The sequence below is a fragment of the Esox lucius genome, chromosome 5 (assembly GCF_011004845.1).
Source record: "Esox lucius isolate fEsoLuc1 chromosome 5, fEsoLuc1.pri, whole genome shotgun sequence".
NCBI classification, from domain to species: Eukaryota; Metazoa; Chordata; class Actinopteri; order Esociformes; family Esocidae; genus Esox; species Esox lucius.
This window is the reverse complement of record NC_047573.1, coordinates 27,086,848-27,158,936: the sequence shown is the minus strand read 5'-3', so window position 1 is coordinate 27,158,936 and position 72,089 is coordinate 27,086,848. Positions and strand designations below refer to the sequence as shown.

Here is a 72,089-nt window from a genome sequence, read left to right as displayed (position 1 = left end):
TACAGTGGGGAGAACAAATATTTGATACAATGCTGATTTTTAAATAATTAATTTGCATTTTATTTCATGACAAGTATTTGATCACCTACTCTCACAGACCTGTTAGTTTTTCTTTAAGAAGCCCTCCTGTTCTCCACTCATTACCTGTATTATGTGTACCTGTTTGAACTCGTTACCTGTATAAAAGACACCTGTCCACACACTCAATCAACCTCTCCACAATGGCCAAGACCAGAGAGCTGTGTAAGGACATCAGGGATAAGATTGTAGACCTGCACAAGGCTGGGATTGGCTACAGGACAATAGGCAAGCAGCTTGTTGAGAAGACAACAACTGTTGGTGCAATTATTAGAAAATGGAAGAAGTTCAAGATGACTGTCAATCTCCCTCGGTCTGGGGCTCCATGCTGGATCTCACCTCGTGGGGCATCAATGATCATGAGGAAGGTGAGGGATCAGCCCAGAACTACATGGCAGGTACCACAGTCTCAGAGAAAACCATTAGTAACACACTACGCCGTCATGGATTAAAATTGTGCAGCACACGCAAGTTCCCCCTGCTCAAGCCAGCGCATGTCCATGCCCGTCTGAAGTTTTCCAATGACCATCTGGATGATCCAGAGGAGGGATGGGAGAAGGTCATGTGCTCTGATGAGACAAAAATAGAGCTTTTTGGTCTAAATTCCACTCGCCGTGTTTGGAGGAAGAAGAAGGATGAGTACAACCCCAAGAACACCATCCCAACCATGAAGCATGGAGCTGGAACCATCAGTATTTGGGGATGCTTTTCTGCAAAGGGAACAGGATGACTGCACCGTATTGAGGGGAGGATGGATGGGGCCATGTATCGTGAAATCTTGGCCAACAACCTCCTTCCCTCAGTAAGAGCATTGAAGATGGGTTGTGGCTGGGTCTTCCAGCATGACAACGACCTGAAACACACAGCCAGGGCAACTAAGGAGTGGCTCCGTAAGAAGCATCTCAAAGTCCTGGAGTGGCCTAGCCAGTCTCCAGACCTGAACCCAATAGAAAATCTTTGGATGGAGCTGAAAGTCCATATTGCCCAGCGACAGCCCCTGGAGAAGGTCTGTACGGAGGACTGGGCCAAAATCTCTGCTGCAGTGTGTGCAAACCTGGTCAAGAACTACAGGAAACGTATGAGCTCTGTAATTGCAAACAAATGTTTCTGGACCAAATATTAAGTTCTGCTTTTCTGATGTATTAAATACTAATGTCATGCAATACAATGCAAATGAATTACTTAATCATACAATGTGGTTTTCTGGATTTTTGTTCTACATGCTTTGTAAGTGGGAAAACCTGCAAAATCGGCAGCGTATCAAATACATCTACTATCTGGTTAGTCTATCAGGCTATTAGAGAAATTGTGGCAAATGGGTGCTGCGCTCGCAGAGGGAGAGGAGTAGGAAGAGAGGTCGATTTAAAATAATTATTAAGTGTCTAGAAAATTGATTTTAACACATGGATGTGTTGTCAAATTTAAGATGACGTGCACTTTAAAACAAAGTTAACTTGTCATTTTTATTTGTTGAAATTTGTGATTTATTTTTTTAGTATTTTCAGTGATCTACAACAGCATTCTAGAATTCAGTTGGGGTCTAAAGGGTTAAATGGTAATTCATGTCGAAGTATTTCTTTTGAAAAAAAATGTAATTGCATGAATCGTTTAACTAGTAGTGTGCGGAATAAACAGAATAAACTAAGTATGTAAGAGAGAAATGCAGTATGTACTCCTAAAGTTCTAAACAGAGCTCAATTATTCTGTTCACTGCAGACATGTTCAGCATATACTATACCTGGATACCCTAATATCTAATGCAGTAACTGATCTACTGTTCTGATTTATTTGTCACAGGAGAGGGCGCTTTCCAAGTTGTTATTCTGAACACCCAGAGAGCTACTGCAGGAAAATCCCAAAGAGATGAAGTCTCACTGCTGCCCATATTGTGAGAAAATGTTTACAGTTCAATCAAAACTTAAAACGCACATAATAACGCACACAGGAGAGAAGCCTTACTGCTGTTCTGACTGTGGGAGTAGTTTTGCTCAAAAGCAAAACTTAAAGCGACATCAAAGAATACACACCGGAGAGAAGCTTTACTGCTGCACTGAGTGTGGGAAAATGTTGTGTGATCTACAAACCTTAATTCAACACAAGAGAACACACACAGGAGAGAAGCCTTTTTGCTGCTCTGAGTGTGGGAAAACATTTTCTCAACATCAGGGTTTAAATCAACACAAGAGAAAGCACACAGGAGAGAAACCGTACTGCTGCCTTGACTGTGGGAGTAGTTTTGCTCAACCACAAACCTTAAAGCGACACCAGAAATTACACACAGGAGAGAAGCTTTACTACTGCTCTGACTGTGGGAGTAGTTTTACTCAACTGCAAAACTTAAAGCGACATGAGAAAATACACACAGGAGAGAAACCTTACTGCTGCTCTGAGTGTGGGAAAATGTTTTCTGCACTTCTGGACTTAAAGCAACATAACAGAACACACACAGGAGAAAAGCCTTACTGCTGCTCTGAGTGTGCGAAAACCTTTTCTCAACTTCATGCCTTAAAAGAACACAAGAGAACACATACAGGTGAGAAGCCTTATAGCTGTTCTGAGTGTGGAAAGGCCTTTTCTAATCTTAGTAATTTTAAATTTCACCAGAAAATACACACAGGAGAGAAGCCATTCTCTTGCTTTGATTGCAGGAAAACCTTTTATCGACTGTCATACTTAGAGCGACACAGAAGAACACACACAGGAGAGAAGCCATATAGCTGCTCTGAGTGCGGAAAGTGTTATGCTAGTCTTAGTGGTTTTCAGTATCACCAGAAAATACACACAGGACAGAAACCATCTCAGCATCTGTGATTAAAATCAGTTAGACTTTTTTTGATGGTCAAAAATCAGACTTGCAATTACATGTACCATTAATGCCCCATTTCCACTGATGCTTTATCCTGATGTCCAGACTTTTTTCTGTTTCCACTGACACGGGCCAGTTGGCCACTAGGCCATGGCCGAGTAACCCGACTCTCACTTGGTGACTTTAGGATTTAGGGCGGAGTTTGCGAATTGACGCGTGACGTGGTGTGAAAACGCGACATGTTGTTCTATTGGAATGGCGATGTTCATCATTTGCTTCAGGCAAAATGATGAACATCGTAATGGTTTTCATCCGATTTAACAAACAGATCTTTCACAAAATAAAGAAAATGAAGCAGCACTACAGGGAAACAAAGACTCAGAACGGAAAGAGTTGTAGCGACCCAATGTGGTACGATACCACTGACTCATTAGAAAAACGGAGCGCTGATACTGAGACGTAGCCTGCAGCGCATAGAACAACTTAAAAGTACCTCAGAATCCTCCCAAATCCTTCTATTAAAGTTAGATAGTTTTAACAAAATTAAATAATGAATACAAAACTAAATAATGAGTAGATAGTTTTTCCAAATAAATAATGAATACACTGGCTTACATAGGTGGGGACGGAACCGGTCGCAGGATTTTGATGAATAAATTAGTTAGTTCAAACGCCGTATTGTAAACAAACTGCGCATGGCGTTATTGTTTATTTTATTTTACTACCAGAGAAATATCGCCTTTTATTTTTCGTTACTGGAAAACTAAATCGCATTGTTTACTCCTCCCTCTCCATCTGAGCCCCTCTCTAAGTCTTTGGTACTAAATGTGTAGTGGAAACAGGAAAGTCTGGAGCCAACATTAGCATAAATCACCGGTGTAGGCCTAGTGCCACACCAGTGGAAACGCGGCATTAATCATCTGATTTACTTCACAAAAGGCACATGTCTGTAGGAGGGTGCTCAAATGCGTTTTGTGCTCCAAATGTATTTTTGTATGTGGTCTGTTGAATAGAAGTTTAAACGTAGCTTGATTATATTACGTAGCTTGATTACATTAGTGTTTCTGTTTTACTGTGTTAGCAATGACTAAAATCTTCTTCTAGGTGGTTGTATTTTCTTTTAATTATTGTCTTTTTGTGAAGAATGTTCATGCTATGGTATTGCTGTACATGTATTTAATACACTTCAGCTGATTTAATGAGATTTGTCTGCCGTAAAAAAAAACATTTTAATGTTAACTGGAAATGAAACATCCATCAGGATTGTTTTTTTTCGAACAAACTCACAAGACAATTGTATTTTCTAAAGGTAGCAGAAGCATTTTATGGACCAGAATAAAAAAATATTAACCTGACTTTAGATGTCCCAGGATGGTCTGTCTAGCGCCTTATTTGTCTCTGTGGAAACGGAGGAATAGATACATCACAGAATATAAAGGGTGAAATACACATGATGCTCATCCTGCTGCCTCACTCCCCGACAAGCTCAACAACCTCTATGTGCGGTTTGAGGCGACCAACACAAATCCTTCAGTGAGGCTTACTGGGGACCAGGACGACTACACTCTGTTCTTAACCACGACTGTTGTGTGGAGTATTTATTTATTTATTTTTTAAAGTGAATAATATTGTAATTCAACTTGGTGTTTTTGTTTACAATCACAAAATGACTAAATGGGACCAAGCAATTTCCAATGGACCACAAGCTGGTGCTATTGAGATGGCCAAATTTGCAAGCTCACATTGCTCACTCCATGTGAGAAAAAGTCTGAAAAGAGGTATGTAAGGTAATCTCACAAATAGCATTTTTGCCATTGGGAGCCATAAAGTTCACCATGATGGACATTTAGAAAAAATCATCCATGCCACATTTGGTGCTACTGGGTTCATAGGTGTATTGCTGTAAAGATGTTAGGTACTGTTGGCTGAAACCCATTCAATGCTAGTTGAATCTATAATTATTAGGTGTTTTCTGGTAGGAGGAACCCTATTTTTAATGTCAATATTATTATTATTATTATTATTTTCCTTGAAACTGCTGAATAATTCAAAAAGTCCCTGTTAGAAAATGCTGTAACTTTGCACACAATACAGACCATGAGTACCTACCACACAGACACCCACCCGATTCTTCCACCAGGGCAGCTACAGTACACAAATCAATTAGCTAATTTCAAAATGATGGCATTTCCACCTTGTTTGACCAATAGAGCTGCATCTTTGTGTACATGCCTCATTTCTCAAGAGGAACCAAAGAGCCTCAAGAACCCATAAAATCCGCCATCTTGGATTTTTCTGTAAAGTGAATTTTAAGTAAGAGGAATTCACATGCCCTTTAGCATACAGGTGTCTTATACGTGCCTCCTTAGATTGATTTCGGGAGTTAGAGATATCTTGCAAGGTGGTGGATAAACTGGCTTATTAATGTACAATATATAAATGCAAAATATTAATTTCTGCATTGGTTTATGGAACAATATGTGTACACTTCATATTCATTGTGCCGTCCACCCCCATATAACCCCACCCCCATAAAACCCCACCCCCATATAACACCATCCCCATATAACTCTGTGTGCATTTGATTGCTTATATCTCAAAGGACGGGGAAACGGCAGCTAGAAATCGGACCATTTTCAACACAAGCTAATGCTAATAATTGCCTCCAAAACTCTTCTCCTGAACTATACATCAGATTTACTCGACAGTAAATTTCCAGACTCTATACTTCTGAACAGGGCTTATAATGAAACTAGTTGCTATGTCAAAAGTCAACTGAACTATGACTTCACAGTAGCCCTTTATGCTAACTCTAATGACCACTATGAAAATGACCTTAAAATCAACCGGTAATCCGATTGATCTGTTGGTGTACAGCTGTCTCATATGTGCCTCCCTATAGGGTTGTCGGGAATGAGAGATATATTACAAGATGGCGGACAAAATGGCTGACCAGTGTAAAATGTATGAATGCATAAACTTCATTTGTGAGTAACATTAAAGCAAAATGATAATACAGACGAGGTACATCATTCAAACAGACACCCAACCTGATTCCTCCACAGGGGGCGCCACAGACCATGCCTTAATGCATTTTTCCACAATTATGCCAATTCCACCTTGAAGATAACCCTTTATGCTAGCTCTAATTACCACTATAAAAATGACCGGTAGTCAGATTGACCTGACTGTTGGTGTACAGGTGTCTCATATGTGCCTCCCTATAGGGTTGTAAGGAATAACATAGAAATTGCCAGATGGCGGAACAATGACCTCAATAAAAAGGTGATTGAACTCCAATGAGTATCAGGCGTTGGTTTTTAAAATATGTATCATCTCAGTAATCATTGGTAAACATACAAAGAAAAACTATATTATTTAGCCAAACTCAATTTAGCATCTAAGATATCTATAATTTTGTTGTGGGGAATAAACTCGCTTTGGCTGTTTTGCCCTCTATTTTTGGCTATGTCCATATTGGATTCAAATTCAGTCCTCACGGGACACCGTGTGTTTTCTTAACGTTAAAGACTATTAACGTGTGGATCCTTCATTCTACCACTTATCCTTCCCAGACAATGAGAGAGAAAACACTATATTTTAACCTTTTGTAAGAAAAAACATGAGATTATAATTTACCAGATTTGAAAACCATCATTGTACACATTTCTAATTCATCACTTGGTTTAGATTTCCCCATGTGTACTAGCTAACAGCTCAGCCCACGGCAGCAGATTACCAAGTGGTGGCCCTGGTAAAGACCTAACCACATTGTTGTGAGACCCCCCTGAGTTGAGGCTCAGCAGAATAAACATTATCAATGCAGTAAATGCGTTCGGCTCATTCATACAATTCTACATCCTTCTGGTAAGACACTAACTGCATTTCGTTGTGCTGTACTTGTACTTGTTCAATGACAAAGTTGAATCTATTCTAATCTTCAGATGGGTGACAAACTAAACAAAAAACAACTTAAGTGTCTTTGTAAAGAGGTGGGCCAACATGAGCTGCCAGAACAGCTTTAATGCATATTTATTTGCGTCTTTGGAGCTCTATTCTTCCAAAATATATTCTCTCATTTGGTGTTTAAAGGATGTGGTGGAGAGCACTGTCTCACGTCGGTCCAAAATTTGGTGTTTGCGAAGGCCACAGCCTATGATTAAAGTTTTTCATGTTGATCAAACCATTCAGTGACCCTCACGCCCTGTTGATGGGGGCAGTGTCATCCTGGAAGAAACACAACAATGAACCCTCATTCAAAGTCACTTTGAAATCCTTTCTTCATGCCTTCTTGTTCCAAAATCAAGGTCAGTTGAGCCTGCTTAGTATTTTCGTACTGTCTGGAGCTGAGCTTACCTCTTCGAGTTTCCTCTCCGTCCTGATGTTATTCCTGCCTCTCCACTGGGTTGGTGTGTATCATTGACTCTGTCTGGGTTGGTGTGTATCATTGACTTTGACTGGGTTGGTGTGTATCATTGACTCTGACTGGGTTGGTGTGTATCATTGACTCTGACTGGGTTGGTGTGTATCATTGACTCTGACTGGGTTGGTGTGTATCATTGACTCTGACTGGGTTGGTGTGTATCATTGACTCTGACTGGGTTGGTGTGTATCATTGACTCTGACTGGGTTGGTGTGTATCATTGACTCTGACTGGGTTGGTGTGTATCATTGACTCTGACTGGGTTGGTGTGTATCATTGACTCTGACTGGGTTGGTGTGTATCATTGACTCTGACTGGGTTGGTGTGTATCATTGACTCTGACTGGGTTGGTGTGTATCATTGACTCTGACTGGGTTGGTGTGTATCATTGACTCTGACTGGGTTGGTGTGTATCATTGACTCTGACTGGGTTGGTGTGTATCATTGACTCTGACTGGGTTGGTGTGTATCATTGACTCTGACTGGGTTGGTGTGTATCATTGACTCTGACTGGGTTGGTGTGTATCATTGACTGGCCTGGACCAGTGGGCCAACTAGCAGCATCCTCCTGAATGATGGTGAGATGGTTGAACTGCATTTAGTGATTTCTTTCAGACCGCTGACTAGCTACTCTCCCAGTCGGTCTTGTTGTTGAAAGTTCTATAGAGAAATGGACCGGTGCTCACATTTAAATATGTACATTTCAGCTGGGGCTCCAAATGTTAACATTTCCATGAGCCTACTTGCTTAATGTGAACTCTTATGCAAATTGTAATGTTTACTTTTTAACATGCAGTGATAACTGTTTCTTGTTCCTGACACACTTTTTTGTAAATACCCATTTGCTATACTCGAGAGCCCCCTAGTGGCTGACATACAGCTGTGCTAAGACTCGGGCACCTGTTACAGTGAGATGAGCAGAGCAGATCAACCAGTCAGTCCTAGGCTTAACTGTGTATTGATCTTCTTCTCTTTAATATCTTGATGGAAATTATATAAACTACCTTTATTGCCTCTACGAAGAATGTCTGTGAACATTGTACCCACAGATTTGTATTGTCTGGACACATCTTGAATCCTGGTATGTGGCGCCTTAACCCTCCTATTGTGTTTGGGTCAAATTTGACCTGTTTTCAAGTTTAGATGTGTGAAACCTACCTTAACTTTTTTCTGATCAAAACAATTGTCATACTGCCCCAAAAGGAACATAGAAGTGATGCTGATGAGCACACTCCACTGGAGTAATCCTGGATTACAATAAAAACAAAGGAGGAGTTAACCTGGACAAGGTCACTGGCACCTACACTTGCATTTGCACCTGCAAATGGATGATAGCAATGTGACCATTGATCTTTTACAACATTAGGCTCTTTATGGAGGAGCTTGGAAGATCTCTGCCAAGATCTCACCTCTGCCAACGTGGTGATGTCCATCCTGAACACCTGCCTCTGCCAACGTGGTGATGTCCACCCTGAACACCTGCCTCTGCCAACGTGGTGATGTCCACCCTGAACACCTGCCTCTGCCAACGTGGTGATGTCCACCCTGAACACCTGCCTCTGCCAACGTGGTGATGTCCATCCTGAACACCTGCCTCTGCCAACGTGGTGATGTCCATCCTGAACACCTGCCTCTGCCAACGTGGTGATGTCCACCATGAACACCTGCCTCTGCCAACGTGGTGATGTCCACCCTGAACACCTGCCTCTGCCAACGTGGTGATGTCCACCCTGAACACCTGCCTCTGCCAACGTGGTGATGTCCATCCTGAACACCTGCCTCTGCCAACGTGGTGATGTCCATCCTGAACACCTGCCTCTGCCAACGTGGTGATGTCCACCGTGAACACCTGCCTCTGCCAACGTGGTGATGTCCACCCTGAACACCTGCCTCTGCCAACGTGGTGATGTCCACCCTGAACACCTGCCTCTGCCAACGTGGTGATGTCCACCATGAACACCTGCCTCTGCCAACGTGGTGATGTCCACCCTGAACACCTGCCTCTGCCAACGTGGTGATGTCCACCGTGAACACCTGCCTCTGCCAACGTGGTGATGTCCACCGTGAACACCTGCCTCTGCCAACGTGGTGATGTCCACCCTGAACACCTGCCTCTGCCAACGTGGTGATGTCCACCCTGAACACCTGCCTCTGCCAACGTGGTGATGTCCACCCTGAACACCTGCCTCTGCCAACGTGGTGATGTCCACCGTGAACACCTGCCTCTGCCAACGTGGTGATGTCCACCGTGAACACCTGCCTCTGCCAACGTGGTGATGTCCACCCTGAACACCTGCCTCTGCCAACGTGGTGATGTCCACCCTGAACACCTGCCTCTGCCAACGTGGTGATGTCCATCCTGAACACCTGCCTCTGCCAACATGGTGATGCAGCTTCAAGCCAAGGATGCAACTATACCAAAGCATCTAGCTGTGCCTACTGGAAACAAGAGGAAGAGATGCCAGTGCTGCCCTCACAAGAAGGACACCAAGACCAGCACCATTTGCCACAAATTGCAAGAATACATTTGCAAGGCACACACCCAAACATTCACATGCTGCCCGTCATGCATATTAACATGAACTCATACATACATAAATTCAAACACACACACACACACATACCTTGCTAGGGATGACAAACATGTTATTTTGGGCTGTGAATTATTTTGTGTTTTATTTTGCACATCATCCACCTCTCATGGTCTTGTAATATATTTGCCTGTTTTGTTCATGATAAGCAATAAAATAGATACATTTTGCCTATTTAAAACTTAAGATGATTTGGACATTGTAAATTGAATGTGGTCTAAGGTACATCAAATATCAATGTAAGTAAAAAAATTAGGGGAACACTCAAATCATGGAGGACATATATGAATCGATGAAGGAAATCTATTTAAGATCATAATCACTACTGTACATTGTGTCATTCGTTGAGAACAAAATTATGTAACAACAGACAATGGAAACAAAAATCACCAACCAGTTGAGGGCTTTATTCAAACTCACACCAAGAATCAAAGTAAACAATTGAAATCACAGGCTGTTCCAACTTGCGTGAATTTCACCACGGCAACTCATGATGTGACTCAGTAGTGTGTTTGGCCCCCACGTGCCTGTATGAACTCCCAACAACGTCTGGGCATGCTCCTGATGAGACGGTGGATGGTGTCCTGGAGGATCTACATCCAGACCTGTATCAGGGCATCAGTGAGCTCCTGGACAGTCTGTGGCACTACTTCGTGGTGTCGGATGCACCAATACATAACATCCCAGAGGTTCTCAGTTGTATTCAGATCTGGGGAACGTGAGGGCCAGTCAATGGCATCAATGCCTTCGTCATCCAGGAAATGCCTATGCACTCTGGCCACATGAGGCCGGACAAAGTCCTGCACCAGGAGGAACCCAGGACCCACTGCCCCAGCGTCAGATCTGACTATGGGTCTGAGGATTTCATCCTGGTACCTAACAGCAGTCAGGTTACTGTTGGCTAGCATGTGGAGGTCTGTGCGACACTCCAAGGATATGCCTCCCCAGACCATCACTGACCCACTGTCAAACTGGTCTTGCTGGATGATGTTGCAGGCAGCATAACGTTCACCACGGTGTCTTTTGACTCTTTCACATTTGTCACATGTGCCCATTGTGAACCTGCTCTCATCTGTAAAGAGAATGGGGCGCTAATGGTGGACCTGCCAATTCTGGTGTTCTCTGGTGAATGCCAATCGAGCTGCATGGTGCTGGGCTGTGAGTACAGGTCCCACTACAGGACGTTGGGCCCTCATGCCACCCTCATGGAGTCTGTTTATAACAGTTTGGTCAGAAACATGCACACCAGTAGCCCGCTGGAGGTCATTTTGTATGGCGCTGAAAGTCCTCCTCTTGTTCTTCCTTGTACAAAGGAGAAGATACTGGTCCTGCTGCTGGGCTGACCTTCTACAGCCCTGTCCAGCTCTGCTCGTGTATCAGCTCCATGCTCTTGAGACTGTACTGGGAGACCTGCAAACTTTCTTGTGACAGCAAAAGGTTAAACTAGGGAAGAATCAGTCAGGAAGGATAAGGAGAGAGCAATTGTCTGTGGCCACCACCTGTAAAACCATATCCTTCTTTGGGGGTTGTCTTGCTTTTGCCTTTCCAGTGCACCTGTTAGGACTTTCATTTCCACCAAAACAGGTGACATTGGTTCACAATCATTAATGCTTCCTAACTGGACAGATGGATATCCCTGAAGTTTAATTGACTTAGTGTTATACTGTGATGATTACATGTTCCCTTAATTTCTTTGAGCAGTGTATACATTATAGTTATGGATGAATAATATGTTACTTAGCACATAAAACATTTAATTGGATGATAATTAGTGTGTTTTTTTCAGTGCTTGTTAATGAATTCAAACACTAAGCATGTAAACCCCTTTCAAACACAATAGGTGGGTTAAATTGATGTATTGTGTATTGATGTATTGCTGTCAGATTATTTCAAGTTATTACCTGTCTTGAGCCCCCTGTTATACCAGTCATTAAAGATGTATGGCGCTCTATTGTCCTTCCTCATAATCTCTCTGGATGGTGAGTCAGCGCTTGACGTAATGAGAATCTGTTTTGGTATGTCCAACATCTCCTCCTCAATGTCACTTAATCCCATATGTTTTTACATCTGTCCTTCTCTCTGTGTCTCGCACAAACACACAGAAATGCACACACACATCCAATTTAGCTATATAAATTATAACATTTACATTTACTCCCCTTAATAATGAGATTTTTACTAAACCTTATACTAACCATAACCTGAAAAACTCAACATTAGGCCAAATCCTGATTGTAAGATCTATCCTAAACCTAACACTTTTCATAATAAGGAAATTACATAAATATGTATGTTTGTACAACCCCAGTTATATAGTATAATCAGTTCACACACAACACAAGTTGTTTAAAAAGCTTAAGGGGGTTTCAGAAAATGTCCCCCAAGGTTAGAGGGAGAGGCTGTGGCCAAGATAGACATCTCATAGAGTGGGCAGATGTTCACATATTCACACACACATGCACATTTAAACACTGTATTTACCAGCAATGATTTATAGCAATGTCCCTGTCCCAAGATGGCAGTATGATTCCCCCACTAACATCCGTAACCAGTAAAAAGCAGCCACATCGACACATGCAGCTAAAAATAGACCTCTTGCTGTCAGATTTGTTGAGCAAACATATTTTTACACTGCTCTGCTTTCTGGCTCACTCTGTTTCTCTACCACTCAGGTTAGCTTTGTCATTAAATACCACACCCCCTTCTACACACAATTTAATCATTTAAACCGAATTCCAATTGTACAATTTAAACATGTTTAAAGTAATGTCTCATTGTTTTTAATTGTTTTTACTTAAAAGCCTATGTTAACACTGGGGATTTAGATCCCCTTATCTTTTCCTGGGCATGTAATTTCCTAAAAATAATTTCACTTGGCACTGGACTGCCCTTTGTCCAGATATTTGTACACCGCTACTTTGATTAGTATGTTATGATTTATTCATGATTACAGGTTTATTTTATTGTAGAATAATTGACAGTGGTATACTGTCCTCACTGGACTCAACTATCAACCCATTCATTAGGAATTATAAACACAGAATAGCTAAAAAGCACCTCTTTAAATACAAGATGGAGGGGTAGTTGCTCTTTGAAATTGCATGTCATTATTGGGTTTCAAGCATCCGTGTTATACTTTTTTGATTTGGGCTGTTGGCTCTGTGATCATGTCCCCTTATCAGTCTGGGGAAACCACTTTATAATCACAATCTCATTGTATCTCATTGTATACCCTAGGGTAATTGGTAATGTATGTGGCATTTGTAAAGAAAACATGAGTGAGCAGGCAAAACACATGTCTTTTATTTCTTATGGGATTCACATTAAACTGTAGGTCATAAAATAATGGCACAATCATAAAACAAAACATGGCAATAAAGAAAATAATTTACTGACCCCTGTTCAAAAGTCTGCATACCCTTAGTTCTTAATACTGTGTATTGCCCCCTTTAGCATCAATGACAGCGTGTAGTCTTCTGTAATAGTTGTCTATGAGGCCCCGAAGTCTTGCAGGTGGTATAGCTGCCCATTTGTCTTGGCAAAATGACTCCAGGTCATGCAAAGTCTTTGGTTCATCTTGCATGAACATGTTTGAGATCTCCCCAGAGTGGCTTGATGATATTAAGGTCAGGAGACTATGATGGCCACTCCAGAACCTTCACCTCTTTCTGCTGTAACCACTGGAGGGTCAACTTGGCCATGTGCTTAGGGTCACTGTTGTGCTGGAAAGTCCAAAAGCATCCCATGCGCAACTTTTGTGGAGAAGAATGCAAATTGTCTCACAGTATTTTTTGATAGCATGCTGCATTCATCTTGCCATCAGCTTTCACAAGATTCACAATGCCTTTAAAGCTCACACACTCCCAAAACATCAGTGAGCCCCCACCATGCTGTTCACTATAGCCCTTGTTGACCCCTCCATATTCACTCCATATTACAGTGTGCCAGAAGCTGTGAAGCTGTGAGGCGTGTCAAGGTGTTGTCGGGCATAATGTAATCAAGCTTTTTTGTGACTTTGGCACAGTAAAGGCTTCTTTCTAGCAACTCAACCATGCAGCTAATTTTTGTTCATCATATTGTGCTCCTTGAAACAACCGCACTACCTTTTTCCAGAACAGCCTGTATTTCTCCTGAGGTTACCTGTGGGTTTTTCTTTGTATTCCGAACAATTCTTCTGGCAGTTTTGGCTGAAATCTTTCTTGGTCTACCTGACCTTGGCTTGGTATCAAGAGATCCCTGAATTTTCCACTTCTTAATAAGTGATTGAACAGTACTGACTGGCATTTGCAAGGTTTTGGATATATTTTTATATCATTTTCCAAATTTATAAAGTTCCATGACCTTGTTATGCAGGTTTTTTACAGTTCTTTTCTGCTCCCCATGGCTCAGTTTCTAGCCTGCTCAGTGCATCCACATGAGATCTTACAAACTCATTTACTATACACAGACACTAATTGCACTTTGAAAAGCCACAGGTGTAGGAAATTCACATTTAATTGCCATTTTCAACTGTATCCGTCACCTTGTGTGTCTGTAACAAGGCAAAACTTTTAAGGATATGTAAACTTTTGATCAGGGCCATTTGGGTGGTTTCTGTTATCATTATGATTTAAAAAGGAGCCAAACAACTTTGTGATAATAAATGGGCTCATATGATCAGTTTTTTTGCATGATCAGTCATATATTCAAAATCAGTGCCAAAATTGTACATAGCAGAGTCCATATCTGGAAGCAAATGAAGGGTACCTTTGACCTTAGTCCAATGTATTTCCTGCGCACGTGTTAGATTGCCTCTTTGCCTTTCGCCCCTACCTACACACGTTCTATTCATCATGAACGCTTTCATTGTATTGGTTACGATGTACTAAGCCCATTTATCGTTATTTCTCTAGTTTGGATTTCCTCCAGTGTACTGACCAGTTTCTTAGCCTGTTAGCCTATCTGATTTTTTTACGGTTGCCTGTCTGATCTCTGTGTACCGATCTCTGCCTGCTTGACCCTGGTTTTTGCCTTTTTGAACTAGATACGCGCTCTGTGCTGTGTAGGCCCAGGAATACCTGAACATTGTACACCTGCACATTTAATTGTGCAGTTTGTGATAAAAATCCTGCACATTGTGGTCGCTTATGATAACTTATATAAGTACACACACATAGGTAAGGGAAAGTGACCAGGGTGGTCATCTCTGAATTCTGGACTGCTATGTGATCAGTTGGCTTTCCTTACTTGACTGATGAGGAGCATTGAGGATTAGTGTAGGCTGTGAAACATAGGACTTTTCAATGTTTGGCTCGTGATGAAAGAGTAGCTCACTTTACTAAGAACTGCCTGCACATCATGGTCACTTATCTACAAACAATATGGAGTCAGATTAGTATATATCAAATGATCATAGTTCCTCTTGCACTAGTTATCCTACCTGTCCCCTCAGTTACATTCTTAGAGGTAATTTCTACCCCCATACTACACAGATTGTGTCCAGAATCATATTCTTATAGCATTCTTCTAATTCCTCTAATTGAAAAGCCACATATTCATTTAATTTATGTGCTACATGACCTGACTGCTTTGGACAATCTACAGTAGCTAAGCGTAGTCAACACAGACATTTCAGTGTTAGTTCATTCCAAAATTGTGGTTTCAAATAGCACGTGCGCACACACACACAATGGAAGTGGGACACAAAATCCCACCTGGCCTATGTGGAAAAATACTTCAAAGCAATAAATAAAAAATTGTCCAATTCGCACATGAACAAAATCTATGTGTGTGTGTGTGTGTATGTGTGTGTGTGTGTGTGTTGCGTCATGAAAGAGATTTGTTTTCTTTTATGTATTAGTAGGTGAATCTTTGACCCAAATAGAGAAGGTCACTGGGGACGTTCATAAAAACAGAGTACCTACATTTCTTCCACAGACTGACACTAGACTGTGAAAGCGGCCGTGCCAAAGGCTTGTATCTCGATACATTAAAGAAAATGTGTTTAGTACACTGAGGGATTTGATTGTGGAAAGGAATCCACCACCAAATACATGGATACAACAGTGGATATTTGGATATGAAAGTTGTACTGATAGCGCAAAATGCTTGCAATGCCAGGGTTTCAGGTTCGTTTCTCATGGGTGGACCAGTGTTAAAAGATCATTGACTGGCAGATAGCATCTGCTGAATGTAAAGTATAATCTTCAAGTTAGAACAACGACCATTAGGTTGCTTTTTGCAGGTGTGTGGTAATCATTTATATAAAATAACTTCTATCTTCAATTATTTTAAAGATAGATGTCGGCCTCTGATACATAATTTGAGATAAGTGATGCTGTCATGTAATGGTTGGGAGTTATTATCTTGGACAGTTTGTCCTTGTTTCAAGTTGTAATTAAAACATTATTTTAAGGTTGACTTGAATGCCAGGTCTGAATGGGATAGACTGTTCTATCTGAATTCATCATATTTTACACTCTCATTGTAAATGTAGCTGGTTGTCTCTCTATTATTTATTGTCTGTTATTTCGATGTGGACACCTGGAACAGTAACTGTGTTTAACAGTAGTTAATCAGGATCCATAAATACAACACAAACCATAAGGTTCTCCATGAAATCATGGCAAACTGCACTCTGGGGCTTTATCCTCGAAAAGTTTGCTCCGTTTTTCAACAATAATGAGCATGTCAGTGAAACGAGGTAAGAAGCTAAGTCTGATATAGCAAACGCCAGCAAAAGCCACTGAACAAGGCACCCAGAAAGGCAGCCACCCCACCCCTCCTTGATATGTAAGAAGGCATAACACACTCTGTTTGCTAACAGGCCTCCAGATGCAAGGATTCTTTTTTTTGTACCAAAATAGATTTCAGAAACTAAGAGTTGGTGCTTGGGAGAAAAGACAACAGCAGGGAATAACGGAGAGAGGAGAGGAGGGCCAGAACGACAAACAGAAGGTGTGTGAAGAGAGAGAGAGAAAAGGGGAATGGAGCAGGTGCTGACACTGCTAGAAAGAGGGAGATGTTGAGACAACTACAAAGACAAGGGAAAGACATAAAGAAAAGGGTGGAGTGAAAGATAGGTGAAGAGAAGAGGAAGAGGGAAAGAGAGCCACAGAGCAGCTTTATTCTAATTGGAGGGGAAAGAGGATGAGTCGTTTTTCAAAGGCTTTCTGTCTGCTTATGTTTCTGAGCCCAGAGACTAATCCCCTTGTTCCTCTCGCTACTGTGGTAGAGCTTCCGGGTCTTAGAAGGTGACACACACTCTCTTACACTCACACACACATCATTTTACAAAAGTGCACACATACACACGCAATCACCTTTTCACACACACACACACAAACACACACACAGAGAAACGCACATGTTTGCTTCTACTTCAGTGTGCTGTGAATGTTGTAACCTCTACTATGGTGTGAGTTGGGATGAGTTTGGGATGAGTCTGGAAACAAAATCACAGAGGAGAAAAGCATACATGCACTGTGTCAGGGCTAGAGTGTGAAGATTGAAAGAGGTATGTGGTAAAAAGAGGTTTTAGTGTTTTAGATGTTGTGTAAAGATTTGTCAGGGATTTAGAAAAGGTTTGTCAGGGTTTGAGATGGGTGTAAAGATGTGTCAAGGTTTTGGATGAGGTGAACAGATTCATCGGCATTTCAGATTTGGTGAAAAGAGTTGACAGGGTTTTACATGTTGCCTTCATAAAGCCCGGGATACAGCAATAGTGTGTTTCTCAAAAGCCACACATCTCCTTTCTACCGATTTCTTTGGATGGTGTGATGTGGTGTCAATTATCGATTGTTTGACAAAAAAAACAAATAACATTTATAAAACGTACTTACTTCCTAGAAGTTCAAATGTACATGCTATGACTGTGAGACCTGGCTGTCTTAAGATGAATGCACTTACTGTAAGTAACTCTGGATAAGAGTGTCTGCTAAGTGACTAAAATGTAACAACAAACATGCTGTGAGAGAAAGGCACACTCTAGCAAGGATGATTGCGCACTGGGAATGGGCAAAAAGTGCTCTTGCACGCAATTAATAAAATATGTCCTTTTTATGTAACAGCTACGTTCTTTCTATCTCTGCCAGTTCTCACCCTCACTGGCCCACTTCACATGAGGTCCAATTCAACTCCACATAGTGCTCTGCATAGTGCTTACAACAAAGCTCTGATTGGTCTCATCAATGTCCCAAATGGCACACTTTTTGACCATAGGCCCCTATTGGTATAGGGGCCCATTTCAGATAAAGTGAGGGTTGTAACTAACAGAATCCGAATCTGATTAATAAACAGACTCAATAATAGAAACAAAACCAGCCACAGAATCGGAGTTGTGAACACAATCAGAATCAGAATAAGAAACAAAATTGGAATCAGAAGAAAAATCTGCATCAGAAAGAAAAACAACATTGTGAACAAAATCAAATGCAGAAACAAAATCCGAATTATAAATGGACATTTACATTCAGAAACACAATTGCTTGTATTTACTAAAACCAATTTCTAATTTTGCTTGTATAAGGTGTAACAGAGGTGTAACAGAGGTGTAACAGAGGTGTAAACAGAGGTGTAATGGAGGTGTAATGGAGCGGCTTGTGGTAGACAACATACATTGACTCAGGTCATAGACTGGCTAATATACTTGACACATGTATAACAGTGGCTAAAATGCCTGTCTGAGTTATACTTAGAGCAAGGTATAGTAGGTCAATGTGTACTGTACTAAAAATGCTGATAACGCACATAGAAATGCACACACTGTCGTTTGAGGCAAACAGCACGTACACACAGACACACACAGATACATGCAGTCACGCATACGCACACAGGCCAATGTCAACATTTGACAGTTCCACCAGATCATGTTTTAGGAAGGCAAAATGAGGATTATCAGTTCTACGGTTTCCTTTGATGTACTTTGATAAATTTATGCGATGTAACATGTCATCTGTGCTCCAACCCACTCTAAATAAGTTTAGCATAGAACGACTGTCCCTCAGAGCCCTGAGCATGTGCCTCTGGAATGCAGTGTGGAAGTGAAAGCGCGGCTGCCAAACCATCGCCCGAACTCTAATCACACGCAGTATTATGTAATCCTATTTTCTGTGACACTTCTTAAACGGCATCTGAGAGAATGGGCAACACAATGACTAAGAACCCATTAGGGTGAATAATAAATGAATATGCATGAACTGCATTTGCTGAAAGGGCCACAAAACTCAATTAAGGACATTATCATAAAAGTTATCCATGAATATCACTGAGGTAGATGGAGGATTGGCTGTTGTTATGCCTGTCTGATCTGAGTTCACAGCATTGTGGGTGTCACGACTGATTCACTTTATGTCCATCTCTTTCATTTGTTCTACATGCGTCTATACTTAGCCCAACATCCTGGGGTGGGGGGACATTTTAACTCCGGGAGGGAGGATGCTAGTCACAACTTAAAATGAGAGAAGCACTGATTTTTGCTAAGCCACAGAATAATACACTGATGAGGTAAACTCATTAATGCAGAGTTGATTTGAACTGCATACATTTGATTGTTGATTAAGAATTTGTCTAGTTTAGGTTCCATCCATATAACGCTGAAACAGGGTCTGGGCCCTGCCCACAACATGGGTGTTTGTTTTATTTCGTGCTCCAATATAGGGCTGCATACTAATGAGTCTGCTGATGTGTATGTAGCGAGGATCAGGGAGGGTAAAGGTCACAGGGAGTAATGTTGAAGAGGGCACAGTGACAGTGCAGTTTTACTGGCAGTTATATACAATACAGCACTATTGTCCAGGATTTCAGGATGCTCATTGTTAAGAGGGCATACTTTGCAACATGGGTGAAGGATGCTTCGTTGCAGAATAAGAAACCAATTCTGGATTTTACTTTAGACTGAAGGTGGGTTGTATGGGAATGGGATGAGAGTAAGCAGTACAGTCATATAACAAGGTCTTTGTGCTGTAGGTGATCCATTCATGGATTGTTTGGGAAGGAAGGTTGGGAATTGTTCCCAATGAAGTGCATAACATTTGTTTTTTGTTTATGTAAAGGGGTAGATGGAGGTCAAAGAAGGTATGTTGGTCTACACAATTTTCCCATTGATCAACACAGTCTCCGGTGAGGGCCAAGTTGTATACAGGATGAGGTCATCTGCACAAAGGTGGATGAAAGAGTCACCAATAGCAAGCACAACATTAACATACAAAATATACAGGCCATCCGAAGAATCAGCTCTTGAGGAAATCCCTTAGATACAACAAAAGGTTTAGATAGCTGGCCCTTAGATTTGACATACAGTTAGGTCCAGAAATAATTGGACACTGACACAAGTTTTGTTATTTTGTCTTTTTACCAAAATATATTCAAGATATTGAATATATTTTTACATATTTCAACAGTTAAATAATGAATATGGGCTTAAAGTGCAGTCTCTCAGCTTTCATTTGGGGGTATTCACATCCAAATTGGAGGAAGGGTTTAGGAATTACAGCACTTCAATATGTAGCCCCCTCTTTTTCAAGGGACCAAAGATAATTGGACAATGGACCCAAAAGCTGTTTCATTGAGAGGTGTTGGCTATTCCTTTGTTATTTCTTCACCAATTAAGAATTGAACATGCGTTCAAAGGAGCTCTCAATGCAAGTGAAACAGGCCATCCTTAGGCTGCAAAAACATCCATCAGAGAGATAGCAGGAACATTAGGAGTTGCTAAATCAACAGTTTTGTACATTCTGAGAAAAAAGAGGGGTTTGATTTGCAACTCTTCAGTGCTGGGGCAAAGCCGTACCTTGTCTCAGGCAATTCAGTGCTAAACTACAAGCTGAAGCGGTTTTTGATTCAGATTTTCTTGAGTGGTGCACGTTTACTAAGAACTGTGAGGAGTTTTTACAGTCCACCAGTTCTCCTCAACATTGGCGATAAGGTCAATGCCATGCCAGGAAACAGATGCCAGGTCGTTTATGAAGCCCGGCCCATTAATGTGTTTCAAGAGATGTTTGCCAATGAAAAAAAGAAGGGTTTGAACAGAGGTACAATTGCGTACACAGACAACATTACAATTATCACCTAGGTTTGGGAAGATGACAGCAGTCGTTTACCTGTTAGTCATATGCAAAGTGATAAGATGTATGGCAGTATCATAATCCATAGAATAGATAGAGTTAAATAGAGATAGAGTTGATAAAGTTAAATCAGGTTGGAGCATGTACAGTTTGGAAATATTTCTGAATGTGTGCTGATAAGGGTTTACAGCAAAATTACCAGGCCCTGGGTTGAAATATACATTACCAGGCCCTGGGTTGAAATATACATTACCAGCCCCTGGGTTGAAATATACATTACCAGGCCCTGGGTTGAAATATACATTACCAGCCCCTGGGTTGAAATATACATTACCAGAAACCATTAACAGTAATAAAATATTACTATGACTATAAAGTCTGCACATACGCTGCCGAGCATAAAAGATAGATTTGATGATAGGCTTAATGTCTAGTGTTTGGTAAAACTGATTCATTAGCAAACAAGGCAGACAGTGAGGAAGGATAGAAAACATCCCAAACTGGCAACATTAGACACAGAGTAACCATGAAGGAAGCAATTTCCCTGGAGGCGAATGTGAGGCTAACAGATGTGACTCCCGTTGGGGAGGGGGATGTCTCCAGAGACAAGGGGAGGGGGACTGTTCCAAAAGGGGAGTCAAGAGGCTGAGTAGCAACAAAAAAAAGAGAGAGAGTACTATAAACGGAGGCAATACCATGTCACTGTTCGAAATAGGGAAGCCGATGTTTCCAGACAGCCATCTCCGGTATGGGCCGAGGGAATTCCCAGGAAATGGTTGTGGGGGCACCATGGTTGTGGGGGAACCTATGTTAGGTAGCAGTTAGATCAGGTCTACTTAACTGAAGGTCCTCTATGAGACAACAGGGATCTACGTTGAAATTCAGGGCAGGCGGAGGGAAGATGTTCAATGGATCCTCACGGGAGGAATTAATGAAACGCTCTAGCTACAAGTTGGCAAAGAAACATTAAGGAAAATGGCCCAAAACAAACACATCTACTTGGAGGAGTAGAATGCATACAATGAGAAGAAACATGATACACGGACAAACACAGACGCAAACTTGCAATATTATGGTATTTTGGATATTATATTTCATAACAAAACATTACTAAATATGAAGGAACCGTATCAAAACACATAAGCAGTTGTATGATGCTTGCCAGTAAGCATATTAGATTTTATCAATTTACTGTTATTCATACAGAATGTATGTTTGAAATTTCAAAGTTGACACAGAACGTCAGAGACAAAAGACAAAATCCATGCCTGAATGCTTTGTTTACATTTCATTGGGATATTTGCAATCATAGCTAATGCTAACTAACATAATCTGACATTTTGCTTTGGGAAACAGCTTTTAAATCTGATGTGGGTTTCAAGCATCCAGCTGGAGCTGCACCGATTTAGGTCGATTGAATGTATTACAATTTAAGTTGCCTTAAAAATATCAACTCTGAGGAGCAAAGGGGCGATTTCTTTTCACTCTGAATCGGAAACAAAGACGGGAACAATGTTTTTTTTATAACATCAACCATAAGAGAAGTATCTTTGCAGTTTAATCTTCATAAGCAACGTCTTAGACAGAGACAAATAAATCTACAGAGAATTGCATTTTCTCATTACAACAGATGCCCGCCCCTTTTCTTTTGGTGTATCTAACCTGAAAGAAATATATTTTAACCAAGAATAACTCTGTAAATGCCTTACACCGATCATCTCCTTTGGCCATCATTATATTCAGTTCTCTGCTGCCAATAGCTGGAATTAATCACCAAGTATTTTCAAAATCTAACTGTCTGAGCTGCTCTGTGATCAGTGCACCTGCTAAGCACCTAATCCAACACAATGAAAGAAATGATGGCCCTCAAGGCAAAACTCAGACTAACAGATTTGACACCTATTGGGGAGGGGGACTTTCTCGGAATACAAGGGAAGGAGGTTCGTTCCAAAATGTGAGTCAGGTGGCTGGGTAGCAAAGATCTAGTTTTTGGTACATTAAGAAGAAAGAAACCACTGATGAGTTTAGCAATGGCAAACCACCAGCTAGACCCCTCTAACTAAACTCAGGATCTTGAAGCCAATTCTAGTCAGTCTATTAATTGCAATCCTCTAAAAGGGACTTATTTATACTGGGACACCAGGTTGGTGCAAATAATGGTAGATCCAAAAACTAGCAGTCTCCAGATATCGCAGTGTCAGAGTTGAATACCCCTGTCAGCTAGACCAAAGAAACCCTCAACAATGAATGACAGAAGTCTGCTTGCCTTAATTAAGAACAAATGCTGATTGACAGATCAGGAACAATCTTGAGAAGGTAGGCATGGATTTGTTAGCCACTAATATTAACCAAATGACAGAGGCTTTACTGCTCTTTGGTGCAAAACCCGTATTTAGCCTTAAAAACTACATTCTATAGTCCTGGGAAAGGGTCTTTTGGAAAGATGAGACAATGATTGAGTGACAGTGAAATGGAGAAATTTAGGATTGTACATTTAGTGTTTCTTAATCTTCTATGTGTTCCCTAGTGCTGCGTATCGTAACTTTCCCCCAGAGGTACAGATCGCCCATAATGCACTGCTTCATTCTTCCTTGCCTTTTTTACAGATAGAAAGAAGAAAATATGGACCAAAAAACAGGACACATTTCTTCTATGAAATATGATGAAGGGATGTTATGTCTTGGGCATGAATGGCAACCACTGAAACTAGCTAACGTCTTAATTGGTGATGTAACTGCTGACGGGGACAGCAGGATAAATGAGTACAGAAACATCTTGTCTGCTCAGACATAACCAAAGTCCCTCAAACTCAACTGATGGGTCTTCATCTTTCAGAAAGACAAAGACCAAAAACACACTGCCGTACTGTAGCTACCAATGCATTCCTCGTGGCCAAAATGTGAAAGTTCTTGATTGTCCAAGTCAGTCATTTCGTGCATGCCGTTTGCCATGCTGAAGAAAACAACAAATGCAAAAAGGCCTTGACACAATAAATAACTGAAGAAGGTTGCAGTACAGGCCTGACAGAACACTAAGGAAGATGAGCACAGCGCATATAAACCTGGAACACACACCATTCAAAGACTTCCTTAAGGGAAGGATAATATAATTACATTGCAGTGCAAAGTATTTGTCATCTTTTGAATTTAGCTAATTAAAATTCTATAAAGTGTTGCTTCAAATGGAGTAGCATTTCTGACATTGTATCCTGTAAACAAATTGTTCTATCACATCCAGTCTAGCATGAGATAGTCACAGTTATACAACCAGCTAATAGCCTACACCACTTCTTATGCAGCGAGTCAATGCTATCGGGAAAGCTCAGCTGTGCTGTATGCTCACACAGCTGTCCCACAGCAATGTTATAACGTAGCGATTTGTGCTTAGTTGCAAAAAAACATATGGGGTAACAAGTTATGAGATATGATTGGTAAGTAGACTATACCTATTAAACAAATGACTGACGCCAAGGGCATATTTGACAGCTTTCTTATTGGCTAATAAAGGCCACATTGGTTTGAAGTGTTCCACCAGGCCTTCTGCAAATTTGAATAGAAGTCTCTGAGTTATTTGAATTATGGATCGCCTACTTCAATCCTTCCAAACAAAGGATATGTAACCAACTACAAAACATTTATTGTACACAATGTTAATTTGTTCAAATACCTTTTGAACCTCAAAACGGGGAGACTATGAAAAAAACCTCAAAAGTTGTTATCAGATGAAAATACCCACAAATTAAAGCTGACAATCTGCACATCCATCCCATAGTCACTGCATCATGTTATTTTAAAAATGGTGGAAGACAGAGCCAAAACAAAAAAAATCACTGTCCAACTTCTTTTGGAGAACACTAGATATGTAAAATTTCAAAACTAAAATATTATATTTTGACAGTTCTCATCCCTTTTGTAAATGCAATCCTAAATTAGCTCAGGTGTAACTAATTTCCCTCAAAATCATACATCAAGTTTATTAGTCTTGGTGTGTTAATTTGTGATTCACAAGATTCCAAGATAAACTCAGCAGTTTCTGTAGGTTGTTTGGTAGTGAATTACAAATAAAAACACTCAATCATGACCACCAAGGAGCTTTCAAAATTAAGGGATGAAGTGGAAAGACACAGGTCAGGAGACGGATATAAAATTATTTTAATGGCCTTGAATTTCACTTGATGCACCGTAAAGGCGATTTCTTTTTAAAGGCATATTGAGACAGGCCCTCCAATCTGGATGACGATAGTTCACACTCCACAAATCTGCCCTGTATGTTAGGGTGAAAGCCACCTTCAAATCCGATTTGAAGTATGCAAGAAAACACTTGAGACTTAGGCATGTGGCAAAAATAAAAATATTTGACTTTGAATACAACATATCAGTACAGAACCATCAATTCCAAAGATCGAAACAAAAATGTTATACAAAACAAACGACTGTCTTCGTATCGCACCTTTCTTTGAAAGTGATTGCCTAGAGATACGCTGGTCTTTTCAGAATTGAGTTAATCGAATCCGTTCCCCTCTCGATTCTCAGCTGCCAGACATACGTCAAACATTTCTTTTACAAGAATATCCATAGTCTCTATCTTAAAACTGTAGGGAAATGGAGAGTCGTCGTCCAAACCTATGTGGTGCATAAAAACGAGACTAGGTGTCACAAGACCTGTTGGGCATGGCGCAATCTAGCATCACAGGGTGCTTAACTGCGAGGAAACAATTGAGCGCTGTCCCGTGCTGAAACACATTGTTCTTCTTAACCTTGCAACGACTCCACTTTTAAGTAATATCTCCCCACAAAAAGCCGACACAACCATAACCCGAGAAGGACACAGATTTTAACATGCCTACTACTACTGTTGCATTTGCAACTAACATCTTTACACAAGCAGGTCACACCTGCGCCCCGTCACCCGCAAGGTCTACCGACGTCATCAACTCCCAGCCATTCATGTGGTGGTACTACGCTAACGTTTGCATAGCCGAATTGATTTGGGCCAATCAGGTTGAGCCAACCATGTCAGTAAATCAAAGTTTTAGTAAGGGCGCGCGTGCGGCGGACGAGAGGACCAGTGGCAAAGCGCTCCTATGAACAGGCGGCTATGAACAATTCGCTCCTAAGCTATGCATTACCGACATGTGGCTGACAGTGACAACACTTCTACTGGGGCGTCCAACTACGTGATAAGAGGTTGTTGTTTTTTTGGAGAGGATACTGTTTGTGCGATGAGACACAAGAAGATACCTTATCAATTGGAATGCTGTCGTCTAATCTTGTAAAATAGATTTTAATTATGAAAAAGTGATAGGCTAAGTAGAATTATATAGCTTACGTAGGATTTCAAGTTGGAACAGTCTAGTTGGACGTTTTCTGTGTCGTATCGGAGCAAGTTTAAACACGGTATCCAATCTAGGCAGAATACTAGTGCAATAGCTGCTTGTCTCCAAGAAGATGACGGAAAACAGTGAGAAGGAGAATGAACCGCAACACCGGGACCTCCATCGCTGCCCGAGCACTGTGCCTATATTGCCCGAATCAAAGGTAGGACATTCATTGACCTGGTCTCAACGCAAACAATTGGAATGTAGTTTCCAGGATATTTGTAGTTTACTCACTTGAACCCAGTTTCTTTGTCATATAAACCATCATTAGGTTTAAATGCAATACCATTGTATTAGCTTGGTCGAATTATTTGTATAGCCAACCTATCAATTTTAGACTACACCTCCCGCTTATATTCCAGGCGTTGATGTTTACTGAGCAAAACTGGGAGGGTCAGGTGACATCAAATCCGATGAAAGTGACATGTACTGTGACTAAAGTTACAACAGCCTTAAGACACTATTACGTGTTAGCAATTAGCTAGGCTTGTGAAATACTCGTGGGTTGATTGGGTTAGTAGTATAGATTAACACGGGTAAGCTTTGTCCCTAGAGTAAACCACTATTAACCAAATATTTATGGCTTATTAATAACTAATTAATAGTTTGATACTAATATGTTTTATAAAAAAGACAGATGTATTGAAATGCATCAAAAAATATATATAAGAAACAGTGTAATATAAACAAGAAAAGTAGACATACATGGGACATATTTAAAACAGGCTCAATAGGTTTGTGTGAAAGTGGATACTATGTGAAAAATATAAAAAAAGCTACTACTTTTACTGTCGATTACAAAACAGTTGGTACTTGTGTACAGTGCCTGTTTTAAAACTAGCCAGTGCTACCAGACCACAAACAATAACAAAAATGGAAGTTTCAGTGATTGTATATGTATGTAGGTAAATTAATTTCTTGTTTCCGTACTCGTGTATATGTTGAATTTGTGATGAATTTGTGTGTGTGTATGTGGGTGTGTGTGTGTGTGTGTGTGTATCCTCCTTCGTTCATGCGTGTGTGTGATGGAATGTGCACTGACAGGGACATGGCTCCGGAGATGGTCTGGGCCAGGCCCCCCAGAGAGTCTGTGTTTGCCCCAGTGGAGGAGCTGTGTGCGTGGGCACCTCATGTGTTCCCGTTGCTGTCCAGAACTTTGAACAGGCACCCAGTATTTTGTAACAGAGGCTGAATGGAAGTGGTGAATATTGCTTGTATGAGAAGCCTAGTTTAATACTTCAGTACTTTAGCATTAGCTCCTGACCTTTAGCTTGGGTTCGCAGCACAGTTGTGCACAGGACCCCGGATTTTTGAACCCAGTTTGTCCCACTCAACAGTAGGTGGAGCTTTATACAAAGAAAGACTATGTAAACAAAAAGTGTGTTAAAAATGTTTGCGGACATCCCGTTTTCCGTAACCCTTGATCAGGAGGCGCTGATCCGTTTATCCGTTGCTCTTCTCCAGACCAACTGTCCAGAAGGTTCTGCGTGTGTGCAGTGATTTAATAGATAGACTTTCTCTGCAGTCCCTGGACCCTGCATGGATGGGTGGATATCTATGTCTGGTGAACGCTTGTCTAGAAGCAGGGCCAGGTTAAGAAATCATTGTCCTTGTGGCATTCTTTAAAAAAAAAAAAAAAATGACATCGCCAACCAACCATAGACCCTTGTATTAATCCAGACCATTGTAGAAGGACACACTTCAACATCTTGGGCGAGAAGCCAATACGAATAGACGGTCCATTTAGGCAGCATATCAAACGCATGCAGGACCCAGACAGATGGAACAGAGTTATTCTTCCCTCCGCCTCCCTTGCACACATTGGCTAAGGAGGCAGACAGACTGGGCAATGCAAAGTACATTTGCCCATTGTCAAACTGCGTTTGCCGGTGGCTGAGTGGCCCAGAGGTGGAACGCAGGCGAATTGCAATCACGTGCCGTCTGTCAAACAGTGTGATAACCTAACCGCATGATAATTGGCCAGCAAGCAGTCAAAAGTTGATGTTTTTTTTCCCACACAGGCTAAAATATGGCAGCTTAAAGATGACCTCACGGATGTCATTTGATGGTTGGTTAAGAAACGGCAGCAACTTGTTTTCGTGAGTTGACTGCATCCTGCTTTTACAGCAATAACACAACTTAAAACAGACAGAGAATGTTGCTGCCTACAAACAGCCACAGGGTTTTCATTCCCTCTTTTCAGAAATACGAGGCACAGACGTAAGCTACATTGTCACATTGCGAGTAAAGGAAGAGACACTGAGGTTCAGCAGCAGGTATGCTAGGAAACGTTAAAGGGTTGTGGAGGACGAGCAGCAACCAAGGGGAGCACTGATAATAAATACACGTGTGGAGCATTGTCCTCGCATTGGGCAGAAGCTCCTAGAAGCTTCCAGCCACTGCTGTCATTTAAGCATCTGTGTTCAACCCCTTTTTGTTGTGACTGATCGTGGGCGCACACGCCCCTCTCACGCACGCACGCAAACATGTACACAGCCTTCACTGCACAAAAGGGATGCTTGGGATGAGCTACGGTATGTTTGGACCGGGGCTGGCGGAATCGACCGTCGCCTGAGGATTTATGACTCAATCAGGTAACAGATGTTTTCTTTGTCTGGCCACCAGCTGGGTCATAACTCAGCGAGTCTTTGGCTTGACAAGACATGGGGAAAACAAAAGGTGTCCCATGTTTCACTCCCCGCCAAGCCAATGCCCCGGCCAGCAGACGCAGGCCCATCTCCAACCGCTTAGGGGAGACTCTGCCAGTAACGGCCTGGTGGAGATGTGGCCAATTAGAGCTCTTTCACGTATTGCATGTTTCTCTGTCTCTCCCTGTCTCTCTCTTCGTCTCGCTCGCTATCTCACGCACACTGCCTCTCTTCGTCTCACGTCCTTATTCATTTCTCACTGTCTTGCTCTCTCTGTCTCACTCTCACTGTCTCTCACTCTTAATCTGTCTCTCTCCATTTCTCTGTCTCACCATCTCTCTCATTCTCTCTCCTCGTCTCACCCTCTTTGTCTCTCAGTGTTTATTTTCCTCCTCATCTCGCTCTCCACTTTCTCTCTATACCACTATCTCTATATAGCTGTCTTGCTCCACTGTTTCTCCTTCTCTGTACTCTGTTGTGTAATGGCCCTTGGAGACGTCTGTCAGGGTCTAAAGTGGACCTGTTGGCCTAAACACTCTGCTCGGTGACACAGAAAGAGGTCAACAAGTCGTTATTTATCCACCCTTCCTTATGGGTGCACAGCGACAGCTTTGCTTTCTGAATGAAGGGATTCAGATTTTGGGGCCATTTAAACATGATCTCTCCCGGCCGGGGGAGAAGTTTATTGGTTGAATTTACACATCAAGTCTGACTCTGATCTTAATTTCACTAATTGGTGTTTTGGAAGATCAAATTCGCTCATGAAAAGATCTAATGGGAAATTATCCTATTAGTCGATAGAAGTACAAATGAGCTTATTATAGATCAGAAAGGGACTTCTGGTCAAAGGGGTATTGAGCAATGTTTCCTCTAACATTATATATTAAATGAACAACAAAAATCATATTATTTCATTTTTCAGAATTATGTGACAAATGTTCTTTTGGGCACCTCTGATTGGCTGCCATGCGCCCATCACACTCATTGAAGCTCTGGCCCCGCATTGGGGGAAAGATCTATAGGGAAAACAAATAGACTGCATATTACAAAGAGTAGAGAAAGAGATCTCCTCTGGTATCGAGATGACTAGGTGGTCTGGAACTGAAACACTGCCAGTGGAAAAGGACAGAGCCTTGTCGCATGGCCCATCAATTCTCCAATTAACACTGGGCACTTGGAGGAGGGGAAATGATAACACTCCACTTCACCTTGGTCCCACATCCCATCTGTCTGTTCATCTTCTGTTTCTTTAATGATGCAGTCCTTTCCTTTTCCTCACCTGGTTTCTTTAATGATGCAGTCCTTTCCTTTTCCTCACCTGGTTTCTTTAATGATGCAGTCCTTTCCTTTTCCTCACCTGGTTTCTTTCGGTTTCCTTTCTTCCTTTCCTTTGCACTCTCCCCATCTGCCCTCTTTTCTCTGTTTCCTTCTCTCCTTCTCTACACTTCTGCGGGTTTTGTCCCCTTTAAAGTCCAACTCCTTTTCCACTGTCCCAATGCAATTCTCTCTCTCACAGACAATTTAATTAAATGGGAAAAGCTTTACAGGCATGACAGAAGTAAAAAGAAGTATCACTAGTCTTTCTCCTACTAGCACCAACTTTAATAACTTCTTTGTTGATGGAATATTGGCTTGCTATGATATGTGGTTGTCTCATCTACGGTGCTGTCCGTTTCGTTGGTTATTATCTGTTCATCAATTTTTACACCCCTTATCATCGGGGGAGTCAGAAATCAGGACATTTGTCCTATTTTACCTCCAAAACATACTGTGCCAAGCTGTTCTGCCCCTTTCCCCATCCTTAACTAAGGTTAGTTTGTTCAGATTTCTCAGAGGATAAGCTCCTTTGGGCTTACAACCCCAGTTTAGCCTGCAAGCAGACTGACATGCCCGCGGGAGCCACCTGGTCAAGACTGTCTGTCCTACACCCCGGGGACAGAACCCGGTGGGTAGTGGCACTTTGACACAACACACTGCAGTGCCCAGGGCACCGAGCTATCCTAAGATAAAAGCTCCAACTGTGTCGCTCTGGATAAGAGCATCTACTAAATGACTTGAATGTAAATGTGCCCTGTATACATATTCATATGGCTCCCCGGTCTCTCCAAGTCTCCATGGACAGTGATTGGGTGGTGATGGCTGGCTGAGCTCTTGGCAGGGTAGAGGTGTGATTACAGACAGGGAAGCGTGCTAGATGCAGTGGGATGGAGTGAGAAAATATAGCAAGGATTCTAGAGGGACCAAATAAGAGAGGGAGGACAGTAACGGGAGAGAGGAGGAGAGAGGAGGAGCGGAAAGAAACAGAAGAGAGACAAAAGAGAAGAGGGAGTAGAGACCCAAGGGAGGGAGAGAGAGGGAGAGGAGAGGAACAAATGGGCCTGTTTACATTACGCTACATTTTTCGAGACATATCGAAAAAGACTTGAGACGCTTGTGTGAACTTGCAGATAGCGCAAGCTCGAGAAGCCACCTTCTGAGGTAGCGGGCGCCACATTTTCAGTAAGTCCGCCTGAGTTTTGGGAGTGTGAAGACATTACTGTCGGAAATTCGACAACATTCTGTGGAGCGCGCACGCATATTGCTCGATTGTCCCTGGATTGGCTGCCAGAATCCCGCGTGGCATGTCTCGAACATGCCTATCTAGCGTTTAATGCTCCCTCTTATAATATAAACAAGACCAAAGAGAGAGAAGGGAGAGAGAGGAGAACAAATAGGTGAGAGGGAGAGGAGGGAGGGAGGGAGGGAGGGAGGGAGAGGAGGGAGGGAGGGAGGGAGGGAGGGAGAGGAGGGAGGGAGGGAGGGAGGGAGGGAGGGAGGGAGGGGAGGGAGGGAGGGAGGGAGGGAGGGAGGGAGGGAGGGAGGGAAGAGAGAAAAAATAAGAGAGAGAAATAAGATGAGCGAAGAAGCGACTGAGACGTGCCATCTCCCTGCTTTTTGTCTCCACAAATAGTGTTTACTTAAGTGGGAAGGTTACGACGTGTATAACCTTCCCACTTATGACTGAAGCCGCAACAGTGGCAGCCACTGCGTAAATGTTTGTGTTTGTCAGTGTGCCTCTGGTTTGGGTAAATGGGGTAACACACACAAGCTCGCAAAACCGAGTGCCTTCGACTTTTAACCTTTTACATCTAACTTTTGGCTGCGCAGCGAACAGAAGTAGAGAGAAGGCAAGGTGATCAGAGAGATGGAGAGAGCAAAGATGGGTGGACCAAGAACGAATGAGAGAGACTGAGGGGAGAGAGAGCAAAGATGGATGGACCGAGAACAAATGAGAGAGACTGAGGGGAGAGAGAGCAAAGATGGATGGACCGAGAACAAATGAGAGAGACTGAGGGGAGAGAGAGCAAAGATGGATGGACCGAGAACGAATGAGAGAGACTGAGGGGAGATAGAGCAAAGATGGATGGACCGAGAACGAATGAGAGAGACTGAGGGGAGAGAGAGCAAAGATGGATGGACCGAGAACAAATGAGAGAGACTGAGGGGAGAGAGAGCAAAGATGGATGGACCGAGAACAAATGAGAGAGACTGAGGGGAGAGAGAGCGAAGAGAGATAGAAGAGTGAGCAAAGTGAAAAGACCAGCAGTTATGAAAGACCCTGATCGTTTTATAAACTCTGGAATGACAACCCTTGTAGTGCCGTTGATTGAGCTTCGCAAGTGCTGACCTAGAAAAGTCTTCAAAGAGCAGATTGTGTTTAAACAGTGAGGACCTTCCACTTCTGCAATTACATTCATGAGTCTTGACGCCAGTTAGGTTCACCAGTAATCCACGCTTTGATTTTATTCACCTGGCCACTGGCCAACTTTAATTTGGGTGGCCTGTCCCTTTAAAGACGCTACAGCTGGTGATGTGAATCAGAGAGTGGAAAGGCAGTTACTCTGTGACTAATGAAGTAGACTCATCATCAGTATTCATATTAAATATGCAGCGTATTTTGTGCGTCAGGAAGGCGTAAGCCGTTTGAGACACAACGAAAGATGAAACGGGTCCATACAGCTAAATGAGTGACAAATAGGACAGACAAAGCTTCAGATTGTGTGTGTTTGTGTGTATGGTAATGCATTCACCTTCTTAAAACAATCAATATTCACTGTATTTAATAATAATGTGTTTAGAGAAACTTAACATGTCAGGTTGCCCGTTGCAAATATGTCTGAACCCAACCATCCTTGTCCCTGAGACAGCTTGGACTAGTGGTGGGCGTGTGTGTGTGTGTGTGTGTTCAAATGCCATTGGATATCCAGAATCCAATAGAGCAGTGAAGTTGGTCAGAGGTTGTGTCCCAAATCAACTGTTCCTCCAAGACCTGCTTTCACCTGTTACCAGAAGGCTGATGACTTTTGTGATTCCGGTGTAATGTGAGGACGTCAAGCACATTATGCTAATTGCTAAGCTGCTTAGGCAGATACTGTAATACTTAAACGGCTAGGATTTAGAGATGCTACAGATAGCTAGCTCCTCTCCACATGTACATACCCTCAAACCATAGCATGCCAGTTGCTATTGTGGAAAAAAACACAGGATGAGAGAAATCAGGATGCTAATGAGTATTCAGTTTACAAACAACTGAGTGGAAGTTAGCCCGCTACCAGTGTAGGTTGTCAGCTTAACAAAAGAGGGTCACATGATAATCAATAGGATGCCAGAGTTCTCTCCCATTTCCGCATGGTAGGTTAGGTGAAAATAAGCTAAAAAGGCGAGGCAGAAGGAGCCAGAACAGTGCATGCTGGTCTGACAGAAACTGATAACATTTAAGACATTGGATGGCCATTGATTTCTTTTACTTGTAACACAATGAAATCTTCTCCCTTAGCTTGTGTGAATCAAAAACATTTGCCTAATACAGTGGCTATCAAATGTATTCATTGGTCTTTCATTGGACTTTCATGTTATAACATGAAAACCAAATGGATTTGAAGTCTAATGAATGAAGTCCATAATGTCAATAAAGCAAAAAATTTAATCTACAAATTGAATAAAAATACAAAACAGAAGATAATTGATTTGCAAAAGTATTCACCCCCTTCAGTACATTTTTGTTAGAGGCACCAATTACAGCCATGAATCTACCAGCTTTGCACATCTGGATTTTTGTACACATACCTTTTTGGAAAATGTTGGATAGGGACTTTTGAAGAACAGAAATATTCAAGCCTTTCCACACATTATCAATTAGTTTGAGGTCAATGTTTGACTGGGTCACTCCAGAACATTATTTTTGAGGCACTCCAGTGTGGTTTTGGCTGTATGTTTGGGGTCATTGTATCAATTAAATTATAATTTTTTAATAATTTATTATATTTATAAAGCACTTTTTACATCACTTTTTACATCACAAAGTGACAAAAAAAAACTCCCTAAAAAGGCCGAAAATTAGGAAGAAACCTAAAGAGGACCCAGGCTCAGACGGGTGACCAGTCCTCTTCTGGCTGTGCCGGGTGAACATATTAAGGGTACAAATTGTAATAATTAATAAATGCATGTGGGCTGAGTCCAGAGTCTATTTAAACTTAGTCTGGGTCGGAAGCATGACCAGATGGACAAGGACAGGGACAACACTGGGGAGGAGGTGTCAGCACAGTGGCAGGGGGAGGTGTCAGCACAGTGGCAGCTGAAATCGTCAACACAAACAGGAGGACATTTTGGACGGGGACAGTATTTATAGTGGAGAAGGAGAATTGACCCTACACCCCCAGCACAATTATATATCAGCGTAAGACCTTCGGGCTGAGACGGGGGGGTCCGGTGACACTGTGGCCCTACCCGGGGGAGGCCCCGGACAGGGCCCAACAGGCAGGAAATCAATCCACCCACATTGCCAAGCATCAAACAAAGGGACACCCACCAACCGCAACTACCCTGAATGAGGGCTGAGTATTGCCAGCAGAGTACAGCCCAATTGCACAAGTGCGCAACAGAGAGATAACAACAAGCCAGTGACTCCGCCCCCGAATGGCATTGGAGGGAGGGCATCCCAGTGGTGATGAGAGCCCACCTGGCAAGACAGCAAGGGTGGACAGTATCAAACCTTTCTGGTCACCTTCACACCCCAGGGCCAGGCTACACCTAATAATAGACTGTGCTGTAGAGATGAGTCTTTAGTAAACACAAAAGTTTGCACTGAGTTTGCATTTCTAACCTTAATTGGCAGATCATTCCACAGTAGTGGAGCTCTATGAGAGAAGGCCCTGCCTCCGGCTGTTTATGTAGAAATTCTAGGTACAATCAAAAGGCCTGCATCTTGCGATCGTAGGTTACGTGTAGGTATGTATGGCTGGATCATTTCAGCAAGGTAAGTAGGAGCAAGTCCATGTATTGATTTATAGGTTAACAATAAAACCTTAAAATCAGCCCTAACCCTAACAGGCAAGTGTAAAGAGGCTAGTACTGGAGTAATGTGTTCAAATAATTTTGTTCTAGTTAGGATTCTAGCAGCTGTGTGCAGCACTAATTGAAGTTTATTTATTGATTTGTCAAGGTAACTGGAAAGAAGAGCATTGCCGTAATCTAATCTAGAAGTAACAAAAGCATGGATCAGTTTTTGATAGTAAGTTTCAGATTTTTGCACCTAAAAAGATAGCATTTACTTTTCTAAAATACAGATATTTCCAATGTTATTGAATAAGTGTCTTTACGTTGTTTGGTTGTGTTTTCTCTGTTTCTGTTAGAGTTTGTTGGTGAACTGTAAGCACTGACCAGGGTCTTATCTAACGAGCAGCTGAACCCCTTAGAAATGACAGTACATAACTGGTTATGGGTCAGAAACATTTATTATAGCGTTACAAATGTACTACTAAGTGTAAGTGGCATAAAACATTTGGTCATTTAGTTTGTATCTTCCAAAACAGAGATTTTATACAATCATGGAAGCTGTTACTTTCATGGAATTTACTGGCTATTTAAGGATTGAGCAGAAGTCAGTCATAACCATGGCATAACCGGACATGTCCACTCATGAGACTTGAGACTTGTCTTAACCAGTCTGGGATTTCTTTTGTGTGTGTATAGTATGCGAGTTTTAAATATTTGAGAGATGGACCTGGTATATAAGGGAAAGTGTGGACATCCTGCTGGTCCTCACCAAGCTATTTTAGGCTTTACCTTAAAGACAACTCACCCTTTAGGATACAGCTCCGGAAAGAATGAAGAGACCACTGCACCTTTTTCTTTCCTTTCCAAAAACATTGAAAAGCAAAGTTTTGAGTGAGGAAAAGACGTGTGCAATTTGCATTGGTCTCTTAATTCTAACCCTTCCGTTCCTCATGAGGTTGATGTCCTGACGTCGCAAAGACGGTTCGGTTCCTCTTTACGAGTTGGACCTCTGGTTGATCGTTGTCAGGCCTGCAAGACTTTGAGGTCTGCAAACCTTGATGATGAAGGGCGTTGGAGTCGTGAAGAGCCACACAGGGAATACAGCTGATGGCTGAGGACACACCTTTTGGCGGGGGTCCCCTTTGTTATTCGCTACAGCCAGAGGTCTACTCATCAGAATGTTCCAGCATCAAGTTGGACAAGCAGGTTTCTGCACACAGTGCTCTGAGCTTGTGCGGGGTTCGGTGGGAAAAATAGTGTTGAATGCTGAACTATAATCAACAATCAGTACATGTTATTTTATTGTCATTTTTATAGTAATTTTTAAATCAGCAGTTGACACAAAAAACCCAAAGAGCAAGCAACAACAAGACATTGATGCACAGTGGATAGGAACTTTTCCTGGTAGGGTCAGAACCTAGGAATAAACCTAGAGAGAAGGTGGACTCTGAGGGGTGGCCAGTACTCATCTGGCTGGGCCGGGTGAAGACAAAATGTACACAATCCTTTTACAACACAACAATATTTTGAATGTTCAGATGACCAGGTCAATAAATACGGGTTGGGCTGTGTCTGAAGTGTTTAGGCAGAATCCAGGTCAGCTGCACAACCAGGTGGACAAGGACAGGGACGACCAGGTGGACACCATGATAGCTGAAATACCTTTTATTTCAACTGTAGAAATTAATATTCTTTAGGTCCACTAAATCTGTTCATATCAGATAGATCGTTTTAGTTCCTGTGAACCCTACTGGAGAAAAGTTAGCCAGCTTGATTTGTTTCAGATATTTTATTAGGAGTAACAGCACGAATAAACAATTATAAAGTGCTAAACATTTTTATCAAATGAACATGACAGACAGACACTCCCAGTCTGATATTTCTTTCGTTTTTCTATCCCATGTTCTTGTTATTTTAGACTCAGGACAATTTTATGTAATTAAATCAAGCCAGTTCATTTCCAAAGTGAGATCAACTTATTAGATGACAGATGTGAGAAACAGTCAACGCGAAACAGCGACCAGCAGCAAGTGTTTATTTTTTTGTGTTCAATGTCTTGACGTTCTTGTGAAGCGTGTCATGTGAAGGCCTCCATAATCATTAATTCATCTACGCATATCACAACATTCTATATTTAGCCCTTCCGCCAAAACAGTGCTCTGTTCATCTTCAAACAGCCGAAGGAGAACAAGGCCACAGTCTGCTCTGCCTCTGTCTCTGCCATCTGTCTATCTGTCTATCTCTGGGAGGGGAGGAAAAAACGGCCTGGCACATTGTTTTTCGGTTTCAAAGGCTACAAAGAAAGAAGGGTATACTTCTATCTCCTCTCTCTCTCCCTCGTTTTGCTCTTTTTTGTCCCTGTCTGTCTGTTGGTCTCATATGTCCTGTTATCTCCCTCACCCTCTGTTTCTATGGCTCTCCTTTTATTCTCTTTTTACGCTAATTGAGCAGCTAGTTGTTCAGAACTATGAATAGATGGAACAGCACCTGAGGGAGGGAGCGGTCGGATGAGGGGGTTTGCCCCCCCCCCACCCCCACCCCCCCAGGGCGGCGGGGTTTGCCCCCCCCCCACCCCCACCCCCCCAGGGCGGCTTTCATGTTTCCAAACGAAGGGGTACACAGGGACAGAGACAAGAAGTAGATAAGCACATTTGGGTAGTCGCCATTTACCCTAGCCGCATGTAAATAGGCTCTGCGCTAACACCCACGCGGGTGTGAACAGTCATACAGAAGCGCACGCACGTGGACTCACACTGCAAACACACACTGTCTCCTCCCCCAACCCCGGCACACACACACTTCCATTCAGCCCCCAACCCCCGGCCCTCACACCCACGCGACACCCCCTGCCACCTCACGTCCCTCGTCCCCCTGAGGTGGGAGTTGTAAATACGACAGTTGGAAGTCCGAGGCTTGGCGCACTCACTTTGGGGAGGACTAATGGTGTAGGGTGTAAAAGCGCCCGTGGGACCCCCGGGCCTGTCACAGGGACCTCCTGTTCAAAGCTGACGCTCTCAGTGACAGCGCTGGAGAATGAGAGAAACCCAGGCCCTCTCGGGTTTCGCTTCTGCATATTGACATGACAGCCATGTAGGCAAAACCTAAGAGCCGTGGAATTAAAGGGCCACGAACCTACTGTGTGGCGATTAGCTCAGTGGGATTCACTCTAGAGCGTTTGGACTGTAATGCGTGGAGGTACTTAGGTGTGCTTTCAGTGGCGCATTAGGGAGGTTGTTGAGCGAGAACTCACAGATTTACGTTGATATTTGACGTTTTATAGACATCCGGCTATTTTATGACATTTTTATGAATTAATTCTGTGTTACAGGCATCAAACAGAAACAACTGAATGGTTGACAATTTAGGCATCAACCCCGACTGGTTAAGGTTTGGGTTCAACTAAATAAACTGGAAGGGTGTGTGAAGGAGCTCACCACGTTGCGCTGGAATCATCGCCTGAGGGGGCTGAGTGGAATCAGCTGCTGACACCAAAGCTTAATGGCTCGAATCCACATCGGGGAATTTCATGAGAAGAATACACTTTTTATTCAACATATGAATGACCCAGCCAAATTTCTGTAAACGCTGTGTAAATGATGCGATGTGTGAATGATTCATGGTGAAAACATTTGGATAGGGATGCTATAAGTACAATATTCTAGGAACATTCCTGTTGTGTTCATATTAACTTCAGAATAACCTCTACATGACCCAATTTTTTTTTGGTGCTGCTAGTGGTAGACAGTATAAAGACATAGAATACCCTAAAGAAAAACTAAGATTTTCATGATTTCCATTAATAATGAAAACTGGTCAGGCCATTTTGTTGTGTTGTAGACTTAATTTATAATTAATTCTACTATTTTCTTTGCCACCAATCTACATGTGAACACAATACCCAATAATGAAAAAAAAAGTAATTTATTACTATTAAAGTGAAATATTGAATTTCCACATGTAAGCAGGCCCTTTATTCAGTATTTTAAAGACATGCCTTTGGGAGGGACAACAGCTTTGAGTCTTCTTGGCTATATTTCTACCAGTTTTGTGAACCTGGATTTGGGAGGTTTTTCCTATTCTTCCGTGTAGACCCAGTGATTTCCAGGTTTCCCAACAGATGTTCAATAGGGTTAGGGTTAGTTATTGGCTGGGCTACTTAAGTACATTCATGACTTGTCCCAAAGCCACTCTAGCGTTGTCTTTGCTGTATGCTTCAGGTCGTTGTCGTAGTCAAAGATACATTTACCCTGGAGTGTGTTCTCCAGGTAAACGTGCACCCGGCCATCCACGTGATGTAAAAGAAAATGTGATTAATCAGGCCAGGCCACCTTTTCCATTTCTCCGTGGTCCAGTTCTGATGCTCACATGCACATTGTGTCAGCATGTGCACCCTGACTGGTCTGCGGCTATGCAGCCCCAATATGCAACAAACTGCGATGCACTGTGTTTTCTAACACCTTTCTATCAGTACCAGAATAAACTTTTTTCAGTAATTTGTGCTACATCGATCATCTGTTGGATCGAACCACATGGGCCAGCCTTCGCTCCCCACATGCATCAATGAGCCTTGGCCGCCCATGATCCTGTTGCTGGTTCACCACTTTTCATTCCTTGGACCACTTTTGATAGGTATTGACCACTTCAGACTGGGAAAAACTGGGAGTGGGAATAAGGGCTGCAGTTTTGGAGATGCTCTGACCCAGTCATCTAGCATCACAATTGGGCCCTTGTCAAAGTCACTCAGATCCTTACGCTTGCCCATTGTTCCTGCTTCTAGCACATTAACTTTGAGGACTGAATGGTCACTTACTGCCTAATATATCCTACCCACTGACAGGTGCCATGATAACGAGATTACCAGTCTGTTATTCACATCACCTGTCTGTGGTCATAATGTTATGGCTGATCAGTGGTAGTACAGTGTAGTTGTGTATGCTAGCCTGTGTAAGTTAATAGTTGGAGTTACGGTAAGGTTTTCGGGGGTTAAGGTTAGTGTTAGGTTGAGGATAAGGGAAAATTTGACTTAGAATTGGAATGTTTTTCACAGTATTTTTATGGGTAGTAAAATGCGTGTTTCTTTGCCTGGATATGTGCGCGGGTGTCGTCGAGTCTTTGTTTCCTTTACTTCTGCACCTGCAAGAGCTCATCTCTGCTCTTTCGGAGAGAAAGTCATCAATAATGTTGAGTGGGTCCCTCTTTTTCGTTTCTTTAAGCCATGGCTCCACTGACGCCAATTACCTTGAGTGATGAAAAGAGCTCTCTCTGTTGACCCATTAGCAAGCAGAATGTGTTTTTTCTTACCCGGAGCTGCATCCGTGCTCTTTTTTAATAGGCTTTTTTAAGGATGACTGGTGGCCCATTCAAATAGCCTGTTTGATTTTTTTCTTTTTCAAATTGTTGACCCATTTGACCATGTACTTCATGTACACTTCCTTAGACTTTTTGCAGGACTTCTGACATCTACATACTCATAAGCCTGCCAAAAACAAATTCTACAAGTTCTACTCATTATATTTTTCCAAATATGTCAAAACACATAGAGTATATTTATTCATTTCGAAAACACCGGGGCAGCTAACGCCTACTGTAAAATCATTCTTCCCTGTCTACCCGATTTCCCTACTGAGTGATCATTGTTCCTTTACACCCAACATCCCATGTTTCTCACGATCCCCCCACGCTTTCTCTTCTGCCTTCACCTCCTTGTGAGCTTCCATCATTAGGTCCCTAATGCCGCCATGAGCAGTCGATGCCTGGGCGAGGCCCATGAAGTGAGGCGGAGGAGGAGTGGATAATCAAAAATCAACCGGGTGTTGCTTCTTCGCGGTGCATCAGTGCGTGGCAGTGTACAAAGGAGCAGACGGGTCAATAGACTAATCAAATCTGAATTTTAAGGGGTATTGACTTGAGTTCCCAGAAACTGCTAGGGGTGGCACATTTCTGATCCAAACTGAAGATGGTTACGTCTCAAGCCAAGTGATGTGTGGTGGGGGAAGGACAGTCAAAGGTTACTGCAGGGGTCTTTGTATCGCCTCTTGGCCTGGATGTAGAAACTCTTGTCTTCCGAATAGTCTTTTCTCTCTTATTCAAAGCTATGTTTTGAGCTGCAATTTTTTGCTGCTGAAAGGTCAACGTCCATAAGACGCTAGCTATAACCTTCAGTATTTACATTATAGTAAGCCTGAAATAAAACAGTTTACGGTTATATTGTGAGTTGTTCTAGCATGGAAAAGTTAATCTTCAGTCTCGATAGAAATTGCTTAATTCTCATGACTATTCCTAGGAAGTTAGTAGATACTAATAAGCCTATTACTGGCTAATAAGCTGTTAAAACGGCCAGTGGCAAAAGCAGTGCAGTTCATAGATACTATTTGTGGTGGAGGTAAACTCAGTAAGAAACGTTAGTCAGTTTAACACAATGCTCAATGGTGTATAGGCAACCAATGCAATGTGTAGTGTCGTTGCATAGTGGTTAAAGGCAGTGCCTCTCATGGGGAAGACCTGAGTTCAAATCTAGTGGGAACAATGGTTTTTATTAATTTTAATTGTGGGCCGCAGTAAAACTGTTTATGGTTATATTGCAACTATTTCTTGTGGATTTTCGAAGTATTCACCCGGGCATGCTTTTTAGGCCAGGATAGGCAGAAACTTAGCTGGCTACAACATTCAGGGTAAACCTAAACAGTTTACGGTTATACAGTATTGTGACTTTCTGGTAGATTCCACGATTCTCTCATCTTTTCACTTGATAAAAAAGTTATTGTCTCCTTTATTGATAGTTATCTTGTATCAGTGTAATTCACAAATGAAAGAAAAAAGTATGTTGTTATGCCATGAAATGAAATTGCTTTGGCAGTGTAAAGGTCAGTCTCGCTAGCAACTGCTCGATTCTTATGACTATTCCAGTAAGTTTGTAGAAACTGGTAAAGCTTTTACTGGCTAATAAGCTGTTAAAACGGCCTGTGGCAAACGCCATACAGTTCATAGATGCTTGGGGTGGAAGTAAAATTTGTAAGAAACGTTAGTCAGTTTAACACAATGCTTAATGGTTGAGCTACTGTTGAGCTATAACCACAAGGTTCACCCAATCATTTGTCATCATTACATGGGGGGGGCTACGAAGGATCGAGGCGGTAATGACCACCGTGCTGTGATTAACTTGCTTAGGGCCCCCGAATGTTACAGGGTCCAAATGCTAGTGAGCCCACAACCGCTAGGGGAGAGGGGGCCCCAATTCAAATTTTGCTTAGTGCCCCTAAAGGCTAGAGCCGTCACTGCTTTTATCCGTTCACGCTAACCCCATCGTCTGTTCTCGGCTCTTTCTGCAGCTTCAGCGACTGAAGCGCTCCTTGTCCTTGAAGTCAGTCATGCGCAGCAAGAGTGTGGACAACTTCTTCCAGCGGGGCAGCAACGGCGAACTCCCCCCTCTCTCCGGGATCATCCACGAGTCTCCTCCGCCTCCCCCCTCCCCACCCCCGTTTGGAGAGACACTGCCGACCTGCGAGCGCTCCCCTTCCCTCTCCCCGTCAATCAGCCCCAACCCCTCCCTTGCGTCCCACTCGCCCTCCCTGAGTCCCTCTCTTTCCATGACCTCCAAAACCCAACTCCAGGCCCGGCCAGTGAAGACCCACTGTTTCCAGGAGCACGTCTTCCGCCGGCCCACCTGCTGTCAGCAATGCAAACACGTAATCCAGGGTAGGTCGATTCTGGTCGAGTATTCCCTTAATGCAATGCAGCGACATGAAATGTAAATGATCCGTCAAAGTTATTTTGCCTTATCATCTCTCCCACTAATGGTGTTACTTTACTAATTATGTTTTAGGGCTGTGTTCAATGTTGATTTGTTGAATCGATTCACTACTGGGTTCTGGCTTACGAGCTGATGCCTCAGTCAGATGTGGTACTACAGGAGAGTACCGAATTAACCCAGCTCTCCATCTGTGCAGGAAACTCCAAGCAAGGTCTGCGCTGTAAATCCTGTAAGCTGGGTGCCCACCTTTGGTGCTCCTCTGAACTATCCCAGCAGCCTTGCACTGGGAAGGTGAGTCAGCTTATTTCAGATTTCCCCACCATTGTCTTGTTCTCAACCATTACAGCATTTCCAAAACGTGGGGCCTTGACCCGATGTGGGATCACCGTATTTGCTAATAGGGGTATTTGAAAACTCTTAATATCCATCCTTTTCTTTCCAAAAAAGTTGAAAACGAACGTTTTGAGTGAGGAACTGTATATCTACAGTGAATTACACAGGTGTTCAACCCCCTGAACATTTCTCTAATTTTACTGAATTACAAATGGTACATTTGAACTGTCATTCTGTTTGACGTTAGGTTTTAAAACTCAGACACTCCAAAATCAATGACATTGAACTGACATTGGTTTTTATGTTTCTAATCCGTCCCCCACGGGTTAAATATACAACACATATTTTACTTATCTATATTCTTTGTTTGTCTGGGTATAGGTCTAACAACAGATAAACATTTACCTAATGATGCCTTTTCTGCCAAACTGACTATGCAGGTCTTCAGTACGTCTTTTTAGAGAGCAGGTACAAGACCTGAACCTTTTTCCAGCCATTTAATGCTACAGTAACAGAGACAGTTGGGAAGAATAGAGGACCACAGTGGTCCGGATTTGAATCCATGCTGAAGAAGTATAGGTGCTGCGAAGGCAGCTGGGTCTGGATTTGTAATGCAATCTTTTAATTAACAAAACACCATTGAGATAAGGCCACCTATTTAATCGTGTCAGCTCCCGGAACCAAAACCGCGGGAAAGTGGCACAGCTATAACACCATCTACCAGGGTGTTTTGGGCATGGTTGTCCCAATTCCACATCCCTATACCCTGTCTAAGATCAAGATGGCCTGGCATGGGCTGCTTTTAGTCTCTTTGTCCCAGTCCTCTCATAAGAGGATGAAAGCTTTTTACCAAAGACGTTCCAGAAGAGCTAAAAATAGACAGGGGAATTGTAAGGGGAGGAAAAATTGACTATTGAAACCCTGACAAAGACAGTGGAGAAGAGGGTGAGTGCTAATATAACATGTTCTGCAATGACTCTGAATTTTTATTTGAACAAAACGAGAGGCAGATGGCACTCCAGATTTTTTTTTTCTCTCCATCCAGCCCCCGTCACGTCCAGCCTCTCTCCTTCCACTCATGTTTTCCTTCTCTTCTTCTCTCAAGTTGGTCGGAAAAATCAGTATCTCCCTTCACCAGGCGCTGTGGCTAATTCAGTGTGAAATGTGGTGCGTTTGAGGCGCGGACTGTTCCTGCGGGATAGGACATGGACGGTTGCCGCGAAGCCCTCTACGTCTGGTGCTTAGTTAACAAAGCCGGGATTAGGATTTTTGGGGCAACCGGAAGAGAGAGGGGTGCGACATGCTAGCTCGTTCATACGTTTCGCCAAGAGTTGTTGTTCTACACTCCTCTTCGGGGTAATACATTTTGGTGTCACTTTGTACGCTAATTAAATGTGACCCTTAAGGAAAGTGATTTAAATTAGAATTATTTTTTTGTTGAATTTCATTAATTTGACTTTATTTTGACTAGTTTGTAGAGTTCGTGACAATGAGTTTAGGGTTTGGAAAACTGTAGAGAAAGACAAGTCATCTTGGGTCGAGTCATAGAAGGAATGAAGACTGAATCTCAGTGGGTATTCCCATGGTTTTGGTTGAGATCCCCTGGCTGAGTTCCACGTGGACCCCACTTAGGACGCATTAACCGCTAGTTTTGTGCCATTTCACCAAATGAGCATTCGGGTATTGGGCTGCTTTATTAAATGATGTGGTTCGGTGCAAAGCCTATCCAGCCATTTGAAGATGTAGCTCCGTAAAATAATTGAGAGACCACTGCACCTTTTACTTTACTTTCCGAAAAAGTCGATAAGGAAGGTTTTGAGTGAGGAACAGAAGGGTTAAAATTAAGAGACCACTGCAAACTGAATGCTTCTGTTCCTCACTCAAAACATTCCTTTTCAACTTTTTTGGAAAGGAAAGAAAAAGGTGCAGTGGTCTCTTTGTTTTTTTCCAGAGCTGTATATGTAGCATGCATTCTGATAGGCCATCATGTTGCTTCCATCTATCCAGTCCTGTCTGATCTACAACAATACCCGTAGGCAAATAGCTAAAGGCTAAGGGAGCGGGTGTTGTTTCAGGATTGGACGGCAGTCTCTTGGGGTCAGTTAGGTGTTTTGGTCCTAGTGTTGGACCTCTGGGAGCCACATTCATTCCAGACATTGGGATTATCTTCCAAGGTGAAAGTGTAATCTAACCCAAAACCAAGGATTGTAATGAAGGCAGGATTTAAGGATTTGTAATTCTACCCCTCTGTCTGCTCCACCCGCCCCCCCTTTTTTTATTCTCTTGCTCCTCTTTTACTTCTTTCCCTCTCTGTCCATCCTTATCTAGCTTTTTCCTTTCTCCAACCCTTTCTGTCTTTCTCTTTGTCATCGTTTCACCCCAAATAATCGAAATGACTGGCCTTCTGCCAAAATGACAAACAAGACTTTAGTTAACTCAAATAGATTGGGGTTCTTTTCTCTTTTTCTTAATGTCTGGTTTTTACTCTCTTACCACCATCATATCTTTCTGGTTTTCCCTCTCTGTCCATCCCTATCTATCTCTTTCTCTCTCCATGTCTCTCTATCTTTCCCTTTGTCTGTCATCATGGTTTGACCCTGTCAGAGGTGAAGCAGTAATTTGTACAGGGACGAGAAGAGCCCCAAGAGAAGCAGTAAGAGAAGCAGTAAGAAAAGCAGTAAGAAAAGCAATAAGGGCTAAATTGACTTCAGATCAAGAGAAAGCAAAGTTGCTCCTCCTATTCCCCAGATGTCCTGCTGAATATCTCTGGCCTTCGTCCACAGCCAATAGAGAATAAAATATAGCAAATTCCTAACCCGTTGATTGGGTTAGGAATTTGCATAAAATGTGTCTGCATAAAACAGGCATTAAAATGTAAATATGTCTTCTCAGAGGGAAGTCCCCATACCATATATCGGTTTACAAAGTATTCATTTAGCTAAGAAAGATAACCACTGTTTTCATTGCAAATACACATTATTAACTAGGAATCCCACCATATCTTTGTATTTCTTTTTTATTTTATTATTGTAAATGTCACAGTGATAATAGGTACATTAGACGTTTGATGAGAAATTAGACTACAGTGGATATAAAAAGTCTACACACCCCTGTGAAAATGTCCAGTTTATGTGATGTAAAAGAATGAGACAAAGATAAATCATGTCAGAAATGTTCCACCTTTAATGTGACCTATAATGTGAACAATTCAATTGAAAAACAAACTGAAATCTTTGAGGGGGAAAATGAAAAACCTTACAATAACCTGGCTGCATAGGTGTGCACACCCTCTTATAACTGGGGATGTGGCTGTGTTCAGAATTAACCAATCACATTCACAATCATGTTAAATAGAAGTCATTACACACCTGCCATCATTTAAAGTGACTCTGATTAATCACAAATAAAGTTCAGCTGTTCCATTTTCTTAGTTGCATCTCATCAAGTGGAGAAAATATAGCACAAAAGAGACATTACCAAGAACTGGACGTCCCTCCACAATTGATGAAAAGACGAGAAGAAAACTGGTCAGGGAGGCTTCCAAGAGGCCTATAGCAACACTAAAGGAACTGCAGGAATTTCTGTCAAGTACTGGCTCTGTGCTATATGTGTCAACAATCTCAGGTATTCTTCATATGAATGGGCTATGGGGTAGGGTGGCAAGACGGAAGTCTTTTCTTACAAAGAAAAACATCCAAGCCCGGCTGAAGTTTGCAAAAACAAACATCAAGTCTCCCAAAAGCACGTGGGAACATGTGTTACGGTCTGATGAAACCAAGGTTGAACTTTTTTGGCCAAAAATAACACTGCACATTACTCAAATAACACCATACACAAAGTGAAGCATGATGGTGGCAGCATCATGCTTTGAGGCTGTTTTTCTTCAGCTGGAACCAGGGCCTTAGTCAGGGTGGAGGGAATTATGAACAGGCAATTTTGGCACAAAATCTTCAGTCATCTGTTAGAAAGCTGAAGATGACGTTCACCTTTCAGCATGACAACGACCAAAGCACACATCCAAATCCACAAATGTATGGCTTCCCCACACGAAGATTAATGTTTTGGAATGGCCCAGCCAGAGCACAGACCTGAATCCAATTGAACATCTGTGGGGTGATCTGAAGAGGGCTGTGCACAGGAGATGTCCTCGCAATCTGACAGATTTGAAGCGCTTTTGCAAAGAAGAGTGGGCAAATATTGCCACGTCAAGATGTGCCATGCTAATAGACTCCTACCCAAAAATAGTGCTGTAATAAAATCAAAAGGTGCTTCAACAAAATATTAGTTTAAGGGTGTGCACACCTACGCAACCAGGTTATTGTGAGTTTTTTTGTTAGTTTTTTCTCAAAGATTTCTGTTGGTTTTTCAATTGAATTGTTCACGTTATAGGTCACATTAAAGGTGGAAAAAGTTCTGACATGATTTATCTTTGTCTCATTCTTTTACATCACAAGAACCTGTCATTTTAACACGGGTGTGTAGACTTTTTATGGGTATGACGTTATTATGTTGAGTGTACTAATAGAGGAAGAAGAGTAACGTTCAAACTTTATCTCAGAGCCCATGTGATTTCATTAGATATGTTTTGTCAAGATATAACACTAAGTTAAATTATAGATGTAGAAAACAAAACCATATTGGGTATGGTCACTCATCCTGTTTCACCTTACTTGAGCATGTTTGGCCGTATTTGCTGAAGACCCTGCCCAGTTATTCTGTTAAACATTTCTCAATGCAAGACTGTTGGTGATATGTTCTCAGGGCCAGGGAATGTCATTAGTAAAGCTCAGTGTTTGCCATTAGGCTACCAGGTTTTAGTAACTATCAATGATTGTGCATAATTTATCATATCCATTGGCCTTTTAACATACTGTTATTTTTGTTACTATGTGTGCTAATACATCTTTGTCGTAAAAAAAAGAAAAGGCAGTTGTTTTTGAATTATATGTTCTAATTAAATCTCATAATAGACAAATTGCTTCATTTTTTGTTTGTTTTGTTTAGTGTAAATTACGAATCTGTCCATCGGTACCATGCAGTGTATTATTCAACATATTCTGGTAACTTTGTTAAATTACTGGTAGTAACTAGTATTACTGGTATTACTGGTAGATCCTAGTTAGCTGAACTAAAGCCAAGACCACAGGAGTGGGTGAATTCAACTCTTCAGCACTCCTTTCTGTATAAGCTCTCATTCATTCATTATTATTTAGCACAGATGAACGAAAAGCTGTACTGCATTGGGTAGACATCATACCGGAAACAACAACACAAAACAACACAGCTTCCCTTCTATGTCAACTCTGTCAAACCCAGCTCACATCTACTGTTGAGTCCCATCCTCTACCTATTGCAAAATCTCAAAGTGATTCATCGTCTCACACGTCCACGGCTATTTTGGACCTAACTGCTTTGGAGAACAGCTTGGTAGTTGGTGATTTTCAATTCTGGACTGGTATAACTGTCGTCAGGTTTAAGTGTGAGCGTCGCTCCTCTGATAGACATGAGTGGAGAGTGCAGGTACAGTTAATTTCATATGTGCATGGCTAAGAATAGAGTTCCACCTGCCTGCCTGTTCAACCTTCGGTGACCCACGAGCCAGAGACTGCCAAGGGACTGTCATACACAGTCAGCATCCCCTTCGTGTGCCCAAATACAGGAATTCCTTCACGTGCACGCTTGCACACACGAACATGTGGCTACGTGCGCACACACCTTTACACACGTACACACTCTCACATACACCCTTTTGTGCTTCCTTCCTAAACGTAATGGTGGGAAAGTCTGTTGAATTTCTTTTTGTTTTACTTGTAGCTTCTCAAATGACTCTTGTTTATCTCGTCTCTCCTCCCCCGTCTTCTGTCTCTCTCATCCTCTTCTTTTTCATTTCTCTCTCCTTCCCCTCTCCCCCCTCTCTCCTCCTCCTCCTCTCATCGCTCTTTCCTGTCCTGACAGACGGGAGCCTTTAAACGGAACTTCAGCTCCCCTCTCCTGACTAACGACATGCTAGGAGTGGTCAAGGAAGTCCTACCATCGCAAGGTGAGCAGGAGAGCGCGTGTGTATTTTTCTTAGGTGCAAGGAGTAATAAACATTTTCAAATTGTTAATTATAAAGCAGGTGGTTTTCATCCTTTATGCTGATTGGCTGTGCACTGTGGTGTATGTAAACAATAAGACATGGGTTGCTGTGGTATAAGGCTATTATACCATGGCTAAGAGATGTTCTTAGGCACAACGCATTGAGTTACAAACCCCCAAGTTGCCTTTTAAATATTTTTCTAGTGTTATTACAGCAGTAATAAGTGATGCCATACCCGTGGTATACGGTTTCATATACCACGGCTATCATCCAATTAGCATTTATGATTCAAACCATGCGGTTTATTAGGTGCCGTATACCACGGGTGGGACATAACAAATGTTTTACTATTCTTTGTCCGGTTTGTAATATCAATACAAACCGGTATTAGAATGGTATATGTGGTACAGTGGATATAAAAAGTCTACACATCCCTGTAAAATGCCAGGTTCTTGTGATGTAAAAGAATGAAACAAAGATAAATAAAGTAAAATAAGTTTTTCCACCTTTAATATGACCTATAACATGAACAATTCAATTGAAAAACAAACTGAAATCTTTGAGGGGGAAACAAATTACCTGAAAAACTCACAATAATCTGGTTGCATAAGTGTGCACACCCTTAAACTAATACTTAGTTGAAGCACCTTTTGATTTTATTACAGCACTCAGTCTTCATGGGTAGGAGTCTATTAGCATGGCACATCTTGAAGTGGCAATATTTGCCCAGTCCTCTTTGCAAAAGCACTCCAAATCTGTCAGATTGCGAGGACATCTCCTGTGCATATCCCTCTTCATATCACCCCACAGATGTTCAATTGGATTCAGGTCTGGGCTCTGGCTGGGCCATTCCAAAATGTTAATCTTCTTCTGGTGAAGCCATGCTTTTGTGGATTTGTATGTGTGCTTTGGGTCGTTGTCGTGCTGAAAGGTGAACTTCATCTTCAGCTTTCTAACGGATGCCTGAAGGGTTTTGTTCCAAAATTCCCTAGTATTTGGATCTGTTCATAATTCCCTCCACCCTGACTAAGGCCCTGGTCAGGGTCCAGCTGAAGAAAAACAGCCCCAAAGCATGATGCTGCCACCACCATGCTTCGCTGTGGGTATGGTGTTCTTTGGGTGATGTGCAGTGTTGTTTTTGCGCCAAACATACCTTTTGGAATTATGGCCAAAAAGTTCAACCTTGGTTTCATCAGACCATAACACATTTTCCCACATGCTTTTGGGGGACTTGATGTTTGTTTTTGAAAACTTCATCCGGGCTTACATGTTTTTCATTGTAAGAAAAGGCTTCCGTCTTACCACCCTACCCCATAGCCCATTCATATGAAGAATACAGGAGATTGTTGACACATGTGGCACACAGCCAGTACTTGCCAGAAATTCCTGCAGTTCCTTTAATGTTGCTTTAGGCCTCTTGGAAGCCACCCTGACCAGTTTTCTTCTCGTCTTTTTATCAATTGTGGAGGGATGTCCAGTTCTTGGTAATGTTTCTGTTGTGCCATATTTTCTCCACTTGATGATTACTGTCTTCACTGTGTTCCATTGTATATCTAATGCTTTGGAAATTATTTTGTACCCTTCTCCTGACTGATATCTTTCAAAAATGAGATCCGTCTGATGCTTTGGAAACTCTCTGCAGACCATGACTTTTGCTCTGAGATGCAATTTAGAAAATGTCAGGAAAATCCTACTAGAACAGCTGAAAATGATTTGTGATTAATCAGAGTCACTTTAAATGATGGCAGGTGTCTAATGACTTCTATTTAACATGATTTTGAATGTGATTGGTTAATTCTGCACACAGCCAAGTCCCCAATTATAAGAGGGTGTGCACACTTATGCAACCAGGTTATTGTAAGGTTTTTATTTTTCCCCCTCGAAGATTTCAGTTTGTTTTTCAATTGAATTGTTCACATTATAGGTCACATTAAAAGTGGAAAAGGTTCTGACATGATTTATCTTTGTCTCATTCTTTTACATCACAAAAACCTTGCATTTTAACAGGGGTTTGTAGACTTTTTATATCTACTGTATATTGCCAATAGAGCATCCTGGGTGAGAGAGATTAACCTTCTTTAGTATCATTGTTTTTACCGTGCTGACATTTCCAGAGTCCAGTAAAGGGAGAGTGGACCCTGTGTATGAGGCCCTGCGGTATGGGACGTCGCTGGCACAGATGGGTCGATCCAGCTGTGGGGGCATCAACACAGACTCCCCCAGTCATGAGGTAATCATCTTTCACACCCACGTACAGTTAAGTCCGGAGATATTTGGATACTGACACAGGTTACCAAAATATATTAAAGTAACAGTTAAATAATGAATATGCGCTTAAAGTGCAGTCTCTCAGTTTTAATTTGAGGGTATTCACATCAATATTGGAGGCTGGGTTTAGGAATTACAGCTCTTTAATATGTAGCCCCATCTTTTTTCCAAGGAACAAAAGTTATTGGACAATTGACTCAAAAGCTCTTTCATGGACAGGTGTGGGCTATTCCTTAATTATTTCTTCATATATTAAGCAGGTAAAAGGTTGAGTTGATTCCAGGTGTGGCATTGGCATTTGGAAGCTGTTGCTGTGAACCCACAAGCTTTGAACCCACAAAGCTGTTGCTGTGAACCCACAACCAGTGCCTCCAGGAGCAACACAAAAAAGGCCTGGATGTCCACGGAAGACAGTGGTGGATGATTGTAGCATCCGTTCTAGGGTAAATAAAAAACCCTTCACAACATCCAGCCAAGTGAAGAACTGTCTCCAGGAGGTAGGGATATCATTATCCAAGTCTACCATAAAGAGAAGACTTCATGAGAGGAAATACAGAGGGTTCACCTCAAGGTGCAAATCATTCATAAGCCTCAAGAATAGAAAGGCCACATTAGACTTTGCTAAAAAACATTTAAAAAAACCCAGCCCAGTTCTGGAACAGCATTCTTTTGACAGATTATACTTAGATCAACCTATACCAGAATGATGGGAAGAAAAATTTATGTAGAAGGCTTGGAACGGCTCATGATCCCAAGCATACCACATCATCTGTAAAACATGATGGAGGCAGCGTGATGGCATGGACATGCATGGCTTCCAATGGCACTGGGTCACTGATGTTTATTGATGGTGTGACAGAAGACAGGAGCAGCCTGATGAATGCTGAAGTGTATAGGGATATATTGTCTGCTCAGATTCAGACAAATTCAGTTAAGTTGATTGGACGGTGCTTCACTTTACAGATGGACAATGACCCAAAACATACTGCAAAAGCAACCCGGGAGTTTTTTAAGGCAAAGAAGTGGCATATTCTGTAATGGCCGAGTCAATCACCTGATCTCAACCTGATCAAGCATGCATTTCACTTGCTGAAGATAAATCTTAAGGCATAAAGACCCACGAACAAACAACAGCTGAAGACAGCTGCAGTAAAGACCTGGGAAAGCATAAAAAGGAGGAAACCCAGCGATTCATGATGTCAATGCGTTCCAGACTTCAATCAGTCATTGCCTGCAAAGGATTCTCGACAAAGTATTAAAAATGAAAATTGTATTTATGATTATGTAAATGTGTCCAATTACATTAGAGCCCCTGAAATATGGGGACTGTGTATAAAAATGGTTGCAATTCCTAAACGTTTCATACGATATTTTTGTCCAGCCCCTTGAATTAAAGCTGAAAGTCTGCACTTCAATTGCATCTTGGTTGTTTCATTTCAAATCCATTCTGATGGCGTACAGAGCCAAAAGTATGAAAATTGTGTCAGTGTCCAAATATTTACGGACCTAAATGTAGGTGTGCACGCTTCATTAACCGCAATGTTTTCATATACAGTGGATATAAAAAGTCTACACACCCCTGTAAAAATGCCAGGTTCTTGTGATGTAAAAGAATGAGACAAAGATAAATCATATCAGACCTTTTTCCACCTTTAATGTGACCTATAAAGTGAACAATTCAATTGAAAAACAAACTGAAATCTTTGAGGAGAAAAAACTAAACAAAAACAAAAACTCACAATAACATGGTTGCATAAGTGTGACCTTTTGATTTTATTACAGCACTCAGTCTTTTTGGGTAGGAGTCCATTAGCATGGCACATCTTGACGTGGCAATATTTGCCCACTCTTCTTTGCAAAAGCACTTCAAATCTGTCAGATTGCGAGGACATCTCCTGTGCACATCCCTCTTTAGATCACCCCACAGATGTTCAATTTGATTTAGGTCTGGGCTCTGGCTGGGCCATTACAAAATGTTAATCTTCTTCTGGTGAAGCCATGCTTTTGTGGATTTGTATGTGTGCTTTGGGTTGTTGTCGTGCTGAAAGATGAACTTCCTCTTCATCTTCAGCTTTCTAACGGATGCCTGAAGGGTTTGTGCCCAAATTTCCTGGTATTTGGATCTGTTCATAATGCTGTCTACCCTGACTAAGGCCCCTGTTCCAGCTGAAGAAAAACAGCCCCAAAGCATGATGCTGCCACCACCATGCTACACTGTGGGTATGGTGTTCTTTGGGTGATGTGCAGTGTTGTTTTTGCGCCAAACATACCTTTTGGAATTATGGCCAAAAAGTTCAACCTTGGTTTCATCAGACCATAACACATTTTCTCACATGCTTTTGGGGGACTTGATGTTTGTTTTTGCAAACGTCAGCCAGGCTTGGATGTTTTTCTTTGTAAGAAAAGGCTTCTGTCTTGCCACCCTACCCCATAGCCAATTCATATGAAGAATACAGGAGATTGTTGACACATGTAGCACACAGCCAGTACTTGCCAGAAATTCCTGCAGTTCCTTTAATGTTGCTGTAGGCCTCTTGGAAGCCTCCCTGACCAGTTTTCTTCTCGCCTTTTCATCAATTGTGGAGGGATGTCCAGTTCTTGGTAATGTCTCTGTTGTGCCATATTTTCTCCACTTGATGATGACTGTCTTCACTGTGTTCCATGGTATTTTAAACGCTTTGGAAATGATTTTGTACTCTTCTCCTGACTGATAGCTTTCAACAATGAGATCCGTCTGATGCTTTGGAACCTCTCTGCAGACCATGACTTTTGCTCTGAGATGCAACTTAGAAAATGTAGAACAGCTGAACTTTATCTGTGATTAATCAGTGTCACTTTAAATGAAGGCAGGTGTGTAATGACTTCTATTTAACATGATTTTGAATGTGATTGGTTAATTCTGAACACAGCCACGTCCCCAATTATAAGAGCGTCTGCACACTTATGCAACCAGGTTATTGTAAGGTTTTTATTTTTCCCCCTCGAAGATTTCAGTTTGTTTTTCAATTGAATTGTTCACATTATACGTCACATTAAAAGTGGAAAAGGTTCTGACATGATTTATCTTTGTCTCATTCTTTTACATCACAAAAACCTTTTGTTTTTCAATTGCATTTTTCCCATTATAGGTCACATTAAAAGTGGAAAAAGTTGATTTATCTTGTCTCATTCTTTTACATCACAAAAACTTGCCATTTTCACAGGGGTGTGTAGACTTTTTATATCTACTGTACAGGCGCTTTCAGACCAAGTTTAATTCCAACAGTACCGTGACATGGTCCCTGTTCTTGTCGACAATAGGTGGAGAGAGTGGAAGAGGGACTGGAAACACAACCAATCGCTGAAGAGGAGTTTGTCTCGGAGACCGAGAGTGAGTCGACCCCAAATCTCCTTTAATTTATACGACCCTCAACATTTTACCTAACACTACCCCACTCTCCCCAAATCCATTTAAATTGCTGAGTCAAGATATTCCCCCATAAGTTCCTGGAGTGGTGTGACAAACACAAATACTGGGGTTGTTTTTCCTGATCAAATATCTTATCTCCAGACTCGTACAGTATCTTCCTTCATCTGATGAAAAAGCGTTAAATATCGGCCTGGATGAACAGAGTTTTTGTCCAAACAGGTCATCTGGTGAAAAACAAAAAAACTGCTTTAACCAGTTAGTCCACCGAGCAGTGGTTAGGCCTAAAGGACTTAAAACTCCCATTTATTATAATAAATGTACAGCAGTTGCCGTGTGTGGTCAACTAGATAAGAATTTTATTGTTACGTGTCACTTTATAAACAGCGTCACAGTCAAAAAGACAAAGATTCAGTGGGAGGAGGGCAGGATGAGTAAACGGCAGATTCATTTATTTACACACTGGAGGTGATGCTCATTGCGATAAACCTGCAAAACAATTATATTTACAATGCCATGTAGACTTTGAACTGGCCGTATTCAGAAATCAGCTCCCATCAGGCAAAACTGGTTCTTATCGGAATCATAGCAGACCCACATGAGGTGTAACAGGCTTGAACCCAGCCAGCGCATTCAGCAACCAAAATCCAACAGAAAATCTATCTGTTGAACAGGCACCTAAACATGCTATAATAAGCCACATATTCAGGCCGTCTCTCCGCTCCCAAAGAAATACAAATTATTAAATGTAAAACTGGCGAATGGAGAGCATCATTTATCAACAATGTTTACTTCATTTTCTAAACATGTTGTTGTAGGGTTGCCACCCATTCCATATAAAATGGGATCATGCCGTATTGAAAAATAAAATGCACTGTCCCTTACAGAATCAATCACGCGATTTGTCTTGTATTTTCGTGAACACCCTACTGTAAGTTTTCACTAGCGTGGATTGACACGAGTAATAATAAAACCAAAAGAGTTTCATGTGACATAACAGAGAGGTATTAAATTACAGTGACCGGCGAGTTCTGTGTCACTCAACGTCGTCGTTGCCCTGGTTACTGAGATTCATGCTGGGTTGCACCAACATGGTGTACATTTTATAATGGATTAAATCAAGGTTTATCGACAAATCCTGTTACACCAAACTTAAACTTAGTTTAAATGTAGTTTACAATTCATCCTGGTTAAATCTAAACCTTTGGCAATCACAGTTTAATTTCCACATAAACCTAGATTAAATTCAAATTTGTTGCGCCAGTAATTCTAAACCTAGTTTAACGATGGATTGGCAGTTATATTTAAACCACCCCTGGTGGAGGTTTATGTCTGGTTAATTTCAGTTTTATGGACAACATGGCGGCATATCTTCGTTGGATGGGAATAGAAGAAAGAGTTCCTCGCAGGAAAATTTGAGACAGGTTAAACCCAATGGAATTTTATAACAATAGTGAGTTTTCCCAGCGGTATAGATTTACAAAAAAGTCTGTCTTATACCTCAATGGGAAGGTTGGACCAGCTATCAAGCATGGAAGTGATAGGAACTCTGCTGTGCCACCTATTCTCCAGCTCCTAGTAGCTTTGCGTTTTCTACGCTACAGGGTCTTTTCAAATGCTTGACAGGGATCTTTTTGAAGTCCACTCTCTGTAGAATTTTAAATGTTTAAAGGGTCAGTATATTCAATTCGTACCAAGGAGGGAGATAACAGCTGGATTTTACAGGAGAGCAGGTTTTCCTTGAGTAATTGGAGCTATTGACTGCACCCACATTCCAATTACTAACCCAGGTGGGGAGAATGGGGAACTTTTTTGTAATTGAAAGGGCTACTGCTCAATTAATGTCCAAGTTGTGAGTGATGACCAGGCCAAGATCACACACATTGTTGCAAGAAAGGCCAGGATCCACACGACTGTTGACAACGGCTATGCATGTCGCTCATACCTGATGACTCCTCTTTTGAACCCTCAGACGCAGGCAGAGAAAAACTACAACTACTCTCACATTAAAACAAGAGGGCTAATTGAGAGAGGGTTTGGGGTGTGGAAGCGGCGATTTCCATGTTTACAGTTGGGACTCTGCACCAAGTTGGACACTACCCTGATCATCATTGTAGCAGTAGCTGTGTTATACAACTTTGGGAAGAGGGTAGGAGATGAGCTACCAGAGGAGGATGAGAACCCACTTGAGGATGAAGACCTGGAAGATGCTCCAGTACAGAATGTTGTAAATGCAAATGGCAATGCTGTGAGAACACTGATTGAAAACCACCGTGCAGCTTAATTAAGGTAAGCATTGGCTTTGAATATATTATTATTATATTATTATTATTATATATTTTGAGTGATGTGTATGTGCACTTGTATAACTTAAATTGTACTTAATAACTAATATGCTTCTTATTTTCCGATCCATACAGGGAGGAACTCATCTGAAGAGACTTCCAATTTGATTGAAATAGACATTTTACAAATAAATACATTTGATATGATTACATCATTTTTTCAAGTGGCTCCTGTGGTTGTAGCTTGCTCAAATTCGGTAGCCTTTGCCTTTGAAGAATCAGGACTTATTTTTGTTGCTTAGCATTTTCAAAGTCCAAAATACATCTTTCCTTCTCAAGTTCAATGATTTCCTGGTGAGAGGAAAGCTTTGCATGCTTTTCAGAAGGAGCTCTCACAGGTTGTGCAACTGCTTCAATGCCCACTAGACATCCAGTCACATAGGAAACTATTTAATACTTAGGAAACTATTTAGTATTTGTGTGCGGGTGTTCACGATTGGAAATGTGCATTCGCGTGCATGGGGTTTCTGCCACGTTTTGACAATGTTGGTGGTCATGTAGCAAAACAGACTACTGCTGATTGAGTGTACGAACGAAAAGCTTCGGATATCCTGATTTTTATATACAATAATGTCAATACCCTTTTCGGGAAATTGCCATTTATTTTTCAATGATGTTTTGAAGCAATAGAAAACATGAATACAACACAAATAACAGAATAGGTAAACACATCCTTAGATTTTGGGTTATGTTCAGATAAAAAGTCAGATTCTGGAAGAACAAGGGTTATTGGATTAATTGGAATGATTGACAGACCTTGTGTGTGTGTGTGTGTGTGTGTGTGTGTAATGTAGAGATGTTGCCCAATGATATTGAAGTAGAATGCAATGGTTTAGAAACCCTTTCCAAAGGCACTGTACATAACCGACAAGGTATAATGCAAATACAAATTTTGGCCAGCTATGCAAACTCTAACATTGATTGATCCCGCAAAAGGTTGGTTATAGGCTATTCCTATTTGTTTTCTAATGCCTTTTTAATATTAAAGTAATCTAAAAGTAATTCAGTTTGAGTAATCAAAAGGTTACATTACTGATTACAAATGTGGACAGGTAACTTGTAACTATAACATATTACATTTAAAAAGTAACTTACCCAACCCTGCATATAATACATGGAAAACACTTAAGACAACTAAAATTATAAAATCCAGATCAAAGAAATACAATAAAAAGTAAAGAACATTTTTATAAAACCAACAACAGATTAACACACAGTAAGAGGACGTTAAAAATAAGTAAAGAGTGGACTTGATTAAAACCAAGGGACAACCTCAGACTGAACTAGAAGCAAGAGAAAAAATGATGGGTCTTTAAATTTGATTTAACATTTTCATTGGTGGAGTGGGACTTAACGTGGGTTGGGAGACTTGGGAGCAGCAACAGAAAAAATAGCAACAGAAAATAGTTTATTTTGAAAGAACAAACATATTGCCCATGTCTAATATCTGTTTTAATCCTTAATATAATTGATTTAACTGTTCTTTACTCTTATTGACTCTGTTTCCATTACATTCATGTTCACAGTGGCAGAGGACTTTGACAATGAGGCATAAAAACCACAAATTGGTGCATAGAAATTCACCAGAATGCAGGAAATGAAGCGTCTTACACTCAAAATCTCATGGGGGAGGACCCCCATACTCCCCAATGCATCTGTGTCCCCTGGGCTTGGGGCCACTGGCAAGGTGTCCCTTATTTTTCCACATTGAAGGTGGCAACCCTAGTTGTTAGTGATTTGACCAAAAATAGTAGCTAAGTTATGTCCGTCGGCAACCCCGAAAAAGGGAAGCATGCACGGCCAATACCTGACAGTTGATTGGACAGTTATTGTGGCTGTCAGTGTGATTGTTGAACAGCTGCCAGAGACGTCTAACAATGTTTAAAACAGTATCACTGGAATGTTGGTGGGCTGTAATGTGGTTGTCGTACTGTACAATACGTCACCACGTTTCTCATTGGCCTTGGCAAAAATTGGTTGCATTTAAGAATGTATGTACATTTTATTGATGTCAGTATGTTGTTGTCAGAGTAACCTGTCTTTCCCGTAATTTGTGTGGTAGGCAATACAACATTTTATTAGAATTGTTTTGGAAGGTTATTTAGAAACCCCAATATGGTTATGGTTTTATGCATGAGCTGAATGCAGGTTTACTGTCTTGCCCTATGAGACGGCTTCATGGAATGATTATTGATTCATTGAAGGGAATAAAAAATGTGTGCAAATATCTTGTCTAGAGTTGATCTGATTGAAAAAGGTATCTAGTTTCCAAGCAATACTTCACAGTTTTTTGAAGAGTTCTTGTTTGGGTGTGTCAGGAGTAATGTGTTATCAAGCTTTCTAAATATATATTATGTTGAAGTGGGGAAAAAAGTGTATGAGAAGTGTGGTATGCCCGACCTATGACTTCAGTGAATCAGATTGGTTAAGACGCGGTCAGAGAAATCGGACAGGAAATGACAAACCTTGAGGCAATTCCTTTTTAAAATCCAGCACTTTTAATGCATTGCATCTATGTGTTTTTTCCAACTATATCACAATAAAAAAGTGCTGTGGCGAATGCTGTCTCATCACGTTTTCCCCAGGCTCTGACCTGCGTGCGTGGGTGTGTACATTTGTGTGTCTAAGATAATGCGCATGTGTGTGTTTGCATGTGTATATAATTCCTTCAACAGTGATTTTCCATATTCTCTAAATCCGATGAGATAGGCTAAGAAAAAGTACTGTGTATGCTTAAACTAACTGACCTTGTCTTTGTGCAATACCGCAAAGTGACAAGACCCCCCCCCATAAGCTCTCTCTTCCTCACCCTCTCCTCTTTTCTCTCCCTCTTCTCTCCCTCCCCGTATCTCTCTGTAGCTCCCACTCCTCCTGAAGGTGAGAAGGCCGATTCGGAGGACAGGGTCAGTTTGAAGGTGTGTTGTCAGCATTTTCACAAAACTAAAACCCACATCAGGCCTTAATCCTGACTAATACTTAAAACCCTCCCTCTCTTTCTGTCCTATCAAACCTCTGTCTCGCTCCGCCATTCTACCATCTCCATGTGACTGGCGGTTCAACCCTCCATGTATACAGCTCTGTTCCTTTTCCTCCCTCTGTCTCTCAGCCACTCATCATGCTTCATGTTTCTTTAAAGGGCAGGTTTGCAAAGAATTCTAATTTACATGATTTTCCACTGGCCTGTGCAGTTTTTACGTGCATATTTGATTTATTTGGTGTGTGTGTCCAGACCCCGAAGTGCATCGATGTCCACTCCGTACACACCTACGTGGCTCTGTATAAGTTCCTACCTCAGGAGAAAAATGACCTGGAGTTACAGTGAGTTACATCCACTTCGTGCGTGTGTGTTCACACGTGGGTTTTCACAATCAGACAGAAATACTTAGTTTAAATGCATGCTGTATTATAATCTTCAGTAGAAAAGAGTTAAAAGATTGGTTAGGTATGAAGAATGGATGAATGGGGAGAGGTACTCGGCAGGGATAATGAATGAATGAGGATGGTAAAGGACTGGGCGGGGATGAGGATAGGGAGGTAAAGGACTGGGCGCGGATGAAGACTGGATGAGGATAGGGAGGTAAAGGACTGGGCAGGGATGAGGACTGGATGAGGATAGGGAGGTAAAGGACTGGGCAGGGATAAAGAATGGATGAGGGTAGGGAGGTAAAGGACTGGGCAGGGATGAAGAATGGATGAGGGTAGAGAGAGGCACATGCCAGCGGGGTGGTGGTGTTGTTGCAGTGGGCAGGTGAGTGTAGGATAAAAGAGAGGCATGCAGTGCCAGCACAACTCTCAGCCATCTGTGTCACCACTGGAGGACTGAGCTGGCAACCCTGCTGGAGCCAGAGACTGAGGAAGGACAGTTGTGTGTGTGTGTGTGTGTGTGTGTGTGTGTGTGTGTGTGTGTGTACAGTATGTTTTTGTGTATGTGTTTTCGTACGGTCAATCATGTCTTTTTCTCTTTCAGACCAGGTGATCGAGTGCAAGTAACTGATGATTCCAATGAGGACTGGTGGAAGGTGGGTTTACATTTTCTTTTACATTTATTTGTTGTTAAACCTGGATTAATTCTACTTTAAAAAGAACTTCCTTTGGCGTATTTCTTTCCTTCTGTCCTCCTGTGAGGAAGTGAGTGATGACACCCTGGGGCTTCAGTGCATAGCTTTCATTTGTCCAATTGAATCAGCGAAAACAATGTCTCACATGCTCTCAGACAACGGAGGCAGTAATAGGCTTCTCTAAGCAGAGATCTAACCTTAAGTTGGTCAAATGCACAGCTGATCATAGAACATTGACTTTGGGGGGCCCTGGAAGTCACTGCATTGCTGCGCCATTGCGGCAGGGTGTTTGAATGCTGGTCAAGGCATAATGACAATGCCCCCGGGGCTGGCATGTGGCAGTGCCAGTTGGCTCCGCAACACACCAAAGTTGGTGTTGGACGAGGGTAGCCTCGGTGTACTGAGATGTTTCTGTGATGAGGCAAGGCCAGAGGAGCGAATTGAACTGCGAGGGGATAAAAATGGCATGAAATGGAGAAAGATTATTATTTAGAAATGGGGCTTGAGGGTAAGGCACATGGCGTAGTGCCTGGATACAGCACCTAGCTGTGGTTTATTGGCAATATACCTCAAACACCCAGGATGCTTTATTGCTGGTACAAATTAGAACAGTAAAATGTGTCATGTGTCATTTCCCAGTCACTTATTAACCGGGTGGGTTGAATCTTAAATGCTTATTGGATGATAGCCGTGGTTTATGACACCGTATACCATGGGTATGACATCACTTATTACTGCTCTAATAACATTAGAAAAATCTCGAGGGTTTGTGACTTAATGCATTGTGCCTAAGAACATCTCTTAGCCATGGAATAATGGCCTTATACCACAGGACCCTGTGTCTTATTGCTTACATACACCACGGCGCACAGCCAATCAGCATACAGGATGAAAACCACCTGCTTTATAATTAACTGAATGAAAAATACATAACCAATGGGAAACTTTGAGCAGCGCAGGAAGTAAGTAGAGCAAGTAATCATGAAACTTGTATGCCCTTGCCTTTTAGTTTGCCCTAATGGAGCTTAAGACGAGCACTGTAAAAGCGGATGTCAACTTAAACATGAAAGTAAATTTAAAAAACGTTTTTTTAATCATTCTTATGTTGTCACGTGTTCGCAGGGGAAAAGCAAAGACAAGCTGGGCTACTTCCCCGCCAACTTTGTTCAAAGAGTTCGTCCGGGCGAGCGTGTGTGGAAGGTCACAGGGGCTTTCCAAGGTGACCGCAACCGAGGGCAGATGACCGTGAAAGACTTCCAGGTTTGTAGACGAACGTGAACGCACACATACCCGTGCATTTGAAGCCCCGAGCGCACAAGCCGGCTAAACACACCCCTCTGTCCTCACTAGATCTGCGTGGGGAAAAACGAAGAGATTGACGGTTTCCTAAAGCTGAGTAGCGGCAAGAAAAGAGGACTAGTCCCTTCCAAGTACCTTCTAGAAATATGACTTCGGTTAAAGAGGGAAATTCTGTGTTTGCGGACCCTCGTCCCACCAAGAAGACCAGCCTGTTTTGGGAGCGTCCCCCTTGCACCTCACCGGCCGCTACCCCCCTGGATGTGGAAACGGAACCTACCGCCTCTGCCAGAAAATGATGAGAGAGGGAGAGCATGGTGCACACGTGCTGGAATCGCTTTGGCAGCTTCGCTTGGGCCGATGCAAGAATCCACCCAAGAGAAATGGGGGGAAGGGGCTTCTGTTGAGCTGGCTGCTTCACATGTGGTGTGCCCTCACACTCTCTCACCTGCTCTCACACACACACCGCGCACACGCACTGCACAACGTCGCTGACGCTAACAGTTTCCCTGCAGCTAGGGGGCGTGACTGTGGCGGGCGGTGCGTGGATTCATGGGTATCTCACGATCGAAGCAGGGGCCGCTTCTGCTGGACCCAAGGCAGAGAACACAGGCATTTTCCCCGACTGGGCATTAGAGCGGACACTCACAATGAATTCTTTAGAGAATTCCAGAGGGACCTTTTGGATTTAATGTGAAATGTGGATGTTTTTTGGCACTTCAGGTTCTGTAGCATTTTATTGTAGCAGCTTGTTGCGACGAAGCACTTTTACTTCGAGGTCGTCAGCTTACACCCCTCCCGGGCACTTATGGTACAGCCAGACGTTATTTAGCACACCGGGGCAAACCAAAGAGGGTAGTTGGGATAGGAGGCAGCCTCATGATTCTTCATTAGTGGACTGTGGCTTTGGATGATAATTGAAAGTGTATTGTTGAATTGAATACAAAGTATTGACGCATGCTCCACTTACCTATTTAGGAGGATCAGGTGTTTATGTCTAGTTTTTTTTTTAACCCCCTTCTTTGCTCAACACTGATATGCTCCATTTCACAAATTGATTATCTAGCTGCCGGAGCATTATCCAGCTGCACGCAGTTGATGGATGACGTTTGAAGTTCTCTAAGCATCCAGTCATTAATTATCTTTAATACAAATTATCTTGACTTTATGGAAAGGTTTAGCCAGAAAAGATTGAGAGGAGAAACACATTAATCCTGTCGTGAGGTTCTTTGATATACCCGTTTTAATCCTTCACCCCGCCCCCCCAGTCTGTCTCACATTCGCTCTCTCTCTCCCTCTCTGTGATCACAGCTTTGAGGTCTGAGAAGGCAGTAGAGGTCACAGCACTCGCAGGACTGAGGCAGTGTAGCGTGATGTGACACTCCGACACAAGGGTTGATTCCTCATCTATTGGACACACCCCGTCTGACATTTTCGGAGTATTTTCTAGTGAGGTGGTAAAACGTGATTGTCGTGGAATGTCGTTACACACATACTCCTCTTCTGATGTACGGTATTTTTGGGTGATGTTTCTTTCCATGTTTCTTTAGTTGTTTTTGAGCAGAAAGGTAGACAGCATGTAGTATTGATTGAACTTGTACTTAACTCTGATTGGGTTGGCCCACCTAGCTATTTTAAGAGCAATGCACAGATTGTACGTTGCTCTGTGTTAGTGCGACTCACTGTTATATCACACTTATGTAAATGTCAGATGTGTTTTCTTGTATCCCGCGGAACTAGTAATGGAATTACTCTGGCTGGATGTCACTTCCTGTTGATGTCCAGCAGTAGCTGTTACAAGCTGTCTTGGCAATAAACAGTTATTCATAACGACAAATGTAAATAGATCTAGGGAATAAGAAACTGTAGGCCTATTCAGTTCTCATGACCCTAATCTTCGGTAATCTTTGTTTTTGGAAATGCTTGTTCATTCATTCTATACCTAAAACACTGGCATTAACACTGAACACCTATAACCAACTACAAGACTTGTAGATTCGTAGACTTGACCTTGTGTTCTATTCCCACTCTGTTCCCACTCTATTTGTATAATTATTATTATATATATTTTTTATTCAGGCTCGTCCAAAGAACCAAAATATTCCATATACAATATATAGTGTACATAAAATACATATAATATAGCATTGAATTGCATTGAGGGCCAATGCTGTTTAACTAACACCCTTCAGTTCTATGGTCAGCTTATTGTCCACGGATGTTGTTGGTTTGGCATTGAAAAATGGATGCATGTGCAGTAAAGTGTAAGCTGTATAAACCTCCAATCCTCTACTGTATAGCAGAAGAACACTGATTCTCCCAAACCTATCTTGTCCACAATTAACTACACACTGTGAAACTGTACTGATCACTATACTACATACTATTTAATGGAGCAATAAGCATTTCAATACGCGTTTACATGCATATAGCACTTGACTTTTATCATATTTCTGTTGTGTTTGATCTGAGGGGATGACATTCCACCTGAGAATAATACAATTTTTTAATGACTGAAGGCTGTACATAATGTTTTCAAATTCCTATGTAACTACAAGATCATATGTATTTGAGTAGTAACTATTGTTTGGCTATTATACGAGTAATGCTGTTGTACTTCTAACTATAGCTATCTAACTAAATCATAACTTATTCTACTAGTCAAGGGGTGTATTTTATTTGTCCTAATTTATTGGTCCAAATCACTGGAGTGACTGAATATCCATGTAACCACAAAGAATAGCTACTAATAATGATTTTACAGGCCTGACAAGGATTTCTCAGATGTTTTAGGGGAGATTCACTATGTTACACTGGATGTTAGTAGGTAGAATTGTATGGGACAATAGACCATAGTCCACGGTTACATTTGGATTTAACAGCCATTATAAAATTTAGCTGACTTGGTGTATTTGAGAGATAATATTTTACTATCAAAATGTTATGGGTTCCCTCACAAACACTTTTATTGCCTTGTAAACTATTTTGTTTCTTTAAACAGTAAGCTAGCTACCTTGACAACAAATTGGGCATTGAGGAGATGGCTTAGTTTAGTGTCCTTTTTGTCCTGCATTTAGCTAAGAGGATTTTATCGTTTTTATCAACCAACTAGCTATTGGTTTTATCAACCAATTGCAAGCTTATGTTACATGCTATTCAAGGAGCCATTCTTAAGAACAAGCAACCCCCTTCTGTATCTGATAAGCATCCCAACAACTCTGGCAAAAATTCTAACATTGTCATATCTATGAGCTACCGTAACAGCCAAAGTATGATAGCCTTTCACAATAAAAATATAGTGTGTAAAAATGTACAAACAACCAACTCTGTTGGTTGTATAGTGATCAAACCCTAGCTAATTATTTTGAGGAAAACAAAAATGTTAGAAGCATCCCATCAATACTTACAATCAAACCAGCATTGGAAAGACATTTCAGTTTTAAAAATGTTTTATTGAACAAACAGGTAGAAAAAGCAGTAAAAAAAACTGTATAAAATGTATCTATTAACATTGCAAGTTGCTATGGAAATATTAGGATTCACGTGACTGACTAATAATTTCCTTTGTTTTTCTGGAATGTTCTGCCTCTAAGTGCGTGCCACCTAACTGTACATACAATATTGTTTTTGGTAGTCGTGAATGAATGGAACTACACTCTCCTGTGAAGTTATAACACGTCATAAGAATTAATAAAGATATCTTCCATACGCACAAAAATATTTTTCCTTAACATATGAAATCCATAGATTAGGACCTACTCACTTTTTGTCAAATTACCAATTTCCTTATATGAAATGTGACTTGGTAGAACCTGAAATGGTTGTGTGTGTTATTCCTATTTTAGTTCAATGTACATGTCACTTTAGCGTCAAGCTGTAAGATTCATTTAGCGTCAAGCTGTAAAATTGGCACAAACACCTTCCTGCGTGGCCAACTTGACTGTGACCTGCAAATGTCAATAAAATTCCATCAAATCAATCAGCAACTGTTTTGTTTTTTTATTCCTTTTATTATGTCGATATTAGCTTGCTGTCTTGTCATGATAGGGTGTCTCAGACACCTCAGCCAGTCAAATCAAAGGCATATTTTGCTCCGCTTCTTTTGAATCCAAATAGAAAAGTGTCGGATTTCATGATGTTGGAGTAGTAACATGTTAAGCATCCTACAACATTCTCCCTTAGGTAGTAGAACTCAACTGACAGGAATATTATACTTGTTCAGTCCACTCCTTAGTGGTTGGAGCCTTATGTATGTGTACATGGCAATTTTAGTACATTATATTGCACTGCCTAAACTGGAATTTAAAAAGTTCCATTACTGATAACTATACAAAGTTTTAGAGCTTGGCACATTTCTATAAAGGAAGCACAGTTAGCAAAGAATTATCGGTCTCATTTTCTATAATGGGTTAGGACCGTCTCACTTCAATCACTTAATATGATGTAATTTGGACTAATTTGGAGCTGTTTCACGAAAACCTTATGGATGGCTGTGTAAGACATGCCATCCCTCTTTCTCATGAAGATAGAATGCTATGTTGACAATGACACTCCTCAGAGACTTACAGGGTGACACAGCAGAGCTCAGGAAGTTTGCTCTCCTTAATGAGACCAAATAACCCAATTAGTTCCCAATTAATCTAATTGGCATTGAATGAGACCCGCTGGCAGGCGAGAGTGTTTGTGTGTGTGTATTTGTGCTCATTCTGTGTACACATTTTTTGTGCGTGTGTGCATTTTTCAATATAGGACTAGTTGTATTTGTAGTGCTATTTAGAATAATTCATGGTCTCAAACATTCTTTCAAAAAATATGAACAATTTGAATAATTGATTGTGAAATGGGTGGTACAGTGAGGGAAAACATTATTTGATCCCCTGCTGATTCTGTAGGTTTCCCCACTGACAAAGAAAGTATCAGTCTATAATTTTAATGGTAGGTTTATTTGAACAGTGAGAGACAGAATAACAACAAAACAATCCAGAAAAAAACGCATGTCAAAAATGTCATAAATTGATTTGCATTTTAATAAGGGACATAAGTATTCGACCCCTCTGCAAAACATTACTTAGTATTTATTGGCAAAACCCTTGATGGCAATCACAGAGGTCAGATGTTTCTGGTAGTTGTCCACCAGTTTTTCACACATCTCAGGAGGGATTGTGTTCCACTCCTCTTTGCAGATCTTCTCCAAATCATTAAGCTTTCGAGGCTGACGTTTGGCAACTCGAACATTCAGCTCCCTCTACAAATTTTCTATGGGATTAAGGCCTGGAGACTGGCTAGGCCACTCCAAGACCTTAATGTGCTTCTTCTTGAGCCACTCCTTTGTTGCCTTGGCCGTGTGTTTTGGGTCATTGTCATGCTGGAATACCCATCCACGACCCATTTTCAATGCCCTGGCAGAGGGAAGGAGGTTCTCACCCAAGATTTGACGGTACTTGGCCCTGTCCATCGTCCCTTTGATGCGGTGATGTTGTCCTTTCCCCTTAGCAGAAAAACACCCCCAAAGCATAATGTTTCCACCTCCATGTTTGACGTGGGGATGGTGTTCTTGGGGTCATAGGCAGTATTCCCCCTGCTCCAAACACGGCGAGTTGTGTTGATGCCAAAGAGCTCTATTTTGGTCTCATCTGACCACAACACTTTCACCCAGTTCTCCTCTGAATCATTCAGATGTTCATTGGCAAACTTCAGACGGGCCTGTACATGTGCTTTCTTGAGCAGGGGGACCTTGCGGGTGCTGCAGGATTTCAGTCCTTCACGGCGTAGTGTTTTACCAATTGTTTTCTTGGTGACTGTGGTCCCAGCTGCCTTGAGATCATTGACAAGAGTTTGGAATCTGATTGATTGTTTTCTTCCTCCCTTTAACAGTGTGCTCCTAATCTCAGCTCGTTACCTGTATAAAAGACACCTGGGAGCCAGAAATCTTTCTGATTGAGAGGGGATGAAATATTTATTTCCCTCATTAAAATGCAAATCAATTTATGACATTTTTGACATGCTTTTCTTCATGATTTTTTTGATATTCTGTTTCACACTGTTCAAATAAACCTACCATAAAAATTATAGACTGATCATTTCTTTGTTAGTGGGCAAACATACAAAATCAGCAGGGGATCAAATATTTTTTTCCCTCACTGTATGTAGTGGCCTTGGATAATACAATTACTACAGTTACTACTTTGTTGTTTTGCAGATCAAATTTTGCAAAAGAAAAGTTTGCAATACGAAGAATACTGGCTTATTACTGAGCAAGTGCTGTTGCTGGTGATAGTAGAATTGTTGTTTGCCCGATATTTAGGACCTACAGAAAAATATTTAATGTGTCACTGCACATTCTACTGCAGTCCAAATTGAGCAAGACATCAGGGAGAATCTGTGTGAAAAGTGTCACATGTTACCTCTGAAGGTGACCTGGTATTTCCACCCATTGACACAATAAAAACATGTAGCACAGGCAAAAATCGGGCATCTAAATAAAATGGAAATCGTTGTGTAACAACTCTCTATGACATTGACTACAACATTACAGAGAAATGTGCTTAACTTTACATAATCATTTACATACGCTTTTGATTGACATGTACCAATAAGCTGAGGATTGTGGGCTGGAATTGAGGGATGTGTGCATGCAGCAACTTGACCAGCCCCTTATCAGGATCTACTATGTAGCCATACATGGCTTATAAAAATATATTAGCTACACAAAGGTGCATAAGACTAGTAGACTCCATGCCATTTCCGGGCTCAATCCTCCGCCTTAATTCCCCTTGACTCTTATCACTAGCGGAGGCATGGAGGCGCGTCGTGTTTCCAGAAACCCATCTAGCTTCGGTAGAATGAACAGTATTCTCTGTAACTAACACTCCATTCCTGTCACGGGTCTAGCGATAAGCATACATCATATCAAATCTGGTCACCCTTTCTAGGTTGTCAAGACATTGCTCTTCACACTGCAGTCCTCAGAGTGTGGGCTCCCTGAAGACAGTAGGGGAAGGTAGCCGCTCGAAAGTTTTCTTTATTAGTTTATATTTAAGCAATATGATGCAAATAGTTGTGGTGTGTGGCCAACACTGCTGCTATTGTCGGTTCTTAGGCAACACAGAGTGTTTGGGTACAGCCCTAACCTGCAGAAAACACTGTCCATACACCGCTAGCTAAGCTAATGAGCTGCCTTATTGCTATTATAAATTAGTTAACAACACACATGGAAGACTGAAAACTATATGTTGGAAATACAAGACACACCCACACAAACAAGAGCTGTCGAATAGTGGTGTCACGACATACTTGTACTGTCGATGACCGTGATATTTAAAAAATGAAATATTGATATCACGTTAAAAATAAACATAATATTGCAGGCTATTCACTGGGTGAAAATGATGTTGTATTTTACCAAAAAGCCCTTTCAGTTTTTTGATAGCTTATTCATTCACCTGTAGACAAACAATGCATGTGCTTAAGTCACCAGTCAGGACCTATGCACTGGCGTTGGAATCAACTCTTTAGCCCCATTAGAACCCCCGGGCTGAGACTTGCAATGACGCGCCGTTTTTGTAGCCTATTCACTTGGAGAAAATAACAATGTATTTTAACAAAAAACCCTCTCAGATTTACTATAGCTTATGTCACCTATGGACAAATGATGCATGTCCTTCAACTACGAGTCTGGACCGATACACTGCCATTTGAATAAATGCAAATGGGCCATCTTCGAAAATGTGTTGTATATTTCCAAAAACCCCTCTCGTTGTTAGGCCTTGTGGATCTTTTGTTCCTCAGTTGATCTGGTTGTCTTTGCACTAATTATCCTATTAGGTGTAATTGTTCATTTTGTACACTTTCAATTTTTAATTGTGGAGTTGTGGTTACTGGTTACAGACTCTCACTCCACCTCCCTTCTTGTATTTAGAGTGTAATTAATTTGCCAAAAAGAGACAAAATGCACAATAAACCAAGTTGAAGATGAATGTAATTTTTTTTGGCCACAATAATCATGTAGTTAAAATCTGATATTCTTACAGTCAAATGAACCTCCATCAGGGAAAATTCAAACTTCAAAATCTTTTTTTACTTTTACTGGCAAATCTGTGCTCTCCTCAGCTTGTCAAGGCAAGCGGATAGTGTCATAGTGTAAAAGTCGGGGTTAGGATAAAGTCAAATGTCAAACAAATGTAAGTGCCCTTACAGCCTCGGCTTGACTTGGGGTATGACCTTTTGTCAAACTACTCCTCCGGTTTCTCACAAACAGATACCGCATTTCCATTTGGTGGTTCACGGATGACACTGAGAAGTTACTCCCATTAATCAAACACAGCTATAATACTTGGACGGAGAGGTAGCCATGTATCTGACAGAGAGGTAGCCATATATCTGACGGAGAGGTAGCCATATATCTGACAGAGAGGTAGCCATGTCAGGGTATCCTGCTGAGTCTAATGCCCCGCCTTCAAAAAAATATTTGCACAGGATTATTAATGGAAAACTGAAGAGCTCAGTAAGAAACATCTGTAGGCCATTTCTGTACGTATTAAAGGATATGGAACCATGGATATACCATTTGCAGGGTTTATGGGGTAACAGAATGTGGGGGCACAGATTCTACCTGGAGGGGCAATGCCAGGGTTTGCCCGCCATGGAGCCAGGCCTGAGCTGCAGCCATGTCTGTACACCGGGACTGGGGGGGCTATAGCCACGTTGCAAATCTGCGTAGCCCCAGTTCAGCCCCCTCAAGCATTTTAATATTTTTAAAGTAAGAACTTCGTAACAGCTCCGAAGTTCCCCCTGATCCCTGGGAGAAAAAAAAATCCTGATGCTGTGCCTGCTGAGCTGCTTTGTGTAACCCGCCTAAAAAAAGGGGTTAATCAGTAAATTGTATTTAATTATTATCATTAGTTATCCATACTTTACGTTTATGAGTAATGAGGGTTTTATTTAAAATATATATTTTTTATTTTGTGGGAAACCGGAAGTAGCGCACAAAAGTAGGGCACTGCTTTAAAATAAACTAAGAAAATAAGTTGGAGAGCCATCCAGAAATCGCTTTTATCTGTCCTGGTTTCTAATACTGGAAATCCTCTCTTGGTAAGCTAAAGTGTTCAATGATTGCGTGTGTGGAAGAGACTACGAGGTGGCCATGCTAGCTCCAATTAGCGATTATTCAAACATTTTTGTTGTTTTGAAGGAATGTAACATTATAAAATACATTTATTTCATGGTTTAAGGAGAAATGTAAACTAAGTTGGCATGCATTACAAAAATATGCTTC

At 41.6% G+C, this 72,089-nt stretch overlaps 2 protein-coding genes across 5 annotated transcripts in view; both read left to right on the top strand.

Annotated features, from left to right (window-relative positions):
• Window positions 1–4,211, top strand: part of LOC105005970 (gastrula zinc finger protein XlCGF17.1-like) — a 9,697-nt gene extending 5,486 nt beyond the window's left edge. Inside the window, exons 1-2 of one of the 2 annotated variants that reach the window (XM_020046405.2) lie at window positions 1,596–1,633; window positions 1,876–4,211. In XM_020046405.2, the coding sequence (XP_019901964.2) occupies window positions 1,942–2,889 (948 nt within the window). In that variant the 5' untranslated portion in view covers window positions 1,596–1,633; window positions 1,876–1,941 and the 3' untranslated portion in view covers window positions 2,890–4,211. Of the gene's footprint in view, window positions 1–1,595; window positions 1,634–1,875 lie in introns of those variants that run through there. The other variant, XM_010864255.3, reaches the window with a different exon arrangement.
• A 21,725-nt stretch (window positions 4,212–25,936) lies between these two features.
• On the top strand, window positions 25,937–66,794 carry LOC105005969 (SH3 and cysteine-rich domain-containing protein 2). 3 transcript variants are annotated; one of them, XM_034292154.1, is made up of 12 exons: window positions 25,937–26,477; window positions 42,609–42,975; window positions 43,227–43,321; window positions 49,319–49,403; window positions 51,557–51,672; window positions 55,011–55,080; window positions 60,321–60,376; window positions 60,537–60,602; window positions 60,691–60,779; window positions 61,429–61,480; window positions 62,642–62,779; window positions 62,870–66,794. In XM_034292154.1, exons 1-12 carry the CDS (start codon window positions 26,388–26,390, stop codon window positions 62,966–62,968), a joined length of 1,323 nt encoding a protein of 440 aa, XP_034148045.1. In that variant the 5' UTR covers window positions 25,937–26,387; the 3' UTR covers window positions 62,969–66,794. The 3 variants fall into 3 exon arrangements, with proteins under 3 accessions (XP_034148045.1, XP_019901961.2, XP_010862556.2); XM_020046402.2 differs by lacking the exon at window positions 60,537–60,602 and having other exon boundaries at window positions 25,939–26,477; window positions 60,321–60,364; XM_010864254.3 differs by lacking the exon at window positions 60,537–60,602 and having other exon boundaries at window positions 25,940–26,477.
• The last annotated feature ends 5,295 nt before the right edge of the window (window positions 66,795–72,089 follow it).

Excerpts from the sequence above, each read along its gene's own strand:
- LOC105005969 (XM_034292154.1), top strand. The coding sequence starts at position 26,388 with ATGACGGAAAACAGTGAGAAGGAGAATGAACCGCAACACCGGGACCTC. Across the intron at positions 26,478-42,608 it reads CTATATTGCCCGAATCAAAG|CTTCAGCGACTGAAGCGCTC; the intron begins GTAGGACATTCA and ends CTCTTTCTGCAG. Across the intron at positions 51,673-55,010 it reads CAGACTCCCCCAGTCATGAG|GTGGAGAGAGTGGAAGAGGG; the intron begins GTAATCATCTTT and ends TGTCGACAATAG.